Here is a 53,843-nt window from a genome sequence, read left to right as displayed (position 1 = left end):
ACCAAGAAGTACATCAATGCAGTTTCCAAAATAAATGAAGCAGTAAAACTCAGATACTTTTTATTCATTTTCACACAAATTTACAGAGGTTTGATTAATAAAGTGTAATTATCACACACAATTACTTGTAGAAAATCATGTTATGACTTCAAAACAACATTTATATGATGGGAGATTTGAAAACTGACGCTAAATTAAATGACTAATTTTTGTAGCCCCACCCACATTACATTGGTCCAAATTTCTGCCTCCACTTAATTGTAAATGGCACACAAATTGTCTACAAATTGGCTGTTCACCATGTCACATTGCACAGTTTTGCATTCATTGTGAACAAATAAATCGAAAACACATCACATCTGGTGGTTACACCTGGTTAGGAATCAATGTAAACCCTCTTTGCTTTTGAAGGCCGGAGGTATTAATTGACCTTTGACCATCAAGGGCAGAATGAACCTGGGGAGCGCTCAGTAACCATTATCCACCTGGCAGTGTGGCTGTATGAAATAATGTCAGTCCCTCTTTTATGTTTTAATTAGATGAATTAACCCCTGATTACAGCACTATAGAGAATTGTATGTAAAGGATAATGTACAGCCAAGAGTCAATTAATGTAAAATAACCCCAAAGACGCTCATGGTTTTTAATTACCCTAAAGATTTTTTTTTAATCATTATTATTACCCAGAGCTATCTTCCTCTACTTGTATTAATTTTATGCCAGGTTTGCGTGTCAAATTATTGTTTTACATTGTTTTGCCTTGTAGTAGTTGAAAACAAAGAAAAATAAGTGCACCTGTTATTAAATATAGAGCACTATAGAGGTTAATCTATACATTTTATGCCATGACTGTCTTTCATCCAGTAGACTGTAAACAACAGAGATTACGCAGAGAGTAGCACTTACAACCAATCAAAGTGAGTAAGGGCTGCTATATGAGCTCTACATACTATGGGTTTTGTTCATACATGAATGCCCATCTAGAACAAGCAAACAATTAAAATAAATTGCAAAAATTCATGACAAAGTATGGAAATAATCACCCCGACAAGCACAACAGCTTAATGAGCATTTACAACACAAGCGTGTATAAATGGGCCAGCAGGCCCTGAAGTGCTCGCAGATGTCGGAGCAACTCTGCACTTTTCTGGTGGTGGTCCCCATGTCATTTTATGCCATGTATTCAAAGTGTTCACTTGACTTCTCACTTTAAGTATAGAGCAGTCAAAGGAATAACACACTGTTTTTGCTCTACCAGGCTACGCTATTGTTTAAGCAGATTACATTAGGAGTGAGTGTGCAATGCCTGCCGTGTCTGCTATTATTAAACTGAGAGTTGTTTATTAGAGTCTGGGTGAATGCACTCCTGCAGAGGATCGGTTGTTGCTCAGCAAATTATGCCAAGGGTGGTCAAGGCATGTGACCAATAATGGACACTTGGTTTTGATCAGAATAGGACTTTTGAAGGGCTCTGTAACTGTGTGAGACACAGTCATCTGGGTAAAATGTGTTTTAGAAAATTATACTGTAGTTGCTGCCGTCCACAGCAGGAAAAAAAATGGAGTTTTGTGGCAAAATATTAGAAGTGACAGTTTTTGCACATTTCATAGCCTTCAATGAACTTTACTGCATGCATGCAAGCTAATACTATTTATGTTTATTGACAAATAAACTGAAAAGCTTTATTTACCAATTCAGTAATGGAAATTAGGTTTACTTTGGCTTCTTGACTGTGACTGAAATTGTCACAAATATGACTCGCTATTTGTTATAACCATTAAAGAAAATTTATTTCATTTAGTTTTTATGTAAAAAAATATATATATATTTAATAATAATAATAATAATAATAATAATAATAATCAGTATAATTCAATCATGACAGCTCTATGAACATTTTAGCATGGTGATGGATATGACAATGTTAATTTATTTGGTCTTGGTGGAACAGGTCCGCTATGCTGCTGCTGAATTGCTGCTGCTGTTGGTTATTGCTGTAGTTGTAGATTATTGCAGCTGCTTCAAGCAAGTACGGGAACTTGCGACTGCCAATGCATATGGCGATACGTTGCCATGAGTATTTAAAAGCGGGGGTGAAATGCTCATTTTCACTCAATCTCCTGTTAATCTTGAGTACCTATAGAGTAGTACTGCATCCTTCATATCTCCAAAAAGTCTTTAGTTTTATTATATTTATAAGAGAAATAGAATAGTCTGTGCCGATTTTTTCGTAAAAACACGAGCCGCTGGAGGCATGGCGTGTGGGCGGAGCTAAAGAATCATGAGCGCGAGTAGGCTTTTGCGTTGAGAGCGTTTGGAAGTTGTGACATAACCGTGAGGAAAAAAAAAACATCATCCAAAACAAACCATGGCTAACAGTCAGATTCAGCGTATATTTATGATCCAGAATCAGATCCCGAGGCTGAAACTGAACAAGAGCAGCAGCATTAACGACTACAGCAGGATGTCTCTATGTGGTATGTATTGAAACTGTATATATTTGCTTAGCGGTTTTGGAAAATGACTAAGTTCCACTTTATGTCGTCTTTTTTTTTTCTTTAAAAGTGTACAAGGTTTACTTGGTGTGCTTACGCGCCGATAGCTAAGTTAACAACACAGAGATATTTGAAGCAGTTTTACTCACCGCCTGCGGTTCCAACACATGATCGTGACCCTTTTTCGTTGGGACTGCATCATCCTTAAGAAATAAACGATACGCAAATCTGGCATCAAACTAGGGCTTGTTTGTAAAACAAGCATCTTCGAAATGCAGGGAATAAACAAAAACACTTGCACAACTCCGTCGATGCTCTGTAAAAATAAACTCCGTCCACTGGTCCCTTAATGTTTTTTTTTTTTTTTTTTTGGTAATCTGTGCAGGGTTGTCTTGCCCTGGCAACCAAAAACACACTTCTTTTGTGACATTTCGCTCTCGCTCTGATCAGTGAATATCTGTGCTCTGCTGTACGGGAGCGCGCGCTCTTCCAGCAGAAGTGCCCTCAGGACCCATATAAGGAAATTCCGCTCCATCTAACGTCACACAGAGCCATACTCGAAAAAAACGTTCCGAAACTTGTGACAAACCGGAAGGAGTATTTTGGAACAAAAATACTCCTTCAGACGTACAACTTAATTTTTGAAACTTTGTCCATGTTTAGCATGGGAATCCAACTCTTTAACAGTGTAAAAAACTCAGTATGCATGAAATAGCATTTCAGCATTTCACCCCCCCATTAAGACATACTTCTGCTGCCCAAAGAGCATATAAATTGACTCATAGCAGATCTATACAGGTGGACTCTTATAGCATGCTGCAGGAATCTCAGCTCATTGGCTGCATATGCAGCATGAACCAATCAGCTTGTGCCAAGTCGTTTAACTCTCTGAATATCATCAGTTATGTTAACACCCGGTCAGCCTGCACCATCTAGAGTTTCGTGACTGAACTATATATTTAATGTGTTTTGGTTTTTATGCAAATAGATGGGAAGTACAACAGAATATAAAAAGATTTGGAATGGGCTAAATACAATTTTTGACAACTTCATTTAATGTTATTTTATTTAGAAAATGTTTGTACAGCGTGAATTACGTTTGGTATTAATTTTAGTTAAATTTGAATCAGTTTATCACCTATTATTTTCATTGGAAAAATAAACACAATCCATCAACTCAAGTTAGTAAAAAGCACTCACATGTTTCACTACAGTGAAGTTTAATTAGTTAATGGATTGAGGATTGTGAATTAACACTGAACAGTAATTTAACAGCATTTATTCATCTAGGTTCATTTTAACTTTGACTTGTGCTAATACATTTTACCCCACTCTCTCTATATATATATATTTCTTCATGGGATTCTTCAGCCAGAAGATTTATGGATTTTTTGTGCTAAATGTTTGATTTTATCTGCCATGGACTTCTTAGTTGTTGTTTTTAGTGTGGAGCCTTGTTAAAGGAAGAAATAAGTTACAGTTCAGGCTCAAAATGTTACAACTAGTTTAACTTTCTCTTTTTTATTCACCTGATTGGTGACTGTTTTGCCCCAAACCAAACCTTAAATTCAGTACAAGATGAAATAGTTAGTATCCCTTTGAACATGGCATTTTCTTCCTCAATAGAAGAGCTCGTCTTGTTTCTTTGAAAGCTGTGTTTAGTGAGTCAGGATCTCATAAGCAAATTATGTTGCAAACCCCCCCTTAAAAATTTGCTAATTAAATTTGTATTATTACAATTATTCGGCAGAAGTGTAAGAAGAAAAGAAAACTCAGCAAGGTGACATGAGGAGGTGAACAAAGGTTCAAGTTTTCAGAGCAAACATTGTTTAGAGCCTATGACCTTCAGCAAATTGAGAGATAATAATGAAAGCTGCTTAATAATCTCGGAAGTTCCATCTTCAAACACTGAGGAAACTTTAAAAGAAAATTTGCCTTGACAAATAACCTTTGATATGTATATCTGAACCAGTGAACACACACAGGCACCTGAATGTTTGATTTTCTCCTGTTCTTTTCATTATTAGTTTGATTATTAAAATATAAAATGTAGTCTTTTCATCCTTTTTACTTGGCCAGATGGAATAAAATTCACCGGTTTTCAGTTAGCCATCAGTTGCCAAGCTACATCTAATCATACTAGCTAGCATAAGACTAACTTCTTAATTTTGTTAGCACAATGGCACGTTTCTTGAAGTGAAGTTCTTTTTTTTTCTTCTTCTTTATTAGATTTCTTTTTTTTTCATTATTATGTTTTTGTATAGTATACATATTGTATATATTTTTTTTTTATATTAACATTTCTAATTGTATACATTTATTTTCTTCTTTTTTTTGTCGGGTTTGAAAATGAGGAAAAAAAATATTTTTAAAAGGTACTTTTGATTAACTTTCTTCTGATGTACGTGACTGTATCCAAAACATTGGTGTCATTCCACATTGTGTTTTGATAAACAGATGCTGTTGTGAAAAGCAGTTTCTTTCAGTTGAGATCTATTGCTAAACTCAAGATGATGTTTACTAACAAAAACATAACTTCAAGGTTGGACTACTGTAATTCGCTCTCTCAGGGTTTGCCTAAATCAGCATTAGATCGCTTGCACATGGTACAAAACGCGGCAGAGATTATTGACTGCCACGTGAACACATTACACCTATGTTAGCCTCTCTCTCTTTTCCATTTAAATTATGTGTTGTTTTTCAAATTTTGCTCTTTGTTTTTAAAGCTTTGCATGAACTTGCACTTCTGTAAATTTGTGATCTTCTCACTCCGTATACTGCTTAAAGACCCCTTTGGTCATTTTACAGCCAAAGTTTCTCATTTTAAGGCTACAGGTGGCTGCTTCTAGGCTCTGGAATAGTCTTCCTCTGAATATTAGATTTGCTCCTTCTATTTCTATGTTCAAATGTTTGAAGCCCTATTTTATTAGTGTTTTAATTCTTCCTGTGGGTGGGAATTTTTTGCTTTATATTTCCTGTACAGATATTTGGTCTCAACAACTGTTGGTTTTAAATGTGGTCTATAAATCAATAAACTAAACTTATAAATTAATCTTAACTACAACACTGTCCAGAAATTACCTACATTTTTATGTGGAACACAAAAATTTATTTATTTATTTATTTATTTATTTACTTATTTTTAAGAATAACTGCATTTTTTTGTCTATATAATAAAACTATGTTGTTTTGGACCCCAGTGTCTTTCATTGTATGGACAAAAAACTGTTAAAACATTCATTAAAATTCTGTTCCTCAGAAAAAAAGAAAGTCATACATGGTCATCAACTATATTGTCATTTACAAAATCGAAAAAAAAAAAAAACTTTTTTTGGTTACCAAACAGTTTTTGTCTGTAACTTTGTTGACACAATCAACAATGCTTCCCTTTCTGTTTTTTTTTTTTTTTTTTTTTTTTTGTCATTTTGTTTTTGGGTAAACTAACTTTTGCTCCACATAAAGCCTCTTCTCCCCTCTCTCCTTTTGTGGTTAGACATTTTCACCTTGCAGAAGCTCCTTTTGTACACCCCCATCTCCCAGCAGGCCGTCATCAAAGGCTGGGCTTCTCTTCTCACGTTGGCCTCTCCTGATGGAGGAAGAACATCACCTCCCAAGAGAGTTGCTGATTGAAGCAGATGATGAGCTGGAGAAATCCTATTCCCCCCTCTCCTACTGTGGTGACGCAAGTTATTGAAAATACAACTGGTTCAAAGCTCTCTTTCCACTTTTCAACCTTCAAGACATATGCAGACATTTATAATGCATAACATATGGCGAGCAAGTCAATCCTTGGTTTTGGCTATGTGTGTTGGAAATGTATTATATGCATGAGAGCTTTAGCTTAGCTTTCTTGTTTCCCTCGAGTCTGTATGAACTCAATGCATAATGTGAAACACAAAACCTCAGACCCTGCCTAATCTCTGCCAAGTCTCGTCCCCAAAAGTTCCCACCACATCACATCACAGCTTGGCAAAGTCCAGATTGTGTCCCTCAAAGGGAGCCCGTCACTTTTGCGATAGTCACATGTCATATGCTGACCTTCCGTGACCACTGCTTGAAATGAATATGTGAGTCAGACAGATTTTTGGATTCGGTCCCAATGCATCTTTCATTGGGGCAGCTGTTGCCTGGCGGTGACACGCACAAACATTCGCAAACACATGGCGATATGGGTCCAAGGACTCATAGATTCCGCCCATAGACATGTAGCTAATGGATTTGTTTTCACTCTGCCAGCTTTCCCAAAATTTGAATACAAATTAGAGAAGAGGAGCTGTAATTCACACTGGATTTGGCATACCTCCTCCCACAACTCCGTCAGGTTTGCTCCTGAACAACTCTCTCCCACCAGGCGGCTGTTTTTCAATTGACTAAATGGAAAAGCCATGTACCGTTTGGATACTGAGGCCGAGGCTGGCAGAGTGTGTGGAGACACATTTGTAATGAGCCTCCTTTAAAACAAATTATATATCCACTTGTGTGTGTGTGTGTGTGTGTGTGTGTCTGTGTGTGTGTCTGTGTTTGTGTGTGTGCTCTTGTTTTTGTCACATATCAGGACACAACTCTGTATAATGACATGGGCATGACACAGGTATTGCAAGGAGATGGTGACATAACCCATGTCCCCATTTTTCAAAACGCTTATAAATCATACAGAATGAGTTTTTTGAGAAAGTAAAAATGCACAAAGTTTCCCGTGAGGGTTAGGGTTAGGTGTAGGGTTGGTGTAGGGCGAAAGAATATACAGTTTGTACAGTATACAAACCATTACGCCTATGGGATGAACCCACTTTTCACAAAAACAAACAGATGTGTGTGTGTGTGTGTGTGTGTGTGCGTGTGTTGTTTTTTAAGCTTCTCCTGTTGAAGTGTAATTTCATGTTGCTCCATCTCGGACTCGCAATTTCCGGAACAGCCAGAAAACGTGATATCGTATGTTATATATATACCAGGCTTTCAGTAAAACGAATGAAAACATGCCACATGTACAGTACCAATTGTTTCATTCCAATTCAGACTAGTTGTGAATTGTACATGGTCTGGCTTTTTTTAAGAAAATACAGGACAATTTATTTGACATTCAGAAGTCAGGCTTCATTGTATTAAATGTCATTATAAAGTGGTCATGTCATCTAAGCTGACATTAAAAGGGGCAATTCACTCAAAATGACAATTCTGAAAAGACACATCTACACTGCCTGGAGTATCACTTTCACTTTCCACAATATACAGTATATATATATATATATATATATATATATATATATACTTTTGTATGTATTATCACTTTTAATTTTTATTATTATCTTTTTTTTCTGTAAGAGAAGGCCATATATATAAACCGGATGCAACCCTTTTTGTCAGTTACCATTTTAAAAGGCTCTATTTCGTGTAAAGTACTCCCTTTCATTCACTAAAAATTTACCTTGCACTCCCACAAGTGTGATTTCTAAAAATCTGACACAGCACATTGCTCACAAGCAGAATAAATAATATTAAATTAAATTATACACCCACAGAGCTAACTCAAAAATCCAATCAGAACACAGTTGAATCAAGGACTCATAACCATATCTGCTGGCACTAATGTGTTTTTCAGCATTTTCATCTAATTTGACCCACACAGAGTGACCATTACAGAAAACATTGTTCTGACAACTGATTATAACTAACTGCATAATAAAGATGTTTGTTGGACCCCAATGACTTTCATTTTATTGACAAAACAATTCTGGTAGCACTTTATTTTACAGTCCTGTTCCTCATGTACATACTGTGTTCTTATTATAGTAATTACAATAACTATGTAATAACTAGGTACTAACCCTGAACCTAACCCTAAACCTAACCTTACCCCATGTAGTTACCTTGTATTACCAGAACTTTCTTAGATAAATACACTGTAAGTACACTATAAGTACATGTTAGTACACGTACTGTAAAATAAAGTGCAACCACAATTCTTCTATTGTGTTCCACACTCATACAGGTTTGTAACAACGTCGGGCTGAGGTTTTGCTCTTTAGTTAACAGGGAAGTTTATTGGATAGGGGACAATCTGCTAAAACTGATTGAAGACATCATTTTGTTCTGTTGAATGTGACTTTGCCTGAAAGCTCAGAGTCACTTCATCTAACCTGTTGTGACTTAGAGATTGTAAAATGGAAACGAGGTCTCCACCTGAGTTACAATTATAGCAGGACTATTTCTGTTGAAACATGGGAGGTTATCTCTGGACAGTTTCTGTGGTCTGCTCAACTGAAAAGACAAAGCACAGCGTCTGTTTAGCTCTGTCTGTGATTAATGCTCTGGAATCTGTGTCCTTATGGCAGAATTTGGATATGCATCTGTACAGCATGGTGTTATTTTAAGTCTCTGTGGAGGCTGATGGTGTTGTAAAAAGGTACAGTAGATGGTGATACATTATGCCCCTTTTTTTCCTCTCTCTCTGGCAGGACTCAGGAAGTGGTTCATGAATTATTGGTTCCAAACCTCTATTCATGACAGGTAATTACTCAACAGAAATATGGCTACCTTAACACCATCTGCACTTTGTCAGAATCGCTCACTTCATATGTATGCCACATTAATCGATGGATAGTTTATAACGTGGTCAAAGAGGATAGACAGTGATAATCTAATTCAGTTTGCACAAATAGTTTATTCATTGAAGCATTTTATCATTAGCATGACCTTTTAACCATGTGCTTGACTCCCATTTGTTATCTTGCTCTGCTGAGCCTGAGGATAAACTTGGATAGTGGGTGCAGACTACATTTGGCTGTAAACAAATAAACAAATGGCATAATGTGCACATCATCACCCTTTTAAATCAACTAAATGATACTTGGCACCTGCCAAAGTACGTCCGTTTAGTGGCGGGAGAAGATGCAAATGAGTCATGTCAGGAATAGCATGGAGCAATTAGAGTGTCAGCATGCTTTATGATTGGCGACAGCGACGTTTCGGTCTCTGTCAAAGTTTGTGTATAGAGTTATAAACACACGTACGATATCTGAATGGATTTATCTAGGACAACAATAGGAATATCTCCTTCAGCTTATAACATGATGAATACGAAATGCTGTTCTGCTGTCACGAGTCTAGGTACGGAGCGATCTCATTATACCCGCTGTAGGACGAAATGTTAATGGCAGTAAACCGCTTGAGTGACAGCATTAAATAATCCTGAAGTCAGGCACTCCAGCTAGATGAGCTGTCGACAAAAGCCTTTGGTAGTAAAAAATAAATAAATAAATTATGTCCGGATAATTTATGTCTGGATAATTTACTGCAAGTGATACATAGCAGTCTGTCCTTGAAATTTTTAGTGCCTGAATCAAGATTATTGCAGCTAAAACAATATTATAAGATATGATCCCTGATGAATGTGCCACATGCAGTGTTAATTAAAAAGAAAGTTCACCCAAATAAATTGAAAATAAATTATATGATCATTTATTTACTTTCTTCTGTGAATGAATGAAGATATTTTTAGAAATGTTTCAGCTGCACAAAAAATTAATAATAAATAAATAAATAAATATAATAAAACATTGAGACCAAATGTCCCTACAAGGATGGGGTAAGTGAAAGGGGATAGAAACAACAGTTTTACAGTATAAAAATCATTACACCTATAGAATGTACTATCAAAACTTTCTTTGTTCATGCAACAGCTAATGGCGTGAGTTTGTGGCAGGACTTTTTGTATTTATGTAATTCTAGCGGTGGTTTTGCATTTTTTTGTTTTAATGAGTAGTCATTTAACATGTGTCTTACTCTGGGGTCCGCCTCTAATAGCCAGTGGGTATGCAGAAAATTCCCGAGCAGTGCACAGTAAGATTATGAACAATCTTGGCTTGAGGTATTTTACTATTAGTTTTGTTTATTGTCATTCCAAAAAGCAATCCTATATAGCTCAAACAGTAGAGTGTTTTTGAAACACATTTATTCACGCATTACACTGAGTCAAAGTGACAGTAAAGACATCAATAAAGTTACACAATAATTACATTTCAAATAAATCCTGTTCTTTTGAACTTTCTGTTCATTAAAGAATTGATTTGTACATATTTAAAATTTAAATACAAGGTTTGTTCCTGTATACATTTAAAATATGTAAAAAAATATACATAAAATTAGAAAGCAGGAGTGTAAAGTTGTTTCAGGGTGTAGAGTGAGGAGTGATTTCTATGGTAACCATGACTTTAAATATTTAGAAAAAATAGTCAATTTTTTTTTTTTTTTTTTTTTTTTACCTTAAATAGTCATCAAAACAGATATGAAGTAAACATAAACTTGTAGATATTGTTATTGGTTGGCCTGGTTTTAACCTGGAATATATTTACAAGAGCAGGTCTGTTTTGAACCTTCACAGCCTCTTGAGTCTGTGTATTTGTTTGAGTTTCCCTTGTTGTCTCTTAATATATGGAAATACGTTTGAATTATTCTTTTAATGTTTTATGCAAATGAGACATCACTGGAAGCACGTTGACCTGCTGATGAATAGCTTCTTGCCATTTAATGAGTTACAAATAACTACACATAGTAAATGTCAGCATTTCAGCATCTGCCCACTGAGGCACAGTCTGGACTGTCTAATTATGCCTCTTGTGAGCATGTGTTGGCTGGACACTAAAGAAACCTGGCCTGCAGATATTTACATGCTCGGGAGCCTGAAGTGATCTTGAGATTCAGGACCGTATGTTTTATAATATCTGGAGAGAGATACTTGTGCATGTCCAGTCAGCCAGTGAAGTGTATTTGCTTCCATTGTAAATTTTGAAATGACAAAATGAATCTCCTTCAGTGGCAGCCCACAGTGATGTCATCGTGGCAGCAGGACTGTCTTAAAGGGACAGTTTACCCAAAAAAAAAAAAAAAAAAAGTGTTATTCTGTTCCAGGTTTCACCGCATCATTATTATTTTTTACTTTAGTCTAATTTCATTGTTCTTTCTGTTCTGATGTCATGTATGTATGTATGTTTGTACCAAGAGCTCCTAAAAATCCAAATTCCTTGTATGTTTCCACTCACTTGGCGAATAACAACATAACCCAACATAAGGAAAGATTGATCAGTGGATGAACTTCATTTTTAATGAAAATCCAGACCTATGAACTTGTAAGAACTTGGTCGTTTGCTCAGTTCATTTCACCAGGTATTCGTTTTACAAACAATGCACAATTCAACGCCGGATTTTCAGAAAGATTGAAACCAAAAGATGATGCTGTGCCGACTATATAGGATCCAACAGTAATGTGGCACCACACAAGTTTGAGTAACTCTTTTTATTATTTGGTCACTATTGTTTTCTCTTTTATCATAGATTGTTAGATATGTGCTAAGTATTTATGCGTTTTTAACCTATATCACAGCAGCATCCATCTGTGAAGGATGTAGCTTTCTGTCAAATATACACAACTGTTAGCCAATCATAGCATGGAGCGTTTACTTCTGAGTCTACAATCTGTCACAACTATTGAGACTTCTGATGAGAGGGGGTCAAAACAGGACAGAAAATTGCATATTACTTCTTTTATGTTATGAAGTAATACGGTTTTGTTTTTCTGGGTAAAAATCTTGATAACATTATAAGTGGACCTCAGAGAACAATACAAAACAATAAAAAAATGCATTTCAATACCCCATTAAGAATAGAGTGAATTTTAAGTTTCAAATGAGCTGTTCTTTTAAATCTCAAACTGAAATCAATCTATGAACTGCCTATTTATAGATATCTTTGCATATTGCAATATTCTGTAATAGGAGACAGCATTTTACAAAAGGTAATTATTGGCTCATTCCTTTTGAAATGTATAGATGATTGTAGCATTGCTGAGTAATGAAAGACAGTATTAGGGAAAAAACGACTCAAGTCCAGAGACAACCTCTCAGATTCAGTTTAGCCTATTTTATAATCCACTTCTTTCAGAAAATCCCATATATATATATATATATATATATATATATATATATATATATATTCTCTCCATTCGATGGAGGGGTCAAACAAATATTGACAGACTCATCTGCTTTGGACTAAGACATTTTTAATACAATCCCTATTACTGTGCCCAAATAGCTTGAGACGTGTAGGGAAATGAAACCTGCAAGCTCTATGCTGATATATAAACATAGTGTGGAGGTTCAAGTGGATGTAAACAATTGTTTTTTTTTTTCATTTTGCTTCAGTGTTGTTTACAAGCTTGGTAAACAACAATATCCCCTCACAAATTCTTTGTAGATACTAAAATTACATTTCATAATAATCTGCAATTGCTTTGTATCTCGGATGAAAATTGAAAGAAAATCAAGAGCTGGCACAGAGCACACTGTTTTAATTAGAAACCAGAAATCAAGTTTGGAATATCCATATTTATTCATTAAACTTTTGGAGCCGGAGAATGAGGGAGAGGATCTGCCCATCGGTGTGTTTATTAGAGGTTGGAATGGAGATAAAGTTGCTTTCAGTCCCCTTGGTGATAGCTTATTTGCAACATAACAGAGTAATCGCCTTGTTCCAAACACAAGCTCTTACAACTGCATAATCAATGAGCAAAATTTCTCAACTTTCTCAAATTCAGGAATAAATTAGCATTCGTATCCATTTGTGCACAGCACACGGTCATTGGAGGACATAAATAAAATACACAAAATACATGCATTTAAACAACAGCACAGCTTGTTAGTACCACACTGCATTGGTGTTTCAAGCTTGGAACCATGTGGCCGGTCTCACAGAGGCAGTGGTTCTGGCAGGGACAGAGGTGCACACTGCCAAAAACACCTACGGGGACTCAAATCTGCACAGTATAGAGCTCTGATCACCTTCCCTCCTATTGTTGAAAACTCAAGAACCACGTTTTTCACACAGCGCCAGACGAACATTCACTTCACATGTTTCTTTGATGCGTCATTAGTAATTATGTCCCATGCTATGTGCTGTTCCGCCGTACAAGATCAGGTCAGCCTTTCTGTGAAATGAGGAACAATGAGGAAATAATGAGGGAAGGTGCCATGAGAATGTAAGCCCAATTCAGAATTCAGTTTTATAAAGGAATAATTACAGTAGTTTCAAATACACATTTTTTGCTGCATTTTAAAGTGGAAAAGCGTGCAATGTCTGTATATAGCCATATATTGAACATGCCACTTCCCAACAATACAGAGCGTCCAATAATTCATTGGAAATATATGATTCCAAAAATTATTTGTTTGGACTCATGTGAATACGAACTTATATTTCAGTCTGTTCCTTAAACAAAGCTATTGTATTGACCTTTCAGCATTATTATGCAAATGTCCTCCTTTGGGCTAGAGGATAGATATTTTTAGTTTCAGGAGCCTTTTTTTTGTAAATAAATATAATTCATGAAATGTTCATACAAATTAATTTAATTTATTTTTATTTTAAGCTGTTTTATTGCTTTAAAAGATTTTGAATGCAGTTCTTACTATGTCCGTCAAAGAATGCAGTAGAAAACTGCCTACCTTGTCTAATCCTCCCAAACAGTGATTTAAAATGAATTTATTTTTTCAGCTGTTTCTGAAACTTTATTGTCCTTTAGCCCTGCTGATAAAAAACATTTTTTCTTCTTCTTTTAAATCAACACTGACCTTGCAGAGATTATTTCCTATGCACACTGCAGATACAACAACCTCAAACACTTGGCCAGCACTCATGCCAACTGGCACAGACCCCATCAGTTGGGAAAAGGATCTTCTCAGTACGAGACATCTTGTCATGCTGAAGTTCATGATAAATTATTAAGTGCCAGCATGATAGCAAAGTTTAGATCTAGATGGAGACCGGGGTTTTTTTTTTTTGTTTTTTTTGTTTTTTGTTTGTGTGTGTTTTTGTGTGTGTGTCGAGCCTGTTAACTAGAGTTTATTATATGAAAATATGTCCATGTTTTTGTGGACTCAAAATGGAAATACAAAATTGTATCAGCATTTGAAGTGGATCAAAAAAGTTAATCAGTGTTGTTCTGAGACAAGAACACATTTTGGTCCAATTTAAATGTTGACTACTGTGTATATATGTGTGTGTGTGTGTGTGTGTGTGTAGCACCGCTATTGGATGGGAACAAAACTTGAACTGAATTGAGATGAATAATGACTCTATAGTCTTCTGTAGTGTTGCTTTAAAGCTCAGTCAAATTTGTTCTATATTAACAAATTTCTCAACATTAACAACCTATTGTATAAAGATTTGTTTGACAAAGAAACAGCAGGCAGCACATCGAATTAAACATGATTTTGAATTAAAAAAAAATTCTGAAACAGTGTTTTCTTATAAAACAACTCCAGTATTTTTTATTTACAACTTGCACTAAAGTACCTTGCCAAGAAAATCCCATCTAAACTTACTTTTGAAAAACAGCTCTGATAAACTGTGCTCTGGGAAAACGATCGACTGGCAAGGCTTGTATTTGTTTTGTCATGCTGGCCCTGGAGTGGAAACATCTAGCCGAACTAGTAAAATTGGGTTTGTGCTCTGGGGCAAGCAAATGGAGCTTTCTGGTGGTTGGAAGCTTTCAGAAAAGCATCATTTTCCATCTGTCTAAATCCTGTGTGGGCCACACCAAGCCTCTTGGCATGGTTTTCTGAAATATGGAAGTTCAGCTCTAAAGCTTTGCTTGCATGTTGACAGGTCGGGGGCTTGGAAGCGTCTGTCATCTGGTTCGTGATGTCACTCTGTACAGCTGTGAGTGGGGTTTGCTCATATGGTGTTTGTTACTATAGGACAGCGCTGAGAATTGAATGATGGATACTGGTAGCTGGGTCCGACTCTCTTTGGCCTCATATAAGTTTATGGCGCCATTTTTCCCTGGTCCGTAAATTTGGTGATATAAAAAAGGGGTCTGGACCAGGTCTTACAACCGTACTGATCAACTAATTTGAACCTCAGAGGAACCAAGGCTCTGTAAATTACCAGCTTCCTATAAGGGTTTGAGAGGCCAAATAAGAGCAGATTGTGATGGGGGCCCCCTGTCAGATAAGCGCCGACTTTAAGGCTATGGGTGCCAGTCATGGCATTACAGAAGCTGTGGCGGGCACTGGGTGCCCATCTGCTGCTCTTCTGCACTCATTCAGCAAAAACCCTTTTCTTTGTCCCAGCTCTCCATCGTTTTCTTCTAAATCCTATCCTACATCCCATTCGTCTCCGTTAAAGGCAGAGCATTCCATGTCCAAATATGATGGGAAAAGTGACAGTTAAAGCCGCCTATACCCATGACGCATCTTATTTCCTATCATTCACAAGTCGCTATTGTGTGACCAAGCTTAAGTTGAAGGAGCGGGAAGCCGAGAAACAAATCGACCCAGCTCAGAAAAGAAACTTGGAGGAAAGTTTAAGTAGAGTTTTATCTGTTTAACATGGCATTTAAATAACAATAGCCGTGGGCCTTGAAGTTCAGTTCAGCATCAGAGATTTTTGATGAGTCCCAAGTATCTATAGAAGCAGAGCTCCAACAAAAGAGCTGCAGAGATGACAGCTTTCACCACAGGGTGATATGTGAACGGAACCATACGGTGGGAAATGGACTAATGCATCCAGAAGGGAGTATGCACACGTCCACACGGAAACCAACATCGCTTAATGACATCAGTGTGATTAATGAGCTTTGTAACCAGTGAACTTGTACAAAGTGACACCAGCATTTGGCACGGTCTCCCACCCAACAGACAAAGTGCATTTTGAAGCTGCTGCAACCTCTCGATGCTGCAGAGGCACGCTTTCAGTGGCAGGCTGCTCCCTTTTTTGCCTAAGAGGAAGGATAGAGAAATCCCGATAAGAGTTGACAGCGCAGTAATGACGAATGCAAATGAAAAGGGCGTGGGGCAAATGCAAATGCTTAAAGCACAATGAGCAATGTGATTAAAAAGCGCTGTAGAGCCTTTTATCTCATGGCACTGCTCGTCCTGGGAACACTATTTCAAAGGGCTGACTCCAGTCTCAGAGCTTCTCTTCACTGCCTCCTCTTCTCGTAGCTTTGATGGTTTTCGTAGGTCTGTTGTCACTCCCAAAGACTGCCCTCTGTGTCCACACTTTGGTGACACAATGACAGGTAGCCGTGGAGCCTGCATCGACACAGGCTCAACAGGAGGGTGTGAAGGATAACTCAAGTACACATCAAGTATGTCGTTTTGAGAGTGGGCCATAGATGGTGCTGCATGAAGGTGGTCCGTTGAAATTCGAAAGAGCAGCCGCAATTCCCCTATAATTAGCATGCCTAACATTGTGAAAAAAGACTAAAATAATAATAAAAAATTACTAGTAAATACCACATTTAGATATAAATAGTAAATTATTGGGGATAATACACAATGTTATGATCACATTATGAAAACATGGTTAATCTTTATTAACTTTTCTTTTTTAATTTAGAAGGATTTTTTTTTTTTTTTTTTAATGGTAATGGAAATTCCGAGTATGGGTCACCATACTTGGTCACACGTCACTTCACTTTTCACTTATTTTGAATGTCTGTTGAATGTAAATTTCTATTTTAATATTATAAAAGGTAGATTGAGAGTTTTTTAAATGATGGTAATGAACATTCTTCGAGAAAATTTGCCAGATTTGTGCAGACATAAAATGTTTTGCTTAAGGCTGCTAATAAAAGGAGCATAATACACGAGGAGACACATCAATTATTATCACTAATTCAAAACTGTCTCTGTTGAAGTAGTAGTTGTATTAAGAGCTAACTGTGTATACTTTATTAGGCTACATACCTTGAACGGAAATGTACTTTACCACAGATTTGGTAAACATATTCCAGTAATGGAGTGTAGTTATATACCAGCACTTTTTGAAGAGAAGACTTGCGGCAAGGATGTATCTAATAAAAAGAAGTACGTAGTTTTGCTTCATGTTTGCTGCGATTTACATCAGTGGCATCAGTTTACATCAGTATATATATATATATATATATATATATATATATATATATATATATATATATATATATATATATATATATATATATATATATATATATATATATATACTTGGTTTATTTATTGATTTATTTATTTTCATTATTTTATCTTTTTTATTTTGTTTTTATTTGCAATTTTTGTGTGTGTGTGTTTCTATTTTGTAAATAAAATTTTAATAATTATTGGAGTGTTTTTCACAAGAAAGTATTATTTTTGCCTTTCTTTTTCAAACTTTCATTTTTAATTCAATGTTACTTGTTATTTATTTGTAATTAATTGTGAAATGTACTAGAAATTAACTTTCCTCACTTTTTTCAGTGTAGTGTGTATTCTATGCATATGTAATTCTGTTTAGGTGACATTGTTCTCTGTGGATTGTTTTTATTTCTTTGTCCCCCCAGTTCATCCTTGCAATCAGGTCTCCATTGAATCTTTAAGAATTCAATTAGAAATGCATAATAAATTTGATTTGTTTACTGGCTCGTAAAACCAATGACTTGTACACTCAATTATCAAGTCCAGACAGTGGACTATTCACAGTCATGACCTCTGTATCTCTGACAAAATCAAATGTTCATACATAAATTTTTGTTTGCATTGTCAAATCTCAGAACCAGCAACATTATTAATTGTGTCTAACAGTACCTGATGATGGATAAAGAGCAGCAGACGTGTTGTCTACACAGTAGGATTTGTTTGATATCATGAAATTCAGTGCAAAGCATTTTTTTTTTTTTTTTTATGTGTCATTCGGGGCATCTAAAAGAGAGCAATGCACGTTTGCCATTATATTATTTGTTTTTTACAGATGCACTTATAGAGTTTTCTAATGCCTGGCCTATAGACTAGTTTAAAGTCAGAGCTGAATCTTGCAGTCTCTCAGAGCTAACCTCTGTGTCTACATTCAAATGGAAGTATATGTTCTGCCTCATTTCAAAGTAAAAACAGTTATGTCATTCAGGACTGTGAATAATACATTGCTGTTCAGATGATCTTATGCTACTGTTTACTTCACAGGGAGGATACATCAAATGATCTCTTGAGAATGAAGCCTTTTTATTTGCCACACCATAGAGGAGTGTAGAAAAGACCTTGAATCTGCCATTACAAGTTCTGCATTAATAAGAGCACAGCTAGACATTTCCTTCATTATCTACCATATAATCCTGCTACTATTCAAGATACTTTCTATTTAACAGAGTAAAGTTACATAAAAGTCCAGTTTAAACATACAATCATGTTAAGGAGCACACTGAAAAAGTCTTCATCATTATTTTAAATTGACCTTATAGTAGTACATTTGGGTTTGCTGTTGCACAAAGCATGGGAAAGCAATGCTAAATGCAAATAAAAAATGCAACCATTTAATACAGTACATAGCCTACTATAGAAAATAAAAAAAGGAAGATGGAAATGCTTTTAATACCTTTTGTTCATCTGTTCAGTGCAACTTCAAATTCTTCTACCACTTGGTGTAAGTTATATTTCTTGAAAACCATGAAGGAAATATGATCAGAGGTAAAAGAAAATATGACTCAGACTACATTAAATACCAGTTGAAATGAGTAGTATGCATTAAATGAGGTCTCTGCAGTAAATTAGTGGCTGCCGAGAGTGTATAACCTTAGAAATCCATTCAAATCCATTGATTTTAAGAAACCAAATTTTTTTTAAGTCGTTGATGATATTTCTAAATTGGCTTTAATGCATATACACTTTGATTTTGAAGGTTAATTTGTTTATGTTCAGAGATTTCTTTTTTTTTTTTTTTTTGAAGGTTTTGAACTTGGCTCCCGGTGTTCTTGTTGCAAGAAGCATTCCTTATAAATAGAAAAAAAAAAATATATATATATATATATATATATATATATAAAAATTAACATCTAAAGTTAATTATTGTACTTTTGGTATCTCTGCTTCCTGAGAAACCAATGAGTAAGAGGTAAACTACGGTTGCATGCAGTTTAGTATTCACTTTTCATTCCAAGCGGCTCATAATAGTGTCACTGGTGATACAGAAGGACTGTACTTGTAACTGTCCAATTCCCAGATCTCTGAACCCCCAAAGTTCTCTCATACCTGCTTTTTTTTATATATGTCTGAATGAGTCGTATGATTCGTGGCTGCTATATTACAACCAAAGTAAGATAATGTGATTGCTTGTTGATAAGTGCTCTTTAAGGCAGTTCATTGAATTAATCAGGAAGGTTTTTAATCAAATGCATCAGTGGTTCTGTGTGATTATCTGTCATTACCTTCATTTTAGCCATATTAAAAGTGTTGATAAACAGCTTAATGTAGCCTAGTCAGAAACCGTTCTGTTTTTGTCTGAGTCAGATGTCTGAAGACCTCTACAAACACTGGCTGATTAGTTTTAGGATTCAAAATAGGGCTCAGCACAAAAGAGGCACCTACACAATCCATTAGGAAAGTTATGAGTAAATGACTTCCCTTGAAAAAGAGACGGCTCTGACTGGTGTTTCCCTGTGTTTTAACCAAGAACCCAATAGATCTTAGTAACAGATGTCAGAGGAGGGTGAGAGGGGATGTAGACCCCTCCTTTCGCTGTCTCAAAAGGCCACTAAATCCTGTAATTACCAGGCCAACAAGATGTGTCTTCAGGGAACTCGCTACTAAATGTGAGCCTCTGTTCCTCAAATAAAGAAGAAAAAAAAAACTATTTGCTATTTTTTAAAGAGAGTAAAGTAATGGTGCTTCAGGCTATCATACTGCAAAAGGAATATTGCTGTTCCCATTAGGATGAATGGTTCAACAGTGTGGCTTATGAGAGGAGGGAAAAGGATTGGAAGTATAATTGTGGAGTAGTGCAACATTTATTGTATGCTCTTTTATAAGGAGACATTACATTTTTTAAACCACTTTAGACAGGTCCAGGGTCAAGCATCTTAGCAGGGTTCACAAACGTTCTTCCTAGTGGAGTTTTTTGCTTTATTAATTCATTATGTTCAGTGATACTGAAGGTTTTTCACAAAAATAACTTCCATGAAGTATACACTCTAAAAAGGTTTACTTCAGGGTCAGTGGGAAGACCAGTGCTATTCACATTACAACACCGTGATTTTGCCAAGTAAGACATCATCTATTGATGATCCTGGATCAACATTATTTTCCAAAAATATAGACTTAACTCAATCTCTACCCCTAAGGCTAACCCTACCCATAATTTATTCCTAAAATCATTTGGAAATGATAGCTGATTAACAAAGTTGTAGAAGCACCTAACCCTGGTTGTAAGCCTAAAATAGATATTTCCTGAAAAGTTCTCAATCTCAGTTCTGATTGGTTGACTGGAATGTTGTTCCAGGATCAACAAGGATGTTGATCCAGGAACATGATGTACTTACACTCGCTGTAGGTTTGTAGTGACTGCCCTAGTGTTTTTTGTTTGTTTGTTTTCTCCACTCTTTCTTTCTCTCTTGAAACATTGTTTACAGCAGGAATAAAATTGCATGTGTTCGCAACAGCAGTGATTATTTTAATATATTTTATAAATATTTCAGCTTTTTCTTTGAGTATGAAGTTGAAACTTGACAAAGACAGAACGTTCACCGATGGGAGACAAGCTTTGTGTGACAAAATCGACAAAATGGCATATGTGTTTTCTCCCTCGGTGCACAAAATAAAAAAAAAAAACACTCAACAACCTTGATAGTGTAATTAAATCGAGTGTGAAAAAGCTGTAATTCTGTTGCATCGAGCAACATTCCTGATCCGTTAAAGGATTAAACAAGGTATTGTTGTGTGCCAAGCATGGCAGCCATAGCATTTAATCGTTTCAATCATTCCATCAAGGATTATTCCAATGTCTTGGCTTTTTTAGATTTCCCTGCTGACAACATCCAATAGATTTGTTTTATCTTATGAACAATGCAAAACAGTGGAGTTAAGATGAGTCTCATGATACACCCCCAGACTGCCTTTCTAGTTTATTGTGCATGTGTCATAGTATTATTTACTGATAATATTACACACACATATATTTAGTACCTTCTCCCACATGTTTAAAAATGTAAAGCTCATTGTGTCAGTAATTATGGAATATTGATGTTAAAATACTTTATGTTAGTTTAATGTGCAGTGATAAATACAGTATGTGAATTATGCAGTGAGAAGTATTTTAAAAAGTAAAATGAAATATATACTATTCAGCCACTGTTTTAGGAGTGAGTCAATGAATCAGTTTGTTCAATGGATTCGTTTGAAAGCATAGATTCATTCATGAACAAAACAAGTGACTTGTCTATATGAGTGAGTCATTGAATCATTTCTTCATAACCAGATTGATTCAGGCAACTATAAGCTGGAAAAGTCTGTCGTTTTGGGACTGTTTTCATCTGTGGAACAAAAACAGAGAAGTAACTGGCAATATTGTGTTTAAACTGTAAATTAGTCCTCATTAACTTGTTGAACTTTTGTATAAAAGCAATTCTAAAACTTCTTTAATCGTGTACGAACTTTATCTTTCCTTCACAGGGTTTGTGAATGTGTCTTAACTGTTACACTAACATTTTGAATTACCAGAAGAATTATAAACAATAATAGAGGGATTTTAATATGTCAAAATGGACTTAACCTGTTAAATGTCACCCCGTCCCGTATTCGGGACGCCTACGTTGACTATACTATATTACAATCAAATCTAATCTAATCTTGACAAACTATATATCGTTGGAAAGGTCTAAGACTCCCAAATATATATTTTACCAATATTTTTGGTTAGAAATTATGTAGGAAAAGTAATAGATGAATTTATGACAAGAGTGCACCCTCAGAAATCTACATTACAAAAGGAGCTTTGACCTTTGTTTAAAAAAAAGACTTCCTTGTTGCCTTTTTCTCTATCACATTTTAGAAATCATCAGAAGTTATATATCACTTGAAAACATAAAATCTCAAAATTCATCCTTCAAAACCCATTTTAAAATCAGACATTGCATTACCATGTAAATGGTACATCAAAATCATGTTACAAAATGTTTTCAGACATGAATTAAAAAACTTTAGGTTTGTATCATGCACATTCAAGTCTATCTTCAAAAACGTGAGTGACAGTTAACAGGTTAAATTAAATCAGCCATCACAGCAGGAGAGAATTTAGGAAAATTATTTTGCACAGTAGGCATCTGTGATCATTTTATAATCAGCCTCACTATCCTTTAGGAGTCAAATCTGTAATTAATTGAGTGTTTGATTATGAGGTAGAATTTAGTAATTGCTTAAGTATAACTCTAGTCTGGCTAATTCAGAGGATATGGGCAATAGATTTTACAGACTGACATTGGTTTGTATTGGTATGCTTGGCTCATTTCGTGAAGCAGTTGTGAGAGCACATGGTTAATTAGCTTTGACTGGCCACTGCTATAAATAGAAACCATGGGGTCTCATCCATCAAGACCACTGTGAGCTTTTAACAAACAAAACATTTAACATTGTGTTTTATGGCTATGGGACGTTATCAGTTCAGGGGCAATGTTCTGTGTCTTGGTTGTACGTGCAGGTGCGTATCATAGTCCCATCCGCAATACCAAGTGACAGCATATCATTCTCCAATTTAGGACAAGTCTCAGTTTCCCAGAGAGCTAATAGCGTTCGCTAAGGTTAATTTCCTTCCATACATCTGCTATCAATAAGCAATTAGGTGCTGAGGAAACAGAAGCTCTTAAACCTTCACACATTCCTCCATCTCTTTTGTTTTAATCAATTAATTTCAATTGCACATTTATTGGAGAATGGCACATGGATTTAGACTTAAAGTGACACTTGAAAAAAAAAAAAAAAAAAAACGTATTACCCTTGGCCTTCTGCTACACCTTCTTTTGCCTTCCTCTGCCTGCTTAGTATGCAAGCGTTATTGATCAAGTGATTCAAGGCAGATGTCCTGAAGGGCTCTTTTTTAAAGGAATAGTTCACTTAAAAATAAACAAAAATCTTTATTTTTTGAGAGAAACCTAGCAAAAAATGTTTAATTATTAGTGTTATAAAAATAGTGATAATCCATTTCAACTCATTGACTGGTTTGGAACTTATTTGAAGGGAGAATAATCAGTTAATAACAACAAAATTGTCATTTTGTCTCTCAAAGCTATTATACTGAAATACAGAATACAATTAATGTAGACAAAAAAAAGCGACCTTTCTTCCTTTTGTGTTCCATGGAAGAAAGCAAGTCATACGTGTTTGGAATAGCATAAAGGTGAATAAATGACACAGTTTTAATTTTTGGGTGAACTAACCTTCTAATCCTTTGCTGATATCACATGCCTTTTGTCATCCTTTCAACATGCTAAAAGCGTTAGACAGCTCCAAACTAAGCAGAAGCAACATCCAATTGTCTCAGCAGGGTGTGAAAGCGAATTTGCAGGAAGTGTTTTATGTGATAATGCGGCGGCCTGAATAGTCAATGCCCACCTACATTGATGCGTTGACAGAGGATCATAAATCGCTCAGTGCTAGTAAAAAATGCTGATGTGATAAACCCCTACGCCCCTTTTCATCCCTGAACAGCTGATAAAGTCAGCTCATTCCAGCTTACAGGTAGGCTTAAATAAAGGCCATTCAAAAGGAGAACCGGGAAGGGCTTTGTTTTCAAGCCTTCCAGCGTCATATCCTTTCTACATTAAGTACCAGGAAGTCCGTCTTTATCTTCCCCACAGGCGGTCAAGATATACGCTTCTGCTTTTCCAGTGCCATGACGCGCTCGCATTGCTCCCCAGTGGAGCTTGGCAGGAGTTGGTTGATATAATATGCAAAAAACGTCCCACATCGTCTTAAACAACTTGGATTTCGCACATCCAGCCTTTATGACTGGTGCTTTTTATGTTTCAGATAGCTGCTGGAATGCCGAGAACTATAACAGCACCCCCAGGACCGCACATTTGCAGTTCTGCATCGTAGGTGGTTGTATCTCATTTCGCTGTGAGGGGTCAGAGTCTTTGCAGACCAAGAAATCCAGTGCTGAAATTCCCTGTGGCCCTACCACGATCCTATCATCTTCCAGACTTTTGCTTCCTTCCTCTCTGTATAATGCTACTTCTTTACTCTGATCTGGCCTATATGAGAAGTCGAGCTCTCATTGGCAGAATAAAGCTACGCTGACATGCTCCAATACCCCCAGCCATGCACCACTACGTCTCCACTTGAAAGTGCATTGGATATACACAAGATTTAAGAATCTGTTTCAAAGACCAAAGAGTGTTAAAGCTGGTATGGAGATTCAGCATTCAGACGCTTAATAGGGAATAACTATGCATTATGGAGAAAATGCAGCTTTGAAATGCTTGAATGATGAATATGGTAGAAGTGTCCCAGAATGTCTAATGGATGTCCTTTTCTATTCCACAGCTCCACCCAACAACATCTCAGTCGTGGCAGAGAACACGCCGGCACCTTTCAGCCGCTACCAGGCCCAGAATCTTACTCTGGTCTGCACTGCCAAAGGAGGCAAACCAGCTCCATCGGTGAGTCTAAGGCAATTTTATGCAAAACACATCCTGTTTATACTGTAAATAGGCATCATTTAGAGTGGAGAGATGTCCCTAAGTGTTATTTTTTGTTTTGTTTTCGGACATCGATTTTGTGCCCACTATATGCAATAGCTCACAGCAGGGATGTGTCAAATACAGAGGAGTCATCTATTTTTATTTTATATATAATTTTATTTATTTATTTTTTCCTGACTTGATTTCCAGACTTGATTTACTGATCAGTACATCACATTGACATTTTTAGCAAAACAGAACAAGATGATTTGTCCATAACCTAAATAAAGAGAACTGTCATAATTTGATCACTTATGCCTTTCCAAATCTGTATGACTTTATTTTTTTCTATGAAAGAATAAAAAAATAAATCATAAATAAATAAATTATATACATATTTTTGTTCATAAATGAGCCATGCACCACTACGTCTCCACTTGAAAGTGCATTTGATATAAACAAGTTTTTTTTTTTTTTTTGTACTGCCCAAAAAATATACTTTTTTCCAATATATTATCTTTTTTGTTTCACAGAAGAAAGGTTTGACATAAGTGACAATTTCTTTAATATTAGTTACCCAAGACTTTTTAATGATATATAATTCAATTTATATGTGTGTGTGTGTGTGTGTGTGTGTGTGTGTGTGTGTGTGTGTGTGTGTGTGTGTGTGTGTGTGTGTGTGTGTGTGTTTGTGCTCTTGTTTTTGTGACATATCAGGACACAACTCTGTATAATGACATGTGTATGACACAGGTATTACAAGGAGAGGGTGACTTATGAGGACATAACCCATGTCCCCATTTTTCAAAATGGTTATAAATCATACAGAATGAGTTTTTGAGAAAGTAAAAATGCACAAAGTTTCCTGTGAGGGTTAGGGTTAGGTGTAGGGCTGCTCTTTGCGCAGTGATTGTGTATAGGGTACAGAGTACAAAGGCCCTATAACTGTTTAAAGTGAATCTTTTCATTGAATTCAGTGGGGCTTCTGCGGCCCACACACCTCAGCCTCATGAACACCATCCACACAAGCTCCACTTGAGTTCAGCCAGCGGTTTGTGAAAAATCCCACCAGCCCATTAATCATGCTCTGTGGGCGCACCATAATGTATTCCGGATCTATCTTGCCCCAATCTCCAGCAATTAAGAGCCCAGCGTGATAGGCATGTGGTGTGAAAAAGATTTCAACCACCCCACCTGACGAGTCACATTGCTGAGCACAAGGCTGACCAGTTCTGGCCTCCATTAGCACAAAACCCATGAGAGCAAGTCCCAAGGAGCGCTCACCCAGCAGCTCTGCCCCTCATTACCAGCCAATCCACTGCCATTCATTCACACAAGACAGTCTCCGCTTCATCAGCGTAGGCTGCACGCTCCGAGTCCTCATCAAACTCCCAGGTACATCCGCTAATGCAGACAAGCCACGGGAGCCAAGAAACAGTGGTTAAATTGGAGCTGAAAAGATCTTAGTCAAAAGTTCCTGGATGTCTAGGAGGCTGATGAGGCTCTTGCGATAATATTTTTCAAAGGAATTTCAGATCTGTGCTGTTAGTAGAATGTGGCTTGTTTTGTGTCATCTTCAATAGCGAGTAAGCCGGTTCCTTTAGTAGTATGTAGACTTACTTATTCAGAGATATAAAGGTCTCTCACACATTTTCCACATTTCAAGTAGCCTGTGAATATAATTATAAATGTTTTTCTAAACCTTTTTGCCTTACAACATGTTCCTGTACAACATGTTCCTGGATCAACATCCTTGGTGATCCTGGAACAACATTCCAATCAACCAATCAGAATTGAGATATAACTTTTCAGGAAATATCTGTTTTAGGCTTACAAACAGGGTTAGGTGCAGCCTTCTTAATCATTTCCCATTGATTTTAGGAATAAATTATGGGTAGGGTTAAGTTTAGGCGTAGGTATTGGGCCAAGTCTATATTTTTGGACAATATTGTTGATCCAGGATCATCAGAAGATGTTGATCCAGGAACATAATAAAAATGTTGTTGGAATATAGTGATTTTTTGATTTGTCAATTTAATCAGTGTAATTTTTTTTAAAAGAATTCGAAAGCTAAAAGTAGTCACTAAAAAAGTTTTAAAACCAAACCAAATAATATATCTAAATACCAAATCTAATATTTATCTTGTATTGCAGGATGTTTATTTACTCATTTGCCTCTTGCTTCACTAACCCCACAAATAAGATACTGCTGTGCTCCAGGGCCGCAGCATTGGATTAATCTTCTGCAACTTCAAATGCCTTTTTCCATTACTGTTTTTTACGAGTCTTCTCATTTTGGATTTTTTGGTTTCTGTGGGGGGGGGGCAGTTTTTTTTTTTTTTTAAGTAAAGATTACTGAAAGTGTCACCTTTGTGTTACACTGAAAAAAATAGCAGCAGTCAGTAGGAGTAACAATGAGTTGAGAATGAAAAAAAAAAATCTCGTTCACTCACTCGTTCATAAATATAACTACTTTCTATAGGCTACTGTTATTTTTAATTTACATCATTTACACCATACCATCAAAGTAGTCTTTGTGCATTTTGTTTGGGAGTCTCTTTACATGGCTGATAGACCTCAAGGGATGTTTCTTGTCTTTAAATACCATGAAGAGCAGGATTGTAAAAAAACAGCAGTCCATCAGCTGTCGGGCCAGGCTGGTGTGTCCTCTGCACAATCTGCTGCTGATTGAAAGAGGACTAGATAATAATCCCCTATATTATCTGTCATTAAGTCTGTTCATCTCTCTCTCCCGCATTGTAACAGCACAAGTAAGGCCATCATTCCTTTGACACTTCATTGATTAAATATGACAATTTTAGGAAGCAGAAAAAGAGGCCAAAGGAACAGCCACTATTGTCAAGTCTCTAAATGAGCTTTCCACTCAAAATAGTGCACTTGGCAATGAGCTGCATGCAGGTGCTTTCATTAACGTCCATTCACGGGCAAGCCGCTCCACTGGCGGCGTGAAGCATTGTGCTCTAGCGAGCACACAGAATTACATCGCTGCTTGTTTGCTGTGCTCATTTAAATCCACAGAGGTGCAGGCACATGCATGTTTTTTTTTGTGCACATACATTGTGAAAAGCCTGTTGCATTCAAGACCGAAACTGAAGGGTTTTGTTCTTTACTTTGTAACGTTGGGCTTAAGAAATATCAAAACACTTCAAGGGCACTGAACTACATGCTATTTTGGCTTATTTCAGCACTTACTGTATTATTGTGCAATATATCGTGCTTGGATACACTCTACATTGGCTGCTGTGTAATTACTCTCCTTACTAGGGCGTGAGACACAAGTGCTGCATTAATGCAGAACTATTTCGGGCTGCGTAGGAGTAAGATGTGTGACAGCCCAGAATCTCCATAAAAAGGACTTTAAAGACTTTAGAAACTCTGCTTTTCCCCAGACAACAACCAATCAAAGGGCAACCCATCAACAGTGCATCATATATGCCTAATATCTAATTTGTATTGACTGAAATGAGCATTGTGACTATGGCTCTAGTTACAAGGCAATTATTGAAGACACATTAGAGAGAAATTATTATAAGGACAATTGATTATCCCCTGTGAAAATAAACAATGACTTTTCCTGCTCATTGTGTGATAAGACATTACCAGTAATAAGCAATGCTCTTTTGAACTGATTAATGGCACTTACTAAAATGTACTGTAGTTATCATCCCAATTGGACATTGCAGGGAGTGTTTTGAACAGTTTTAAACAAAACTCTTGTGCATGTAGACTCACATTTCTTTAGAAAATGTTGGGGAGAGCATATATGTTCAGACTGTGTTCAAGTAAAAACTCAGGTACGCCATCCACAAAACACAAAAACTGAATTCTGTTAAAACAGGGCTAAATTCCGCGAGCTGTATTACAATATAGATAATTGAAGAGACCGTGTTTGCTAAGAACAGTGATTGGAATGAGTTGAGCATGTTGTGTGACCGTTACCTTGGTGATTAGCATGTCTATGAATAGGAGTTCTGTGCACTGTTTGCAGAGGCAGACTACCTCTCTCTCTTTCAGACCTAACCCAGAATGCGGCAGAGGATTTATAGCTCCTCATGCTGGTGACATGTAGGGACTGCAGGAGATTTGGCATGTCAGCCAAAGATATGGGACTCTCACATAACATTGATCAAGCCAAGATAGAATTAATAAAAATGTATATAGTTTAGCTATAAATTTTGTTTACTTTTGTATGATAGAATTAACATAGATATAGACATTAAGCTAATCAGTAATATTTTGCCATGTATGTGTGTGTGGGTATAGAAAACCCCTTTAAAATAATCACATTTTGTCTTAATATATATATATATAGAGAGAGAGAGAGAGAGAGAGAGAGAGAGTACTTGGTGAAATCACTTTATATAACGCTAGCCCTAGACCAATATGGGAGTACTAAGAAAACAAATGATATTGATGATGTCAGAATTACTTCATAAAGAAATGGGGCTAAACCGGGGCTATTAAAATTTCTGACTAGCCTATCCCTAGCCCCGGTGCAGTGCTGTCACTGGTTGAGGTGGGGCCCCGGTACAGTAACGGGCTGTGCATCATTATGAATTCTTATCATTTACACATGTTTTTAAGCCTTGCCCATTTAAACATTCAAAAGAGTATTCAAACACAATACGCGGAAAAACTGGTGCACATGCAAAAGACGTGTCTCACAGACAGCAACACTGAACCGAGCTCTCCTTCACCTGAATGAACAAATACAATTTGCAGTTTAAACAAGCAAACAGAAAAGAAGTGATAGAGCCCACTTCAGCTACCACGCGCGGCATTCTGTGCACACAGGGCGCACGCAGAGAGACACGTCCTGTGCTTCAACAGTGAAATTTGCCTCTTCTTGCTGTTGTAATGACAAATACATGAAAAATTTTCAAAATATCCATATCGGAGAGTATCCTCGAAAAAAAAAAACATCGATTATGTCTAAAGTGAAAGTAAACAGTGGAGAAAGAAATCGGATGTCTATCATCAATGCATTGTCTCTTAAAGTGACCATGCATTAATTTTCTATCTGCTGTCTGTGTCCTTAAAGGGTTAGTTCACCCAGATAGCAAAATTATGTAATTAATAACTTACCCTCATGTTGTTTCAAAGGGTCAGTTAGAATTTTTTAAAGCATCGAAAATACATTTTGGTCCAAAAATAGCAAAAACAACGACTTTATTCAGCATTGTCTTCTCTTCCGTGTCTGTTGTGAGAGAGAGCTCAAAACAAAGCAGTCTGGATATCAGTTCAAACAAACCAATATCCCGGAGTAATTCGTGTACTCAAACAGTACACTGACTGAACTGCTATGAAGAGAGAACTGAAGATGAACACCGAGCCGAGCCAGATAATGAACAATAGACTAACTCGTTCATGAGTCAAGAACCGGTTGCATCGGTTTCCGGATCACCAGTAGTTCTTTCGGACAGTTCAATATAATAAACCGATTGAAGAAAATGGTTCACCGGTTCTTTTGCACTCGACGTAATGGCGTCATTTGCGATGATTGCAAGCCTTCGGTTTACCTGGGCTCATAACATTAGCACAGAATCAGTTCAGAATCAATCACCAAAAGAATCAGTTCAGTTCAGACGCTCTGTGTCTCAGTCTGCTTCACACTGAATCACACATGTGCAGTATCATCAGCTCCTCGGTTCTCGAATCTGACGCATCTGACAGAAACGGTTCTTGACTCGTGAACGGCAGAGAAGACAATGCTGAATAAAGTAGTCGTTTTTGCTATTTTTGGACCAAAATGTATTTTCGATGCTTCAAAAAAATTCTAACCGACCCTCTGATGTCACATGGACTACTTTAATGATGTTTTTCTTACCTTTCTGGACATGGACAGTAGACCGTACACACAGCTTCAATGGAGGGACTGAGAGCTCTCGGACTAAATCTAAAATATCTTAAACTGTGTACCAAAGATAAACTGAGGTCTTACGGGTTTGAAACGACATGAGGGTAAGTTATTAATTACACAATTTTGCTATCTGGGTGAACTAACCCTTTAATGTTAGTCCAAATGAAAGAACGTAAACCACTCACTCCTCTTTAACAAATTACTTTATAGTTTTAACAAGATTTAATCCACAGTCAAACCAAAAATTATTCAGACACTTTGACCTGACCATATTTTGCTTAAGTATTTTTTCTTCAATTGCCAGTGCAACCTTTTTAAAGACTGAACAAAATGTAGCTTTGCCTGGTAATTGATCAACAAAGTATTGATAGTTGTGTTAATATTGTCATAGTTGTCTGAATTTTTGGTTGATTTGTAATCCATTACATACCTTTCTATCAAAGTTATCTGATATTATCAAGATGAATTTGTTCGGACACTGTTTAACTGTGAATTCTTGTCATATTTTATCACCATTTTCTAGACTATAGCAAATAAACTGTGATAATGTGAGAAATGTTCAAGGTGTCTGAATACATTTTGGTTTGACTGTATATTCAATTTTTACAGTAAAGACTATGCAGTGATATTTTACACGGGTTCTGTACCTGGACACCAACAAACCTGAAAAAACGTAAACATTGTGTAATCAACACAAATAAATAAATAGAAGGAACATATAAATTCAACAATTTCAAACAGGGCCTACTGGTATAACCTGCACCGGGGCCCCACAAACTCCAGCTATGGCTCTGGTACAGCCAGGGTTTATGCAACTGTGTTTACATGGCAAGCAGGTATGTGATAAACTGTGGCATTGATGCTGCAGTACGCATGCTCTGAAGACTCCCTTGTGTGAATTTGTTTAACTAAGTCAAACTTGATGAACCTGAGGCCTGATGAACCTCCATACATTGCAATTGAACTAGCCTCTATTCAGCCATAGCTTGAGTTATTGCATTGTATTTTCCAAATGGCTCCATAGTCAAAGTAGTGTTTTGTTATCTCATACAATCACTAATATTAGACATTAGCTACTCTCTAGAGCCTTAGCTAATAGCTTAGGGTTCTACTATGCATCTGTCTGCTCTTTCCTGTGTCTGCAGGCACAAATGGTCAGATAATGTAAGTAAAAGCCACAGTGTAGTATAGGCTGTTAACCCCTCTCAGCAGCCAAGATAAAGTGTGTACTTTAGAGCACATTAGCCACAAAAACAGTCGTCGCATGGAGGGAAATAGCGCTGTCCCTTACAAGCCTATCTCTCACTTCCTCTGCCTCTGAATTCTTGTGACATTGAAAACAAGACTTCCCAAGGACTTGAGCTTAATTCACCCATGTTATATTATGTTTATTTACCCAACAGAGTGATGGGACATAAATGGTGAGATCAAATCAAAGCCAGACAAAGCCACACACACAGAACGAAAGGACAAAAAAGGGATACAGTGCAAGGATAGGTCTTCTGTAATGCAATGAAACTTTGATCTTGGGCAAACGGAATTTAAATTGTCCAAAGGTCCCTGAACGGGCAAGCAGATTATTTATATATATATATATATATATATATATATATATATATATATATATATATATATATACAGTATTGTTCAAAATAATAGCAGTACAATGTGACTAACCAGAATAATCAAGGTTTTTAGTATATTTTTTATTGCTACGTGGCAAACAAGTTACCAGTAGGTTCAGTAGATTGTCAGAAAACAAACAAGACCCAGCATTCATGATATGCACGCTCTTAAGGCTGTGCAATTGGGCAATTAGTTGAAAGGGGTGTGTTCAAAAAAATAGCAGTGTCTACCTTTGACTGTACAAACTCAAAACTATTTTGTACAAAAAAAAAAAAATTTCTGGGATTTAGCAATCCTGTGAATCACTAAACTAATATTTAGTTGTATGACCACAGTTTTTTAAAACTGCTTGACATCTGTGTGGCATGGAGTCAACCAACTTGTGGCACCTCTCAGCTGTTATTCCACTCCATGATTCTTTAACAACATTCCACAATTCATTCACATTTCTTGGTTTTGCTTCAGAAACAGCATTTTTGATATCACCCCACAAGTTCTCAATTGGATTAAGGTCTGAAGATTGGGCTGGCCACTCCATAACATTAATTTTGTTGGTTTGGAACCAAGACTTTGCCCGTTTACTAGTGTGTTTTGGGTCATTGTCTTGTTGAAACAACCATTTCAAGGGCATGTCCTCTTCAGCATAGGGCAACATGACCTCTTCAAGTATTTTAACATATGCAAACTGATCCATGATCCCTGGTATGCGATAAATAGGCCCAACACCATAGTAGGAGAAACATGCCCATATCATGATGCTTGCACCTCCATGCTTCACTGTCTTCACTGTGTACTGTGGCTTGAATTCAGAGTTTGGGGGTCGTCTCACAAACTGCATGTGGCCCTTGGACCCAAAAAGAACAATTTTACTCTCATCAGTCCACAAAATGTTCCTCCATTTCTCTTTAGGCCAGTTGATGTGTTCTTTGGCAAATTGTAACCTCTTCTGCACATGCCTTTTTTTTAACAGAGGGACTTTGCGGGGGATTCTTGAAAATAGATTAGCTTCACACAGACGTCTTCTAACTGTCACAGTACTTACAGGTAACTCCAGACTGTCTTTGATCATCCTGGAGGTGATCATTGGCTGAGCCTTTGCCATTCTGGTTATTCTTCTATCCATTTTGATGGTTGTCTTCCGTTTTCTTCCACGTCTCTCTGGTTTTGCTCTCCATTTTAAGGCATTGGAGATCATTTTAGCTGAACAGCCTATCATTTTTTGCACCTCTTTATAGGTTTTCCCCTCTCTAATCAACTTTTTAATCAAAGTACGCTGTTCTTCTGAACAATGTCTTGAACGACCCATTTTCCTCAGCTTTCAAATGCATGTTCAACAAGTGTTGGCTTCATCCTTAAATAGGTGCCACCTGATTCACACCTGTTTCTTCACAAAATTGATGACCTCAGTGATTGAATGCCACACTGCTATTTTTTTGAACACACCCCTTTCAACTAATTCAACTAATTGCCCAATTGCACAGCCTTAAGAGCGTGCATATCATGAATGCTGGGTCTCATTTGTTTTCTGAGAATCTACTGAACCTACTGGTAACTTGTTTGCCACGTAGCAATAAAAAAATATACGAAAAACCTTGATTATTCTGGTTAGTCACATTGTACTGCTATTATTTTGAACAATACTGTATATATATATATATATATATATATATATATATATATATATATATATAGCATGCAGTGCTTTATGCCGAACCCCTCTTATTCCTTCTTCTTGTGGAAAAGGAGGGATTGAGAGTAAAGGGGGTACAAGCAGAGCACTGTGAAAACATTAATGCTACAGGCATTAGGCCTACTGAATTTAATACACATATCTGTAGGTTGTGTTTTGAAGTGGGAACTTAATTCCCTGTCAAGTGATTTACAGGCCGGGAATCTTAATACCTAAATGCACTGTAGTGGAGAGAAGCTGTTACAGCAACGCGCTAGTGGAACACAAACACAAAGCAGAAACTGTGTCGCGTATATTTTCCATTCACAGGTCCTCTGGGCTGAATAATTCCTTGCATTGTCCCAGATACTTTTGTTTAGGTAATTTCACAATTTACTTTGATTGCAGCAAATACTGACTATTGCGTCCTCTCTTGTTGTTTTTTTGATAGTTTTTTTTTAAGAAAAGAAATTCTCATACCTTTTTATACCAAAATGATGCTGGTTTTCTTGCTTTAGATGAGTAATCTGGAAAAATGCTTTCAGAATCAGCCTGCATATCCAGTTAAAAATCAAGCGATGACATAACTGACTATTGTACTGTTGTACACAAAGTGCATTCACAGTCTTTGTTTACAATTCTTAGACATCTGAAGAATATACACATCACAAGTCACAAGTGTCTGAAGTAATTAAAATGTATTACGAATGGAATTTAATAAATATTTGTTTTTAATTAAATGTATTTTCACCAGCCAACGACAAAAAAGTATAGCTGGAGCCAATTATAATGATTATTATTAGTAGTAGTAAAAATAGTATTTGCATTATTGTTGTTATTACATTATTTCATAAATGTTACATATTTTATTCTAATTTATTTTAAGACCAGCATATTTTCGGAGACAGTTAGTTGCTTGCTTGTTTGCTTCTTTCTTTGTTATAAAATGCACTGTCTATATACGGTTGTAACTTATATATTTATTTATGTATTTATTTGTTGATTCATTTACATATTTTTAATATTATTTATTTGCATTATTTTATATATTTTTATTCTTATACCATAATGATCTGGTTGGAGTCTGTAGCCATCCCACATTCATTCATTAATGTATTCATTCAGATATTTTTTAGAGGCCAGTTGGAGGAAGTCCATTTTTAGTCCAACTGACATGTTTTCAGTCAAAAAGTTTGTGACATAAAAAAAAAAAAAAAAAAAAAAAAAAATATATATATATATATATATATATATATATATATATATATATATATATATATATATATATATATATACATATATATATATACATATAATTTTTTTTTTTATTATTTTATTATTATTTTATGTCACGTAAACTTTTTGACTGAAATCATGTCAGTTGCACTTTATAGGTAAATTAATGTATTATTCTGATTGAATCATTAACTTTTCGTCTCTCTTGCCAGGTATATTTCAAACGGGATGGAGAGTTGATAGAGGTGATCTCCTATGTTTCACCCACTGTTGGTTACGAGGGTGGTGGCTCAGCTGGCGTGCGTGGAGCCAGACCTCTGATCAGCAGAGATCTGGATGACACTAAGCTGAGGAAGTCTCTATCTCTGCTGGGTCCGGAGGGCAGGCCCGGACGCCTCTACACAGAGAGCCCTGGGAGGAGCTACATGGCCAAACAGCCCGGTCAAGAGCCCAGCCCGGCCACAGAGACCATCCCAGAGACAGTAGTCAGCCGAGAGTTCCCACGGTGGGTTCAGAGCACAGAACCCCTGTATTTCTTCAGCAACATGCAAATCCCCCAGAGCGATGGGTCTGTGCTGGTCCAGGCCAAGCTCACCTGGACTCTGAATCCACAGCTGGATAATGACGCCCTGTTTAGCTGCGAGGTCTCCCACCCGGCTCTCTCCATGCCTATGCAGACTGAGGTCACACTGGGTATGTATTGCTTTTGTTGGCTGTAACATTTGATGCAGATCAATAGGTCAGTGTAAAAGCTTTGTTTTTGACCTTCAACTTAATTATTCACCTCCGCTCGTCTGATCACAGGTGAGTCCTTTTACATCCCAAGCTGACAGATGCAGTGAGACCAACACTGGTTTCCATTTGTTGCTTAATTGTGTTACAGGCAAGCAGATTGTAGTTACTAATGCAGAATGCAAAATCTCCCCATGATTGACAGGCCAATTCATTGAGCTGTCTGCGCAGTAGATTGAGCTAACTTAACCACGTCATTGAAAGAGTCAACCTGAATTAAAGAAATCAAGCATAAAGGGGAATTTTGCAGTGTTCTCAAAGACAGCATTGTTGCTGGATCTCACTATTGCAATTCACAGAAAATCATAAAAAAGTCTACCTTCTGCTCATTATGATGCTAAATCAATGATATGCCAAATGTTTTGTTGTGTTTCGTATTTGTGTCAGTAAAATAGGCTTGTTGCGTTCACTTGTTTATAAGTAATGAAAGTCGTGGCGCAACAATGCCAAATAATGGGATCCTGGCATACCTTTGTATTTTCATGGATGAGAGGCTTTTTTTTTTTTTTTTTTTTTTGCCTTTTTTGCTTTTAAAGCTACAACAAAGATGGCCTGACGATCCCATTATCACTTCAAAGGCAGCACTCACTTGTAGTCTCTGCTATCAGACCTCAGAAAGAGGCAAGTGATGAGACGCAAGACAAGATAAACAGAGACATTTCTCTCACTTAGTGCAGGAGCAGTGCAGAAAAAGATGAAGAAAGTACAAAAAACAGCGATGAGACGAAGAAAGTGTGGATGATCTAGAAGTTGATGCGGTTTCCATTCAATATTTCTCTCTCGTTCTCATTCTCACTCACTCATTCTCCAGCATGATCTCCCTCTGTGCATTTCATGGCTGCTCAGACAGAAATCACAATCCTATCGCAAGAGTATCTGCTTGTTTTGCAAACGTTTAGCATGAGAGAGAGAGATGTGATTTCATTTTTTCACTGAAGCATAGTTCCCTGGTGTTTATAAAATAATCATTGCAACCAATTGAAAGAAAGACAGCAGAGTAAACTTTCATCATATATAGCCACAATATACCAAAATGAATCATGGGATGCAGTGCATGAGGAATTGGTTTGTGCTAAATGACATAGACAGATCCCTTAGTGAATAAAATAGAGTACTGTGCGATGACAGAACTATGTCAGCCGGGAGAGAATTTTATACTGCAGTATGTGTATTCATACATCTCTCAGTTAGCAGGACTGCTTAATGTTATTTACCCATAATAATGATTCATAGAGAAATATATATTGAGGGAAGTATACCAAAGCCAGTCAAGATGATGAAGAACATGTTTTTAAAGGGGCATAATGCATAGTGGTGTTACATCTTTTAGTTTCCAGTCAACATCATAACATTTTAACAATATTCTTTTATAATTTCATAATTGTTTGTTTTATAAAATCAGTTTTACCATTTGTGAATCTTTTTTGTACTCTAACTCCTAGTGTTATGTTTTTTTTTTTTTTTTTGATGCATCCATTGAATTACATATAATAAAATAAGAAAATAATTTTTAGTTTTTACTTTTAAAGTAAATTCACTGCATTTGTAGTAGACCTTACAGTTTACATTTTCCGTGAAAATGTTCTGTGTAAATTTAACAAATGATGATGTCAACATCAAATCAGTTATATATGTGTGTGTGTGTGTGCGTGTGTGTGTGTGTGTCTTGAGAGCAGGAATGTTTGCATCTGAAGCTGCTCTAGGAAAGCAAGGTTTTGTATCATTGATTGCACTGTAGTGAGAGAAGTAAGTTTGCTGGAGTGCAGGCCTAGAGAAGTCTTGCTAACTCTTGTATATTTTAACAAGGCCTCCAATCCATTAATTTAACAGCATCTCTGTTACTTAAGAAATGAAGACAGCAAGCACTATTTCGGCTTCTCTTTGTTCTTTCTCACAGAATACAAAACAAAAATGTGCAGTTGTTGTTTTTAATTGAATCGCACTAAAATTTAAAAACATTAACAAACCTAGCTTGAGCTTGGCACAGCCCCAAGTGATAACAGTTAGCTCATACTGTATGTGAAGAAATGCTTGCATATGCATGACAATTGGTGTATTTGTTTCCTTTGTTCTTTGCTTAGCATGTGCAAAACAGCCATTTTTGAAGTCAGAAATAAATCCTATAAAAAATTGTTACAATGTTTATGTGTGTGTGTGTGTGTGTGTGTGTGTGTGTGTGTGTGTGTGTGTGTGTGTGTGTGTGTGTGTGTGTGTGTGTGTTTGTGTGTGTGTGCGTGCATGTGTGTGTGTGTGTAATTTATTCATGTGATGACAAAGCTGATTTTTTCAGCAGCCATAACTTTAGGAGATAAGACTGGAATATATTATTGTATGTATGCAGTTGCTCTAGTAGGTTTCATTCCAGTTGCTATCATGACACCACCAGTACAGGTGATCCACTAGGTCAGAAAATTAATCACTAGGTGATCCACTAGGTCAGAAAATTAATCACTAGCCATAGGAGCATTTACAAGTCATAAATCTTTAACATGAGACAGAAACATCTTGACAGTGACTCACATTTGTATTACATTCACTGAATATTCATGAGGTGAGACTCTAAATGGATGCGGTTGGTCCGTGGAGGCGGTGTTCTCTGAATGCTGTCCTCACCTCAGAGCATCACGGCTGGGCTTGTTGCCCTGACTTGGCTGTCTATTAGTCATATCCAAATATGCAGTGATTCAGTCAGTGCCTCTCCATAATTAAAGCTGAGCCAGGCTCAACAGTGAGGATTTGCATGGGTGAAGGTGCTACTGATTCAGCAAAACACAGAAGGGGAATGAGTTATATTCTCCCATCCAGAGGATAGAGATGATCTATGCCTGCACGCCAAGTTCCTCTACCCAATAGACTGATAATAAGTACGCAGATGTTTGTTGTGGGTTGTGTGTGGGAGTGTGAATTAATCTGTGTGCATTCAAACAACCGTATTTCTCTGTCAGGGTTATTAATGGCTTGGAGGTTCGGTGGACCATAAGAAGTAGAAAAAAAGTTGGCAAGTTTCGGTCAAACAAGTCTGAAAGGAAAGCCAGGGACTTATACATCCTTTGTTGGTCCTGAAAGAACATGTGTATTAGCAAGCATAAGTAAACCTAATGGTAGATTCTGGTACCAGTGTAAGAATGGTGATCCAGGAACAAGTTGTATTTGGGTAAATTACATTAAGCCCAGGGTCACAAAGTTGGGAAAAGGCCATGTTTGCCACTGTGTGGTATCCCCTCTCTTTTTTATAAAAGTCTGCAAACGTCTGGGGAATGAGGAGACAAGTTGCTCAGGATTAGGAATAGGAATGATGTCCCATTCTTGTCTAATACAGGCTTCTAGTTGCTCAACTGTCTTAGGTCTTTGTCGCATCTTCCTCTTGATGCCCCAATTATTTCTATGGGTGAAAGTTCTGGACTGCAGGCTGGCCATTTCAGTACCCGGATCCTTCTTCTTTGCAGCTATGATATTGTAATTGATGCAGTATGTGGTCTGGCATTGTCATGTTGGAAAATGCAAGGTCTTCCCTGAAAGAGACGACATCTGGATGGAAGCATATGTTGTTGTAGAACTTGGACATATATCTTTCAGCATTGATGGTGCCTTTCCAGATGTGTAAGCTGCCAATGCCACATGCACTCATGCAACCCCATACCATTAGAGATGCAGGCTTCTGAACTGAGCGCTGATTGCAACTTCTGTTGTCCTTGTCCTCTTTAGTCCAGATGAAATGGTGTCCCAGTTTTCCAAAAAGAACTTCAAATTTTGATTCCTCTGACCACAGAACAGTTGTCCACTTTGCCACATTCCATTTTAAATGAGCCTTGGACCAGAGAAAACGCCTGCACTTCTGGATCATGTTAAGATATGGCTTCTATAGAGTTGAACTCCTATAGAGATTTAGCCGGCAACGGTGAATGGCACGGTGGATTGTGTTCACTGACAGTGTTTTCTGGAAGTATTTCTGGGCCCATGTTGTGATTTCCATTACAGTAGCATTCCTGTATGTGATGTAGTGCCGTCTAAGGGCCCGAAGATCACAGGCATCCAGTATGCTTTTCCGGCCTTGACAGAGATTGTTCCAGATGCTCTGAATCTTTGGATGATATAATGCACTGTAGATGATGAACTTCAAACTCTTTGCAATTTTTCTCTGAGAAACTCCTTTCTGATATTACTCCACTATTTTTCGCCACAGCATTGGGGCATTTGGTGATACTCTGCCCATCTTGACTTCTGAGAGACACTGCCACTCTGAGAGGCTCTATTTATACCCAATCATGTTGCCAATTGACCTAATAAGTTGCGAATTGTTCCTCCAGCTGTTCCTTATACAGTATGTACATTTAATTTTTCCGGCCTCTTATTGCTACCTGTCCCAATTTTTTTTGGAATGTGTAGCTCTAATGAAAACCAAAATGAGCCAATATTTGGCATGACAATTAAAATTTCTCACTTTCAACATATATTCTGTTGTGAATCAAATATATGTTTATGAGATTTGTAAAGTATTCCATTCCTTTTTTACTCACAATTTGTACAGTCCCAACTTTTTTTGGAATCGGGTTTGTAATAACACTGTTAAATGTTTTCACACTATGTATTATAATGTTTGAGACTTTGTAGTTGTCTCCCTTAGTGAAGCATGAAAAGTCAACAGCTCTGTGGCTCATCAGTTACAGTACTTGCAGCCAAAATCACAGGCGATGACATGGGTCACCAAATGCTCCTCCTGGAGCTGGTCCCAGACATCTGGCCATCACCTTTCTTCAACAGCAAGCTAGTCTTTCTCAGGCTAATTCTGTTCAAAATGCTTACAAAAAGGTGCTATGGCAGAAAAGTTATCTGGCACCACAGGTAGGAAAACTTCACAGCTCAGTGAATTTTTTTGTCAGCTCCGGTGGTTAGGGCTTAGGTTGGGCAATCCACGGTATTGATCCGTTAATTCATCTACTTGGTACGGAAAAGGCAGGGTCAGCCTTTGAGTGCCCATTGCTCTGTCAGAACACAGGCACTATCAAAGGTCTCCTTTTGTTTTTTAACTGTTTTCTTAAGGAAAATCGATGGAGTCATTGAGTCATGATTCATGCCTTGACAAGCTCTTAATCTCTCATGTATTGCATTTCACATCTCTTTCTCCTCTCTGCAAAGCCTGACCGCTAATATCCCTGATCATTTCCATAATAAGAAAGCTGGCAAAAGAGGATTTCTGTGTATGTGGTGTAGTGTCCTGCTATAACTTGATTTATGTGTGAAATACACATTCATAGGATCCATTAAAAAATGTGAGAGCGGAAATCATAATCCATTAAGCGGCACCAGGGGGTAATCATTAAACTGACTAAGACTGGCCTGATGCCTCATTAGTTTTGCTGGACACTCTGTGGCTTGAATGATGGGTAAAAGCATGATTAGCCATTGTTTCACATAGTTCTCAGTAGCTGGATTATCTCTATGTGTTGTAGGATCCAAAGCGTAGCATTAGCCGTTTGAAAGGTTTGAAAGAAAGGCCATAGTGGGATGTATTTTTGAATAATTTCAAGTCTAATCTACATTTACAAAGCTTTGCTTTGAAATTATGTGTTACCGCAAACATATGGCTCACAAAACTTGTTTTATGGTTCTCAGGGTTAATCCTGGATCCTGGTAATCATGGTAGACGATGCAGAACCACACAGGACCAGCTTTTTTACACCCAGACTTTGCTGCTATAAAGCGCCTAGCTCATACGGCTAAATAGAGGAAGTTTCACTTGAGGAACTTATGGTCTCACTTTCTAGACATGTACAAAATCACTTTCTTATCTTTCCCCTGAGCACACAAGAGAAATCCCCAGTGCCTGAGAAGGTCAAAATATGATATTTTAACCTTCCTTTCCTTCATCACATCCCAGCCATTCTCTGAGACCAAATTAAACCCATCTGGGAGATTCGGTCCACACAAGACAAGGGAATTAGTTCTCTAAGTTTCTCTTATCTTACTTCCTCCACCGCTTGCCTTGCACGCTCTGTTTCTTCTTTAGTAATGAATGTCTACCCAATTTAGGTCCTTGTCCCTCTTGGGAAATAAATACTCCTCAGCAATTTCAATAAAGGAAACTGAGAATCCCCAAGTTGACCTCCAAGTCAAATGCCGTGACTTTGGTCTGTTAATACTGTGCTGGTGTACTAGTATTGTTTTGATTAGGGATGCACCGAGACCACTTTTTCAAGAACGAGTCCAGTACTCTTTCTTTTATTTTTGGTTCTTACTGATACCTGTATTTTCATTGCATTTTTAAAAGTATTGGGAACAGATTCGAAACCAAAATAATATGAATCATGTTAGCTGGTTTCATTTAGCAAACAGATATTTCCTTCAGTTATTTTCATACTTAATTATGCCAATTTAAATGTATTGTACAAGCTTGTATTACTTTTACTGCTTATTTTATTGCTAAATGTTATTTCATCTTTAATTTAATAGCACAAAAGAGCTTCTCCATTGCAGCAGCACAGTATTGTAATAAAAAAAATATTTTCTGTAATAATATAGGGAACCACTCATTATACAGAAATCATGCAACAGCGATGAACATATTTTCTGAAATATAAATCTAATTTTTTATAATCTGAAATGTGCATTGACTTCAGAAATGTGTTGCGATTCCAAAGTGAGCAAAACATTCACAGTGCATGTACCAATAGCATTGGTACAGAATGTCAGAGACACATATAGCCAAGCGCATTTCACACAGGCTGTGAATTAATTACATACATGTACTTCATAGACCTTCATAAACCTCTGTTGTTCTGTTGTCTGTCTCTTCGTCTGGATGCAGCACTGTTCACATGCTGTGTGGTATAAGCTTTTGGTATCTGAAAATTTTAATGAGTATGAATACAGGAGCACAGTATCTGCTCTAGTGCATTCCTAGTTTTAATGTTTAAAACTGACAGTGTTTTCTCTTGTTTCCTTTCATAGCGGCTCCTAAAGGCCCCAAGCTTTCAATAACACCTGCCAGGGCAAAGGTAGGGGATACGGTTCGCATCACCGTCCAAGGTTTCCAGGTAGGATCTCCGTTGGTAAGTCCATGGGGGTTATGAAACCAGGGCCAAGTTCAGTTTTGGATAGGAGGAGGTTTGTCCCACATGTGCAGTTAAGCCTGTGTGATATACGGCTATAGTGACCATTCTTACAGAGTGTGCAATACAACACGTGTATCTGTCAGCTTCTGACCTGGTACTGCTATCCATGAGCTATCAATCCAAATGGTTCAGCCTGTCCAAGGCGGGGTGCACTGCATCTGACAAAATCAAACCATTCAATCATGTAAGTTGCTATGAAATCAAAATCGAGGGTTTTCAAAGTCCTTCAAAGGTCATGAGAAAAAAACTTTGAAAATGATCTATTGAAAAGCACTTAGGGCTGCAACTAAAAAAAAAAAAAAAAAAAAAAAAGAACAAGAAAAGAAAAAGACCTTGAGCACTCAAGGATATTAGGATGTACTAGACGTATATCGGGGGTGAGATAAGATAAGAGTTCAATCAAATTGCATTTGTAAATGGTCTACAGACACTCAGACTGAGCAGCAAAAATGCTCTTTGGATGAAAAACCATTTAAGCTGCGATTATTTTCCCCCCGATTGATTTCTCTATTGTTGGCACTCTATATTTCAGTGTCATTTCCATGAACACAGAACAAATGAAAAAATACATAAATAAATAAACAATGCGGTGTTGCATTTAATAAAATAACTGATGTTTCAGAACATGGAGAAAAAAAAATTCCAATAAAAATATCTAAATAATATGTAAAAACAACCTCGAAACTATGTACAATTTCTAGTTTATTCTTCTTTCCTTGTTGGCAAATAGTGTTTGTCTTTTTTTAAGCATAAAATCTGACTGAACTGTTACATTTGTGTTTAATAAGAAAAAAAAATATCTGTTACGATAAGTAAAAAAAAAAACTAATTTGTATAACTTAAGAAACAGTACACTTAAACTGACCTAGAAGATAATTTTAATCAATTATATGCTTTAACAAGAACTATTCCCAGAAATAAGGCAAGTTGATTTATTATGCTAACATTAGGCTTCTCTTTGCTAATGCTAAACTCTTCTTATTTGTGTTTGTGTTCTGTTTGGTATTCTCACCAAAGGCATAAGAGCGTCTGATTAAAAAACAAATCAGCTGTTTGTTGATGTATTTCACTGCAGCTTTCAGGGATTTTGCTGCTTTCGTTTGTTCTTGTCAGACTAGCTAGCAAAACAGGTGCGAGCACAGAGCTAGCTAGGAGCGATTTACTGTCAACTACGGCAAATTTATACTTGCTTCAATAGTCCGTCGGCTCCACAGGCCTAGAGAAGCAAGAAGATTGTCTCAGTGTAACTATCACCGTCTGCCAAGAGCTAAAAAAAAAAAAAAAAAATCTTCTCCAGCAGATAAACACAGAACAGTTTAATGGTGATCTGCCCAATCTTTGTGACAGGACTGACTCAGAGATGTGTCTAGCCAATGGCATTAAGGTGGAAAGAAATTAGACCCGATATGCTATCATCACTGATTCTACTTTACGCTATTTTGTTTGTGACATGAATGTAAAATAATTTTACAGTAGTTATGTTTTATTCCTCCTGGAAATTCCAGGTATAGCTGGGTTCTTCACACAGGCTGTTAGCTAGGCCTAAACTGGTCATTAGCTGGTCGATACTGGTCATTTGCAAATTTAGACTGGTTATTTGCAGGTTAGCACTTGTCATTACCTGGTACAAGCTGGTAGACCATTTAGATTGGCAACAATCTCTGTCTAAACTCATTAGTGACAGATTAGACCAGCTAATAACCGGCCTGGTCTGATTCAGACCAGCTAGAACCCATGTTTCAAAGCATAGCTACCATCTAAAAATGGATTTTCCATTAAGTATGCCCTATTATTTTGGGTTTTTGGATTGCTAAAGCACTACAATTGAGTTACCTTAGTAGAGAAGGGAGTTGGTTGGTGCATGGGCAGTTTGTCTGGCAGATATGTGTGTTTATTCCACCCACATTTTGCCTATTTGAAGTACACCTTTAAATAATAGAGGAATGGTCACCATAAACAGGCTTGACGGTGGACATAAATCCAGTTTGGATCTTAATATTTAAACAAAAGATTTCAGAGGATTTTAAAGCCAATGGAGATTTGTTTGGAAGAATGTCTCCCTTATCCTTAGCTGCTCCAAGGCCTTGGGTTTCACAAGTAGATAAGATAAATGTTAGCACAGAAAATCAAATACTACCCTGATATTCAAACAATACCAAAAAACAGACTCAATATCCCCTTTGGTTTACTCAGACTCTAGTTAAAACACCAACAAATAGGGTCACATTGGTGTCTCTTTCCTTTCTAATTTAACATTTGTATTTGTATAGAGTACAGCGCTGCTCTCCAAGAGGATGCCTTACTGTCATTTCATGACTTTAACCATGCGAGTGCCATGGGGGATATTTTTATCTGGATCTGACCTGATTCCACCAGCAAGTGCAAACTCATTTCACTGCTGTCATGGTGTGAATGTGGAAGTCCAGTTACACACAGCCAAGCCACACTCTCCAATGTGCCGTTATCAGAGGTCACCCAGACAAGCCACATGATTTTGTGAAGTTAGATGGATTGTGCCAGCCAGTCACTTATCACACCTAGAACATGGGTAGATTGGTTTGATCGGCAGGGGAAAGATATCTTCTCCCATGCCCGGAAACAGGATCTACAATAAATCGGGATGTAGCCTTGGCTCAGGCATTTAGTTTTTGGGGGATTTATCACACATGTCCTCTTGTGTAGAATCAGATGATCTTATACTGAGCTTTCACAAGTATTATAAGGCAAGTACTTTTTTAAATAGACATGAAATTATGTATTGTGTTAGTGGGCTTCCAGGCATAGTTGCAGACAATGCTACACCATGATAAATAAGCGTATAAGAATACTTGATATTCTTTTGACTCTTGTGGACTACGTGTTTGGTGTGTTTTTTTTTTTCATTGTCCCCAAAGACCATCAAACCCCTTATATTCCTCTTCCTGGAAAAGTCTATAAAAAGAAATGCTTTAATTGTCTCCATATAATATTGTATTGGATATTTTCTGTCCTTTCTCCAAAACGGAAAGGTATTGAGTATCGATTTATTTATTTTTATTTATTTATAAGATTTATTTTAAAATGGGTTTATATTATTAATAATATAACATGTTTCTTAATGACTTACCGTGCCTTTTATAGCATTAACAAGATGAGCCATTGAATTCATTTTGAAAATGATGACTGATGAATGTATTTTTAATCCAGTGTCTATATATTAGTATTGGTTATGATATAATTAGTATTGACCAAGTTCAGAGGCTGTCGTATGTGGGTCAACTTACTATGTTGGGTATTTTCAATTTCAACAGTTTCAATATTAAAAAATAATTTTCATATTGATTCAGTGGATTTATTGGAACCAAACTCTTCAAATATTTTTATAGCCTACCGTAGGATAAATCATGCACAATTTATGATCCAATAAATTGAAAAAACGAAATCAAATATAAGTTAATAACTGATTTAGTACCTAAACATTGTACATCACTTTCTGTATCTTTGGCTTCAGTCTGATTTTTTTTTTTTTTTATCCTTTTCCCCCTAATGTACACATTCTTGTGTACTAAACACGCTCGTACACACTACTTCCAGAATGAGGTGTTTCCTGAGCCTCTGTTCACCTGGACGCGGGTAGGCAGCAGATTGCTCGACGACAGTGCTGAGAGAGATGGGAAGGAACTGGTGTTAGAGCGAGTGCCTGCAGAACTCAATGGCTCCATGTACCGCTGCACGGCCCAGAATCCACTGGGCTCTACTGACACACACATACGCCTCATTGTTTTCGGTGAGTAGCTCTACCGGCAACTGCCATTTCTATCTGAAATGTAGTAATTAAATGCCTTTGTTTATTGAATTCTGTTTCTCATTGTGTTATTGTATTCTATTGAAGTTGTTTTTTGTCAATATCTTTAAATCAGTATTTTGTCAATCTTAGTGGAGTTTACTCCGAATTTAGTCAACAAAAATGACGTTATTTCATAAGTGCAAAATAAAACCTGATATTACCTATAAAGACATGTATTAAAACTAAGCAGGAAAGGCAAATTATTCTGGAAATTTGCGACATTAAAGATAGATGGATTCATTAAGACATGACCGTCAAATCTGCAGTACCTTTGTAATTTTTGGGTCACAAGATGTCTTTCCTTAATGGATATTCTGTTTTGTTAGCACAGATATGAAATCTTCTACACCTCTTAAAAGAAAAATTGCCTTTTTGCGTTTGATTGTGTGACCGTTTCATTCCCCTGTGGTTTTGTCTAGCCATGCTTTGCTGCTGAAACTGATGCTGTGCCCACTAAGTCTTGGCTTTGTTTTCATTGACGTTAGAAAGGGATTGTTTGCTGACGCTGTTGCGTGTGTGTGTGTGTTTCGTTGCCCCTGGACTAATTTCCCCCCTGAGCTTTCGTGGCTGTCAGGGTTTATGAGAGATCTGCCTATAGCGTGAGCCTAGATCTAATCAAAGATGTGTTTTGGAAGATGAAGGACAGTCGGCTGCTCCTCTGTATAATCTGAATGACAGCCAAGACTGGGGACAAAAAGCTGAATACGGTTCACAATTAGGCGTGTATAACTCCAACCTGACATGTAAAAGCATTAATAAAACCTGATTGCTGATTACTTAACAATACCCCACATTAGCTATTCTTATTGTAATTTCAAATGCTAGTCTAGCGGAACTTATTTCTCTTATTTCTATCATCTGATTAACCAGCAGTCGGAGATAAAAGATTTAACGTTAATATAAAAATTGTATATGTCCTCTTTACTCTACAATGTTTTTCATTCTGTAAGAAAATTAACGTGTGCCGTGAGTAAGAGTGAGTTACAGTATGGAAGGTACACCTGACGAGATGTGTGATGTGGCACACCAGACACTTCATGTCCTTGAGTTCAAGGCTACAATAAATGTTCTTTACAGTATGATTAAACCAAGAAAATGAAGTAGTAGCATATTAAATTTGGGGGTGACACCAGGGGTGGTCAACCAGAATGTCCATGGTGTCCAGTTTAACTAAAGTTGAATATTTGCCTAAACTTTGTTTTTTGCTTTTTTTACACAAAGTTGAATTTAATTTCTGAGAAAATAACTAGACTTCATTCAATGAATTAAATAATCCATTAACATAATACAATGAATTGCAACTAAAGCTTTCAAACTTGGATTCAAAAAAGAATGCAAAAGTACCTTTAATGCGTCATTAAAGTGGCCCATAATGTTGTACATCCTGTATATCATTCAATAATTTCTTTTTAAGTGAACTGTCAACCACTGCAATGAGCAAATTAAATTCAAGATTGTATGCTGGCTTTGTGAACTGAATAAAACGAGCCTCAAAAGAAAATGATTTAAATGTGCAGGTGGATGTCAAGATTTTCAGTGAATAGCTATTTAATTGATCAGTGTTTATGGGTGAGTTGTATGGACCATGATGCTATAAACTAAGGACAAGCAGTCCATCAGTGCTATTCTTCAGGCCTATTCTTCTTACAATCTACAAACTGTTGGGCGGAGTACAGGAGGCCATTTGGTGAAAAGTGTTTTTTGTGGGGGAGGACGACGACTCAGGAATGGTGCATGTGGAGAAGCGTTAATGTCTATTTAACAGCATAGTGCGGCTCGCATCATCATACATCTCATTCAAAACATCCTTGTGCTTTTGGGTCTCAACACGGGTGGCACAGAGAGGAGAATAGTGATTAAGAGCATTTGAACTGGGTTACTATTGACCGGTTTCAATAGCCATTCATTAGAGCCCATCAGCTGTATTAAAGAACAAAGATGAGCATTTAGGAGAAAGGAAGCTTGCAGTGTCAGATCTTGTTAATAGATTTTTGCTTCAACAGTATCAGTCGAGGGGGCGGTTGAGTATTCTTGAAAAAGATTTGGGGATTTTTTTTGAGTTTGCTCATCTGAGCGTTCATAGAGAGCTCAAAGTTCAAAAGGTTCCAGTCTTTGGCAGATTTAACATTGAAGCCTGCCAAAAATAGGAGTGAACTTATGAACTTTGGCTGCTAATAGCTCTTTGGTGGAATTCTAGTCTTGTCTCTAACAGACTCGTGATTTTCATCCTTCATTAGACCAAAAACCTATGATGGTTATCTCTTGTATTATATATGAATACACTCTTCTCTCTCCCTCTCCATCTCTTAATCTTCAACTCCCCCTCCTCTTCTCTGTTCTGCAGAAAACCCGATGAAAAACACACAGAATCCGAACAGTAAGTATTTGAACGCCTCTGATTAGATTCCTTGACTGTGTGAGCTTTTTGCAGCTTCTTGTTTGAGAAGTCTAATTGATGTATTAACAATTACAAGAGAGCCGTTCCCAGTGTTTTCCTCTTACGGGTGCTATAATTGCACAACTGAAGTTTTTAAAAATGACAGAGATGCATCAAAGGCCGGAATACTCTCCCAAAATGCTTTGCACTCAAAATGTTCTTCCATTTCAAGAATGACACATGAACCAAAAGCTATATCTCACTAACTGAATATTTTCCCAGACATTAAAACCTATATATTTTTTGGGGTGGGAGAAAATTGGATTAAATAAATGCATTTATTGCTGAGGTAATCACTTGTTGAAATAAATAAGCAACAAACAAGCAATAAGTACAACATACAGCATAGGTCATGTGACAACTCTATTGCATACTTCCTCTAGTGTCACCTTGACTGATTATTTTTCAAATGTTAAGCCCGTTTTATGCCAAATTGGATGCCAAATTATCATATTAATTTCCAAGATGATAACTAGACAACATTGATAGAATTACATATTCTATAAAATATACTATATATAAATGCAGTGCAATGTGTGGAACTGGTCTCTTGTAATGCTATGTGTTTCAAAAGCATGCTTCGTACGCATGATTTAATTGTGAAATTGCCAAAATTGTAGTTTGATAAATTACTACATACTGTGTTTTTATTGTTTTTGGTCTCCGCCCGTCCTCTCCTTCTTTTGAAGAGGCCTTGTGCCTTCCGAGGGCTTGCTGCTTTCACCATTTAAAACTAGAAGTGAGCCATCACTTACCAATGCACCAGCGCATCCACAGCAAATGTTATTCAGTGATAGATTAAAGTTGTTTTATACATTCAGTGCTGGCATATTTACAGTTTCTTAGAGACTCATATGTAATGCCGCCTTCACACTGGCAGTTGAAATCAGCTCCGATACGGCTACGAAACGACCGGAAGTCATTCATTTCCTATGGAGATTCGCAGCCCGCATTCGAATGGCTATGAACCGGGTCCGAACGAGTGCAGTGCGGAAAAAATCGTGTCCGTTGGTCATACGGATGCGTTCAAAAAATTTGGACGGTTCCTATCCGACAATTCCAGCGGAAGCTGGTGTTGCTATGGTACTGATAAACAAACCTGAATTCATAACTTTTAATAAAATAAGTAATGATTTTATAACGATAAGTTGTCATGTCATTTTTTTTATTTTCATGATTTTCTAACATTATAAGGGCAGTTAATACAATTAAAATGAATAAATAAATATCGTGCCCCCCGCTCTCGGACACACTCGGTCTCTCTCACTCGAGTGCAGGGTTGTTGCAGCCCTATATACCACTATATCACATTTAGCTGACCTGACATGCACATTAAGATACAGACAATATCAATTGTTCTAATCTCTCCGCCATTTTTGTTCTCCTCGCTTCCGAAGCTTTTCAGCGGTGTAGTACGACGTCCACTGGGGGAGTATTGCGTATTATGGAGCTGATTTCAACTGCCAGTGTGAAGGCGGCGTAAAGATGAAGAACTGTCAGGCAGAAGGGTGGAAGGAATCCTCTGCCTTTTTTTATTTCTTAAGTTTTTCTGTTATTCCTTTTTTAATTATCTCTCTTTCGCCTAACCCAAAAACCCTCACCGCATCTCTTTCCTGTGTACCACCGCATCTACGGATGTAAATTTGAATATGCAAATGAGGTAGGGCAGGTGTGTGAGAGCAAGGACAGAATCAGGTCAGCGTGAGCGCTGATCTTGAGTCTAGCTTCAGATGCCCCTCGTATGCAAGTCAAATGGCTTGTAGAACAAGGCCTCGGGAGGTCACTATGTCTGACATGTGTCTGAATCTCAAACACCCTCTCGAATATAACACCCTAAAGACTTTAGTGCTCACAGATGGCCTAAAGTCTATAATTCTCCTGCTGGACTCTTTAGTTTAAAAAGGCTGGTTATGTTCAGAATGCCAAACAACTATAGAACTCTACATAAATATTTTTTTAATATTTAATTTCTGTATGGATGGACAAATTAACTTGCCAAAATATAAAGTACAGTGTACATCCTGAGTGCAATGCGTGAAATACTGTACGCCACGCTGCAATTTGTTTTCTCCTTTACGATTTTCAGTACAAAGTGATAGAACTGATTTAAAAATGTTTTTACACAAAATTGGATATAAAAAAAATATTTATCAATATAAATATGTATGATATTTTATTTTAAAAAATAATTATTAATATTAGGTCATTTAAGAATTCCATGTGACAGGTCATAAGGTAATGTAATAACAGCGTAGTATACTATTTTAAATATATTTATACTACTTTTTTTGTAGACTGTATAATGTGCTGTGATATCCTTGTGCTCCATTTTGAACATTGCCACATTGAACATTGAGTTTTAACCATAAAAGAAAAAAAAATCATATTGTGGTATAAAGTGGTACTAATGTTATATTAATTATAGCACTAACACCCATACAAGCTATAAAAGTAGAAGTAATGTTATATATTACCACTTGTTTTGTCAATGAAAATGAGAGAGATGGTAATAAAATAACTTAAGCACTGAAGAAGCATTGCTCATAATACTTACGACAGCCATCATCATTTAGTGCTTATTGAACATTGTGTAGTATGCATGAAAGTTGAGGCCTCAGTGATCCAGCAACACTGTACAGCTCGTTCAAACCTTTTAGAGTGCATTAGACGATTACAGCAAAGTACTTGAGAAAAGAAGCTCGCTCATACAGCTTTCTCGCCTACTGTACTACATTCTCTAATGCAGAAAGTAAGGAGCTCTGCTTGCTCCTTTATTAGCCAGATCATTTATGCTTGAGATATATGACCTAAAAATAAAATTTATTCAACAGTTATTTACTCACGTTGTTCTTAATCCATGTGCACAAAAACTATGTTCCAGACAATTTACAGTAAAAAAAAATAAATAAAATAAAAACAGTATAAATAAATCACTATAAACATTGTCTATATGACATATGCAGCTCTTAAATATTCCACAGGTTGGACATCAATAACATCAAGTATAATGATATCCAACATTTTGAATATTTAATTAAGCTATTTGCATAATGATTTGCATGAATGATTTTTTTGTGTGTGTGTGTGTGTTCAGATGTTTTAGAATTAATAATAAATAAATAAAAGATTTCACACAAAGATATTATGTTTCTTGGAATATATGACAAACAAATCATATGAACTACTTTTTTTAAGCTCTTTTAGTGCTTTATTTTGTAATTTTGGGAGCTTACACAGAGAACAAAAGCATACATTTTTAGATTGACATTAGTGTATGTAAATTTAGAAAGAACTATCCCTTTAAGATGAGGATATAAGTAAAACTGGATTATGACCAATATGTGACAAGCATCTTCCTGCCAAATACTAATTACTTTTATTTACTCTTTCAGATGGAGCTCCTGGTTTGCACAAGCTTGGACTGATATTCCTGCCACTTATTCTCACAGTGACTGTTGAACTGACGTGAATATCCTCGATTCAGCTGCACACAAATACGCCTCCTCTAGAGTCAGGCCCACACACACTCACACACTCACTCACACCTACCTTGCTTTCATCTGTGGGAGAACCTGAACCCCCGGCAGGGAGCGCACCACCCTTTTTGTGAAACACACACACACACAAAAAGATCCAGATGGAGATGATAATATAGCTGATTAAAAAATAAGATTAAATGAAAATAACATGCTGAATATGAGAACAATCACTTCTATATTGTCTGCCCCACCACACAGACACTCAGTGTTTTTTTTTTTTTTACTTGCCTGTCAATCAACAGAGACCTGTCATTCGGGAAAGCTAAAAGGCTCTTAACAGAAATATCCTACGCTGGAGTGTGGAGAAAAGACATAAGGAATTGTGAGTCACTGACAATGCTGACTGTCACTTCAGCTCCAACTAGCCGCCCTTGAGTTGCCTCCCATTAGAATTAGGCTACTGCATCCTTGCACAAACAGGACTTAAACACGCCCCCTTTTTAAGAACCACGCCATTTGTGTTTTTTGATCTCAGTATTTTTCCATTTACTTTTCTTGAATGGCTCTCGGCTGGAATGTAACAAAACAAACAAACAAACAAAAAAGAGACAATACTAAACGTCCTGTGACATTTTATTGCGAAGAAATGGAAGATCCTCTTTTTAAGTGTATTTTGTGTACATCCCTGTAAATAATGAAAAGTATATTACAGAGAAGAAAACGAAAAAATAATTAATAGAGGTTCGGGGGTGGGGGGTGGTTGATGCAAGGGGGATATAGCAGATAATGGCTTTATTGCGTGAGTCTGGTCATCCCGTACTGAAATCCAACCCAGGCTTT

At 36.9% G+C, this 53,843-nt stretch overlaps 1 protein-coding gene across 2 annotated transcripts; it reads left to right on the top strand.

Moving 5' to 3' along the window:
• Window positions 1–23,620: 23,620 nt before the first annotated feature.
• Window positions 23,621–53,152, top strand: LOC113080618 (immunoglobulin superfamily member 21-like). Of its 2 annotated transcripts, none has more exons than XM_026252776.1 (6): window positions 23,621–24,924; window positions 35,570–36,050; window positions 43,098–43,198; window positions 46,835–47,027; window positions 49,432–49,464; window positions 52,917–53,152. In XM_026252776.1, exons 1-6 carry the CDS (start codon window positions 24,712–24,714, stop codon window positions 52,991–52,993), a joined length of 1,098 nt encoding a protein of 365 aa, XP_026108561.1. In that variant the 5' UTR covers window positions 23,621–24,711; the 3' UTR covers window positions 52,994–53,152. The 2 variants fall into 2 exon arrangements, with proteins under 2 accessions (XP_026108561.1, XP_026108562.1); XM_026252777.1 differs by having other exon boundaries at window positions 23,623–24,924; window positions 43,098–43,183.
• Window positions 53,153–53,843: the final 691 nt, after the last annotated feature.

The sequence above is a fragment of the Carassius auratus genome, unplaced genomic scaffold (genome assembly GCF_003368295.1).
Source record: "Carassius auratus strain Wakin unplaced genomic scaffold, ASM336829v1 scaf_tig00031880, whole genome shotgun sequence".
NCBI lineage: Eukaryota > Metazoa > Chordata > Actinopteri > Cypriniformes > Cyprinidae > Carassius > Carassius auratus.
This window is presented reverse-complemented; position numbering and strand designations above follow the sequence as displayed.

What these genes read in the sequence shown, in the direction of transcription:
- LOC113080618 (XM_026252776.1), top strand. Translation starts at nt 24,712, where the DNA reads ATGCATTATGGAGAAAATGCAGCTTTGAAATGCTTGAATGATGAATAT. An exon ending in GCAGACTGAGGTCACACTGG is followed by an intron (nt 36,051 to 43,097) that starts GTATGTATTGCT and finishes TTCCTTTCATAG; the next exon opens with CGGCTCCTAAAGGCCCCAAG. An exon ending in TCCAGGTAGGATCTCCGTTG is followed by an intron (nt 43,199 to 46,834) that starts GTAAGTCCATGG and finishes CACTACTTCCAG; the next exon opens with AATGAGGTGTTTCCTGAGCC.